The sequence below is a fragment of the Phaethon aethereus genome (genome assembly GCF_964289735.1).
Source record: "Phaethon aethereus genome assembly, chromosome: 1".
NCBI lineage: Eukaryota > Metazoa > Chordata > Aves > Phaethontiformes > Phaethontidae > Phaethon > Phaethon aethereus.
The window spans coordinates 91121791-91192993 of NC_138575.1; the positions used below are offsets into that span (position 1 = coordinate 91121791).

General features: G+C 45.2%; 3 protein-coding genes across 3 annotated transcripts; 1 reads left to right on the top strand and 2 right to left on the bottom strand.

Annotated features, from left to right (window-relative positions):
- Positions 1 to 1781: 1781 nt before the first annotated feature.
- CHD1L (chromodomain helicase DNA binding protein 1 like) lies at positions 1782 to 25561 on the bottom strand (the record flags this gene model as incomplete). Its single annotated transcript, XM_082014403.1, has 23 exons — positions 1782 to 1970; positions 2674 to 2782; positions 3036 to 3150; positions 3410 to 3480; positions 4244 to 4342; positions 5412 to 5620; positions 6359 to 6522; positions 6888 to 7033; positions 8371 to 8533; positions 9639 to 9792; positions 10235 to 10349; positions 11915 to 12025; positions 13130 to 13203; positions 14630 to 14726; positions 15184 to 15276; positions 16332 to 16487; positions 16826 to 16988; positions 18270 to 18351; positions 20421 to 20452; positions 21917 to 22031; positions 23229 to 23335; positions 24094 to 24206; positions 25465 to 25561. The coding sequence occupies 23 exons, from the start codon at positions 25559 to 25561 to the stop codon at positions 1892 to 1894; spliced, it is 2664 nt and encodes an 887-aa protein (XP_081870529.1). The 3' UTR covers positions 1782 to 1891.
- A 174-nt stretch (positions 25562 to 25735) lies between these two features.
- Positions 25736 to 41944, top strand: LOC309416927 (uncharacterized protein). The gene is made up of 20 exons (XM_082014311.1): positions 25736 to 25905; positions 25987 to 26043; positions 27723 to 27760; positions 29019 to 29159; positions 30724 to 30786; positions 31957 to 32077; positions 32513 to 32605; positions 33635 to 33795; positions 34892 to 34977; positions 35195 to 35278; positions 36467 to 36529; positions 36671 to 36748; positions 36841 to 36929; positions 37703 to 37739; positions 38980 to 39128; positions 39342 to 39404; positions 39729 to 39804; positions 40448 to 40532; positions 40712 to 40799; positions 41366 to 41944. The coding sequence occupies exons 1-20, from the start codon at positions 25753 to 25755 to the stop codon at positions 41474 to 41476; spliced, it is 1836 nt and encodes a 611-aa protein (XP_081870437.1). The 5' UTR covers positions 25736 to 25752; the 3' UTR covers positions 41477 to 41944.
- Positions 41945 to 43611: 1667 nt separating this feature from the next.
- TMEM39A (transmembrane protein 39A) lies at positions 43612 to 53771 on the bottom strand (the record flags this gene model as incomplete). Its single annotated transcript, XM_082002365.1, has 8 exons — positions 43612 to 44505; positions 45061 to 45181; positions 45658 to 45845; positions 46683 to 47031; positions 47632 to 47774; positions 49214 to 49297; positions 51851 to 52073; positions 53659 to 53771. The coding sequence occupies 8 exons, from the start codon at positions 53769 to 53771 to the stop codon at positions 44272 to 44274; spliced, it is 1455 nt and encodes a 484-aa protein (XP_081858491.1). The 3' UTR covers positions 43612 to 44271.
- Positions 53772 to 71203: the final 17432 nt, after the last annotated feature.

A 71203-nucleotide genomic window follows, 5' to 3' on the forward strand; every position in this document is an offset into this window, starting at 1 on the left:
AACAAAGGAAAGCATGAGACCCCAAATAGGGATACCTGGGCATAGCGGTGGTATATACAGTACTTCAACCTATGCTGGGGGACTCTGCCACAAGACAAATCCTGTCCATGTGTAACAGCATGGCAGCCAGAGAACTCGTAGGTGGTCTGGGATTTGGCCACAGGAGCACGTGAAGCTGAGGAACAAGACTGCACACACTGGAACCCTTGGGAATGAAACCTTTTAAGGAAGGGCAATAAATACACAGGAAAAGAATAGGTGGAGGAACAGAGTCTTGAGTCTGAAACTATGCGTTCAGTCAAGCTGGCAAAGAGAAAAGCATAATTGGTGTTTTAACCCTGGCAAAGAGGGAGCATTCTTCCAGGCTGGAGATCACTGCCCTGCTCTCTGAAAGGAGGCCGAAGAGCAACATGTGCTGCTGCCGCTGGTTAACAGTGCCACCAGCCGGCCTGCTGGAAGAGTGCCAGTTTGCACGACGGGGAAAACAAGGGAATGTACAACTACTCACTGCCTTTCACCCCCAAAAAAATCTTTAGAGTCAGACTGATCCTGCAAGCCCTTTGCCAAATACATAGGGATTGTTCCTGTGAGCCGCTGCAAGAAGGGACTTACGCACAGAGGTGCTATGCACCACTAACTTACCTAAGCTTCAGCAGGGTCAAAGGAGATAATGAATCACTTGGGGTTTTCTGGTAGAGCCAAGAGTGAATGACAGAATGCCCAACTCAGGAAAACTTCTTCTAGCATGGAGCACACCAGTCTGCGTGATAAGCCACGTCAGAATCGGGCCTGAAATTACTAAGTAACCAGACAGTGCTACAGGAGTGTTAAAAATGCAGCCAGTGAAATGTGTGTTGGCAATTAGATATTTAAAGACATACTTTCCACTGCTTGTGGGGTGATTTCCTATTGGAAGCTGAACTTTAAATTTAATTAAGTTTGGCACCTCACAGTCTCTTTGGTCAAAACACTTATTAGGAGAGCTACTTTCACCTGGTTCTACTAAAAAAAAAAACCAGCTAAAAAATAGGCTAAAGCCAACAGTGCCAACAATGCAAAAAAAAGGAAGGTTCTGTTGCAATAGAGTAAAACCAACATCAAAAATTCTGCATTAATATTTCCTTAAAGTGAATCAAAGGGTCATGGAACCTTTCACACAGCTTTTTAGACAGCAGTAAGGAACTGGTTTTGCCTAACAGCTGCAACAAAGAACTGTGTAATGAAAAAGGAGTTATGGGAGGTGTCACTTATAAAGCCAGTCTCAAATTTTAGCAGCCTTGCACACCTTTGCCAAGAATACTGGTCAGGATTTTGCTAGATTGTAAGCATGTGATTATGTGGGTAAATTTTATATTTGAACAAATGCAAGTCAAATGGACTTCTAGGGCACTGGAACAATATAAACATATACTATGTGGTAGTCACGTGGTGTTATTAATACAGACAGCTTCCTTTCCACTGAGACGTCTATGTGGGCATGTACACAGATCCCCAGGTAACCACTAAAAAGCTGACTGAAAAGAAGTATAGTGAGACAAGGGATGAAATTTGAAGGGGGAAAAAAACGTATGTCCAAACAATACTGTATTCCAACTTAATGTAAGGGATAACAACTGACCACCAGTGAAAGTTTAATTTTCCATTTCCAAAACAGATCTGGGATTGAGCCAACATCCGTATCCAAAGACTCTTTGAACTTTGAAGCACTCCTATTCCTCTCCAGAGCCACTGACAGTATGTAAATGTTCCGGCCAATAAAGGCTGAGAGATACAAGGGCGAATAATGTCTGCGTAAGCCATGTTTCTGAAGTGGATTCATACAGATGGTCTGCGTGATGTTGAAAAGATCCTTGACTTTTTGTGCACGTTTCTCAGTGAAATTACTGCATCTTCATGGCTTTGAGACTGTCATTGAAGATGAATACAGTTGTGAAGCAGAGGAAGAGCCTTTATTCCTAGGGAAGTAGTATCTAATAAAAAGTGTCAAGGAAATGCTGTCAAGTGTCAAGGAATACCAAACAACATGTCCACTAAAAGATTTACCAAGGCAGGAGGCAGAATGCTCTGAATACTATTGTCTTTGTTTCTGGTTTTCAGTTTCACAGAATTGCCGACAGTGGCAGTGTAGCAAATGCATGCCTTTCTGGAGAAGTGACAAAACACAGCCTCCTTGTAAACCTCCGTTTCCTTTCCTGGAAGGTGAAAGCAATGAGCTGTTCTGTTACAAGAGCCTGTCCTAACACACACCAACTACACCATGTTCAGCCAAGGAAGCAAGTTATCACTTGCATGGAACATTGTAATGTTTTTTTTTTTCACATCCTCGCTTTTGCTACTGAGTCACTTCCGTTATTCTGAAATTCCAGTCATCTCCCCCACAGAGTTGGCATATACAGGTAAGTTGATGGCTGTCAACAGAAGACCAGCATCTACTTCCAACAAATTCTGACAAGCATACTGAATCACACTGATCTGCCATTATCACCTAAGATGGTAAGTCCTCACTGTGGAATGAGTACCTGGATGACAGCAAAATCAGATAAGCCCAAGTTTTTAGCTGGACTGTGGCATCTGTGCCTTGCCCTGTTTCCTTGCTTTGCATCTGCCAAGATATTTAGGGAATCATGTCAATATTATATTGTGAACCAAATAAAACATACTCCAAAAGGATACATAAGAGTGGGGATACCCCGTGTTGCCAAATATTTTCGGATGAGCCGCTCGGTGCCGTACCAGTTGAAACCTTTTGTTGCATACCCGATACGTGGAAGATGCACTGTTGCTGAGAAGGAGGGAATAGGGAGCGTACACTCTTTAGGACAAGATACATGTATAGAAAGCAATCTAGACAAAGATTTCAAGCTACCCAACAAGAACAGAAGAAATACTTTAGAAAACAACATATCTTCCATGTATGTATGTATCTCACTCTTACTTCACTTCAGAAAAAACGTACAGGAGAGGTGGAAATTGGTTATCATCTTTAGGAGCATCACACGTATAAGGATTCACTGTTCTACTGCACAAACACTTACCATTCCGTTTCTTGGCAGCTAAATAAATCTTCTTCAGGCCCTTTTCCAAAGCAGACAGCTTAATGCCAGACAAGTTGTTTGACCGATCCCGGTGCTGAGCTACAATCAAGGCCAACTAAGGAGAAAACATACAAAAAAAAAAATGAAGTGTAGTCTATATACAGCACTAAGAGACACAGTGATAGCTGCAGGAAAACTGCACTACTATCAGCTATATTAAATGAGAAAAAGATCTCCTTTTCTCTAATGTTTAACTGCAACTTATGTATGTTCAGTATTCAGTGCCATTATTATTGGAAAAAGATGTAATGTTCATGTCACACAGCGTCAAAAGCATGTGGACAAGAGCAATACAAGGAGTTTCTCATTCTCACCAAGTCTTGTCCTTTTTTCCTGGATTGTTTATCATCAATGGGGAATAGCAGGGTTCCTCCTAACTTTAGGTCTGTCCAGAAAACAAGAACAGAACAATAACAAAGAAATCAGTCCTGAAGAGTCAATGGTGAGTCAATGCAGCAATGATTTCACTGTCACATTCGCGTTTTTCTCCTTAACTGTCTTTATTGCCTCATGATGGTTTTGTCAGTCAGTCCCTTTGCCCAGGGAAGCAAGACAGACATCACCCTTCCAAGACACACACTCCCCCACCTACACCCCCTGACCAGTTAAAGATCACAAATGGAAAGAGAAACACTGGAACAAGAAGAAAGCATCTCCTAGGAAATTACAAAAAATAACAGGTCCACCTTAGAGCAAGGTGTGCATTCCTCAGCAGCTGCAGGTAGCTCAAAACTGCTAATACATGCTCAGGAGAAGATTAGTGCTTGAAGGAAACCAAAGGCTCAACTGAGTACTGCCTGAGGTGGCTTACATCCTTCTTAAAAGCGCTTTGACAGAAGATGCAGGGCTCTGTCTTATATAGTGAAAAACATCCTGTGGGTAATGAACAAGTTCAGTTTTTTTCTTTTTTCTTTTATGATTTGCAGCATGGATGGGAATGACCAACCCCTATGCAGAGTTCTCACACTCCAAACAAGTCAAGTCAAAGCACCTGCTGTGTTACTACTTTCAGAGATAGGGATGCATATACCTAGAGAAAGAGGAAAACACATGAGTCTCAAGGTATCCAGGCACCTCACTCCTGCAACATCAGTGGGATTTAAGCTCTTTCAAGTACCTTGGCCTAAGGTCATGTTTTAATCTCTTACCTTTCATCATTCCTGCCATCTCATATATTTTCCTTGGCTGATCAGAACGAGCCTCCAGAGCTGTAAATAAACCACCCCTTCCCCAGCGGCCGGAGTCATCTAGAATGAAATGACAAGTTAGAATCCTTTTAGAAAGTGAGGTTGAAGACCACCCCTGCAGGAAAGGGACCTACTCTGTACAAACGCAACGTATTACTATCAAAAACAGACATAGGAACCACACATGAACTGAAGTCAACCAGTACTCAAAGGACCATCCTAGAGAATAAAACTCAGGCTGTGAGAAAAACAAACTTGTCACAGTTCCCTGAAAAAGTCTGCAGGAAGAATTCCTTCTTACTGTCCTCTGAGGATGCTCAAACAAGCACTAGCCATAGCACTGAGCATATAAACCTCTTGGTATCCCCAAGTATATGCATATAGGTGCATAGAGCATGCACCTAGTATGTCCCCAGATTTGTGCCTTGGGCTTTCCACAACTAGGTGTTTGTTATTTGCAGGCTTTCACTCTTACTTGGTATTTCCACTTTAAACATAAGTTTTTGTACTGAGTTTAACATAATCCAAAGCAGATTATAATGTTCTACTATAGCCTTGGTCAGAGAGCAGCTCCAACACTGAATCAGGAGGAACTATAATGTAAATTTCTCTCCCTCAGCTTTAGTATCTTAACAGAGCTCCTTAAATTAGGAGACTAGCCTAGAGCCTCTGTACTGTCAGTGTTAAGACAAGCACTGAGAGAGAAACTTTGACCTCAGCCTCTGGAAGTGCCTGTCTGTCTCTGCTGAGTGTATAAAGGAGATGATTTTCAATATCTCAGTTCAATCCCTGAGCTTCCAATGGATGAACAAAAGGCCCTGCTCTTAAGGAGAAACTGTCCCCACTTGGCCACAGACATAAAATTTCAAGCCATACAGGCACCTTTCAAGAGGCTTGCCCATAAACCCAGAGAGGGGATGAAAAGACCCGTGCACACCTTGCTAGTACTTGTGTGGGTTATACATGGTGAAGTAGAGTTTGTATTGCCTCTGCATCACTGAAGATTAAGTCAAACTCAAATCCAAGTTATTTCAGTCTGTGTGGGAATTAGAAACCATTGAGCTAGTAGGGACAATTCAGCCCCCTTGTCCACCTCACCCAACAACATTCCTGTTGTCGTAAGTCCCACCTAGGCAGTGGACGATGATAGCATCCTCCTCTTCTGCTTTGGGGTGGGTGACATCTCCCATGACGTACTTGATACAGTTCAGGTCTGCAGCTTCGTAATCTAAATCCACATTCAGCCCAGCCTCATCCTCCTCAAACTCCTCCTCAGAGTCACTTTCCTCTGAAGGAAGGCAGGTAGATGTGTAATGATTTGCCTCCCACCAGGCCATCCTGAAACAAAACATGAGAAGAAAATCAGAAAATCAAAGATGAGAGGTACACATCTGGTTTTAAATCATTGCAGTGAAACACAGGAGACCCAGACCTGCATTTCCTCTGCTCCTCTCCCCTATTTTAGGCCAGAACAAAGTTTACCACAGTTGTTATCTGTGATACAAAGCACCACATGCCAGTGTGATAAGCCAATTGCAGGCACGGAAAAACCAAGCATAGGACAAAGGGCAAGGAGCTACTTAGAGTGATGGAACAGAAGAACATCTAGGAAACAAGGAGGAGAAAGTTAAGACACATGCCAGAGAGTCACAGATGTCAGACCAATACATAGGGGCCAACTGTGACACTTCAGAAAGCTTCTCCCAAAAGCTCACTGTACCTTCAGATACGGCATTTTTATTCAGGCCACTCTCTATGAATTAAATTAGATGTGAAGTCAGGCAGAGTATTCAGGGGAAAAGAACCCTTGCTAGGGGTTCAAAGGCATTTTTCCACCTTCACATCCCTACGTTATGCAGTTTGAGCACACACAGAGAAACATCCTGATGTGTGAAGCTAGCCCTCTCAGTGAGGGTGACCTGCAGCCATTTTGTCATCTTCTTCTCCCCTCAAGCCCAGCCCCACCTCCCAGAGTGGATACAGAGCACAACTTCTTTTCATTAGTCAGACACACGTTTCTAGAGTATAGTTTAACAGACATCAGCTTATAAGTAGCAGACGCAGTACAAACCATACTTTTTCTTGTGTTCTGCCTCTGCTTTTGCCGCCTTCTTTTCCTCCATGAGCCTTGCTCTCTTTGCTGCTGCTTCTTGGCGCTTCTTCCTCCTAGCCTCCAGCTCCTCTACAGTCAACAAGTGCTTCCTCCTGGTTGACTGTTCCCGAAGGCCTGTGAGAAGGGCCTAGAGAAAGAAAGAAGTATCATGGAAACAAAGTGCTCATCTTAAAGCCATGTCTGGTGCCCACCTTAATCTACACTCCCTTTTCCATTTGTCTACTTGTTCACAGGTCTTAAATCATCAGATCCCAATTGTCACATAGCATGTGGTTTTGTTTATATTAGCGCCCTGCACATCATATCTCTGATTTGTTATCAGAACTGACGAATTGTCAAGCCCTCAGATTTAAGAGCCAACTTTACTACACTGACATCCAAATATTTTAACATGCCTTCTGCAAGCTGTAGGTAAAGAGAGAAAACTGTCAGCCTCATTTTCGACAAGCAAATGAAAGAGCATCATGTGCCTTTTCATGTCATTTGTCTTACACTTGCTTTGTTCCGGAGAGCTCTCCCTTCCTTACTGGTCTCTTCAGTCAAGGCTTTCTGAAGATCCAAAAGCTGATCAAATGCTTTTTTGTCTTCTCTGCTGGGTTCTTTTGAATAATCTTTGCCTTCATACACGTACATGTGATCTTTAAGAAATAATTAAAAGGTGTAAAAAGGAACTGAAAGCCACTAACGCCTAAAGTGTAGAGTGACATCAGAAGAAATTTGGCTTCTCTGCAACACTGTTCTACCCTCAGCAGAAAAAGACGTTCACTCTCATAATTTTTTTGTATGACCAGTGTCAGCATCATGTAGAAACAACAGAATCAAGATTTGCTTCCTCAGGCAAAAGCTTTTCATTTAAATCATTTATACCGGCAAAGAACCTTTTTTCCTATTTTGGTCAATTAACTATTTTAAGTTGTGGCCCCATCACTTTTCTCTTTGGTCATTCCATCTCTGCCAGTAGCAAAGTCATTTAGCTGTGCTACCTAGTTACAGGCAACTCTTTTAAATATACAGCACACTTCTTTTGAGCTCCCAAGCAAAAAAAAAAAAAAAAAGCACAGAACTCTGGCAACCCAGAGTCACTGCTCATCAGGTGAGCTATCTTCCCGATAACTATTACACAGTGTGCTACCACTGCTCCTCTTTAAGTTACCAACAGAAAATACCACTCTCTGCTAAGTCTCAGCAAATAATTACTAGTTGCCAGCAACTGCTACAGGACAGACAATACCTAACCTACAGGGCCATATTTCTGCTTCAGTTAGAGATACATATTTAAGTGCTACTGTGTACTCAAAACAGAAAGTCAGTCTTTCTCACTATGACATTAAAAGAGGTGAAGTATCCTGAGAATTTATTCTTATATAGTATGGAGCTATGAAAAACTAACCACAATCGTGTGACATTTCGACTGGAAGACAGAGTACTCAAGACAGAGTAGGTTTGTTCTAGTTGTTTAGACTCCATGACTCTGCATTTCTTATCTCACATTTGGCAATTTTTTTAATGTCATTTCAACTTGTGATTTTTGTGTTTGGAGATAAATACAAAACACCTGCAATACAGCCTTTCCTTAAGCCACTGGTATATCTCAAAAACTGCAGATCTATCTTAATGGTTCTATGTGGGGAAAACAGCAGCTGCAATTTGAATATTTCCCCTTTTCTCACGAATTTCATCTGAGGTTTCAAAATATTTGAAGCACATGAAGGAATTCAGCCCCCCAGCCACCAAAATTGGTCAAGTATTGTTACCACTATCTTGCAAATAGGCAAATAAGGACATGAAAAGAAGAAAAAGACCAATAAAGGCTCAGAAATAAAGTCTGTGGATAGGTCACAAACAAAATCCAAGTCACTTAATTACAAGTCCACTTTTCTTCTTGCTACCTGAAAATTGCCACCCTGGCTGCGAGCCCTTCTCTACCAGCACCCGAGTGTCATGTGTTTCATAGGTATTTAGATTCTTAACTTACTCTCTGTATCCTCCTCTTCACTCCCTTCGTGTGGCAGCACAAGGTCCATCACCCACTTCCCTTCTTTTGTCTCTCCAAGGATGTTTTCGAGCTCCACATCCTGTATAGTACTCCCCTCAGAGGAGAGCAATTTATCCAAGCCGAATTTCAAGATTTCACTCAGCTTTAACAAAGAGAAGGGAAGTTCAGTATTAATTATCTCCTAATTCCATGTCAATTCCAGTGTCTCAAGCTTCTCGGGCTTAAAGGCAAAGGATGTACAAGTGGAGAAATCTAAGCCTCAATGTTACCTGTCAAAATAGTTATGCTTTAACGTGCTTAGTTCTCCCAATACCTGATAGGACTGGCCCCTACAACGTATCTCCCTCAAACATAACTCATCCAGACTTGAACACTCATTTTTCTTCATGGCTAAATGACAAAACAGCATTGTGCTGACTGCATTCAAGCAGCTTTCTTCATAGCCAGAAAGACCAGGCTTGTTTTTGCCCCAAACTCCTTTAAAACAAAAGCTTAAATACCACAAAAATCCATGGGGAGAAAAATAGCAGCATGGAATTTCCTATGGGCTCAGTTCCACTTCTCCCATGGAAACTATAATTGCTGAGATACATGCTGACAGGGCAGGGAGGGGAGGCAGCAGGGGAAAGGATACACCAACACTGATTCGAAACCCCTCCCAGTTTTAGCTGCACACAGGGGATATATTCCCCTAGATGTCACTTGCTTGAGGTTTTCAACCCAAGTTCTTAGCACAAACCTCAGCTTTCAGGTCAGAATTATAAATCTTGCCCTGACTCCTGAGACACTATATTTGCCAAGTGGTGAACAGAAGGTTGACTGAGTTTCAGACTAGCAATCAAAAGCTGACTAAGTACTTATCATCAGCTCTCTCTGTGAGAGAAAAGCACCAGAGACAGATAAGTTCTAGAAACAATGAGTCAGCTTCCACTTTAGATCTACTATAATGAAAAATAAACAATAAAACAAGGAGAGGTTCTGCCTTCCCCTTTTCTTCAAGAAAACACACCCTTTTTCAACAATGGATGCACTTCAAAATTGTAAAAACTGTATTCAAACATCAGATCTTGTCTGGACCTGGGATGTCATTTTCATTCCTAAGACATGCAAAAGCTGTCGTGTCAATGCACATCGCCCCCAAAACATCAATGTTTGGCTAGGTTCACATCAGACATAAATATAGAAACACTCTGAGACATTTCTGAAGACCTTACTGGAGTCAAATTGAGGATATAGCTCTATTTTACCTGTAACTCTGCTGCTCCCTGAGGCTTGGGCGCTCCCAGAGCAAACTGACCCCCTTCTACAATGGCATTTGTCAGCCGCAGCTTAGAAGCAGCTCTTCGGTAGATTATTTCTTCAACTGTATCTCGCCCGACCAAGCGGATAATTTTTACAGGCCTTGAAAAGTTTAAGAAAATTCTTGTTATTTTTCTTTTTTGAGGTGCACTGAAGCTGTTTCCTTGCATGGAGCACTATCCCCTCACCTACTCCTTTGGTAGGGAAAAGGCAGCAAGAACAAAATCAACAAAAATAATCAGCAGAAATGTAATGCTGATACAATTGCTTCTTGACACAGGAGAAATGTTCACTGCAAAAGTACAGGCAAACCTCCAGATTCCCCCTCCTACTACAAACTTAGAAAGCTCCCACCCTAGACACATGACGAGGACAAGACTGCATGAGGCTGCAACAGAAAAACAAAGACATAAAATCATCTCTGCTCTCCTCCTTTGATCTTCAGTCTGTTGTACTTCAACCTTCCATTGCCTATGGATAGGGAAAGCAATACTGAGAGACCAAAAGAGTCAGCAACCAAACCAGAAGAAGCAAGATTTCTCACTTGTGCTGCCCAATCCGGTGAGCTCTTGCTATTGCTTGCAAGTCATTTTGCGGGTTAAAATCGCTATCAGTAAAAATAACTGTATCTGCTGCTGTCAGGTTCATGCCAACTCCACCTACAAACAAAGAAGTTCACAAAATACATCACCAGCAGAAATAAAGGAGAAGCTGGAGAATTTATGCTATGCAAAGTTCTGTCAGATCTGATCAACTGTATCTAATTCAATCCATCTCTCAACCCCAAATGTGAGTCTCATAAGGATCTACAAAGATGAGTAAACCTTGCATTTCCAATATCCAGCTTTCTGCAACAGCCCAAAACCAAGCTGTACTGTGCAATGTAGTCAAAAAAGATAGGGTGAAAGTGAACCAATGCAAAGGGGACTGGTTGTCAAGACTGATGAACACAGACATATTCCTCAGCTGGCAGGCAGATTAACCCAGCCAGGACTGGCTTCACTGAGGCTACAAGGGACTGCCCAACTCATGACTTAGGTGCAGCACAGAAGCAACAAGTAAATATACTGCTGAAACAGTGGAAAATACCAGGTCCAACTACACAATAACCAGAGCCTAGGTATTTATATGACTTAAAAATTTTTGAAGTTAGAGTTTGGGCTCTCATGGAATGAAAAGAAAAATACAGTCATTATATATTTTTTTATACCCACTATTGTGACTACATACTGTAGTTAGAGGGAGGAGCCTGCTGCCTTACATTTCTTCCAGCTCATGCCAAGCACCTCTTCACAGTAATCAGAAGATCCCTGCAAGCAGAGACAGTCATGCACCTGAAAATCTCTGTCCATAACAATGATGGAAATACTGTTAGCACACCCATTCCCAGCTGAATACAAGATGCTTTGGCCAGACATAGCAAGGTGCAGTAAAAACCCAACTCTTAAGTCCAGCTGACATGGGCAGGGAGACTTCAGGCACTGTGGTGAGAGACACACTTATTCCTTCAGTCTATCTACGCCCCTCAATGCACTGCAGTATCATTGGAGCCGGGCTCATCCAGGAAAGTCTGACCAGAAGCCCAAAGGAAAACTTAGTTCAAGTTTGATGCTTGAGATCAAGCAGTGAGGATCCCTCCTCTGGAGACAAGCAGAAGCCTGCCTCTGCACTTGCTTGAATAGAGAGACAGGGAAACTTGAAACCGTGTGGAAGACACAGATCTCCCTGAGGACCAAAGAGGGGAAGAAGCACAGATGGCAGTCCCATGGTGTTCTTTGCAGCCTGCAGGGTGGTAAAAGGCTCTCATTTGAGTCTGTCTGCCAGCTAGAGAGCATGTCCATGTTCAGCAAACTTGAGAAGCAATTCCACCAGCTTACCTAAAGGAAGTCTGTTCCCACCTAAATAGTACTTGCAGAAATAAAATGCTAGTGAGATTCCTTAAGATCAACCTGGCATAAGGACAGGCATTATGGGACTTGGAATAAAAAAGTAACTCAAGTGGCTGCAATATGAAAAGTATCTTGGCATCAGATGCCGAAAGGAAAGCACAGAAACCAGATGTCCTAGTTGAGAGACCCAAGTTCAGGATGCGTCTTGTCTCCCTCAAAAATCCCCCACACGAACAGGCTCTGCAGGATTCAAAACTCCCTGATACCTTACCAGAGAGAGCAAAAGAAGAGTGCAGAAACAAGATGGGTTGTTTGTCTCTCCTTTCCTTACTTACCTGCTCTGGTGCTCAGCAGGAAGATAAAGATGGGCTGTTGACCAAAGTTCTTAATGGCAAGGTGTCTCTCTTCACCCCTAACAGAACCATCCAGCCGCTCGTAGCTGTAGCCTTTTCAAACAAGCAACATATATGTTTCTGAAATTTTGTCTATGCTCTCACCCTCTTATCTCATTCTCTATTGTCTCACTACTGTACTGAATCTTTTTATGCCAAATCCTCCTGCCTTGACTCTCGTTTTATTGCTTTCAACTCCTTCATTCTTTCCCAGTTAAACCTCGTATAAACTGAAGCAGTAACCCTGACTTCCAGATTGACTGTCGGCAAAGGGTAATTTAGCTGAGTCTGAAAGCAGAGACTCTTGGCATTTAATTTACTGCTTAGAAACACAACAGGAAAATTTAGAGCCAAAGTAAAAGAGTGTTAGCACAGTCCCATTTCAGATTATGCTGTGCTGGCTGTTGGCCCCACAGAACAGGCCAACAACCATTGGATCCCCCTTATGCAAACTCCCATAGCCTTCAATGTGTGCTTTCCTGTGAGCAAGCAGTATGGGATATGGCACTACGTTTGGCTTTATCCTGTGTTATTAGTTGTCCAAAACCATAAACACCAAACAAAAGCCTCTTTCATGGGAAATCCTAAGTAGGCATGGAGCCATGTGGATTGAAACAAAAGAGAATGTCCCAAGAACACTTTGCTAACCTTGCTAAAAATGGTCTGATCCAACCTGCCCTCGCAGACATGTTGGGGCCCCACTGCCAACAACTCTTTTAATCAAAAATTAATTTCCTGGAATGTGGCCTGATTTACATTTTGTGCTGGACAAACTGAATGTAGAGCAAGCCTGTTGCCTTCAGTGCAATTACTTCAGGACTCAGGTACATAATGAAACATTGCTACCCTGCCATCTGTTCGCTCCATTTTATTGCAGAACCAAAGCTGAAACTACTTTGAAGAACAACATTTTCCAGTTGTTCTGGAAGTGCCAGTGCCCAGTTCATTTCAAGCAGGTGGTAGCACAGCAAAGAACTGAACTCAAGACCCTCCAACTCATAGCGCCACTGCAACAATATGGTTTCTATCTACTAAGCAGCAATAAATACCCATCACGGTCCCTCCTCCATCCCAGGCAGATCAACCAAAATCAGAGGAACAGTATATGGCAGAGATCATTAGGATAAGCCCTCTGCTGCCAAAGTGTGCAGAACATACCTCTATAGTCCATGTAGTCTTGCAGGATATCAAGCAGTTGAGTCATCTGAGAAAAGAGCAAGACACGGTGGCCACTGGAAGAAGAACGCGAAACACCATGATCCTCGACATGCCATGACAGCATTTCAGAGTGGTAGAGGCGTTAAAATAGCTTAACTAGTCACTGTTACATAGCAAGGCCTCATCACCTCTGTGCACTAAGCTTCACAGAGTCATGGCTCATTCTCTCACCACATCTTCAGCCCGACATCCAGATGCAACCAGTCAGCCTCATCTGCCATCATCGGTTACCGTGTCTAGAGTGTGGAGTCACAAGGCTGTGGCACAGCTCTGCTGCTGGGCAGATGCAGACTGGTGAGGATCCAAAGAAGCCTGTCTAAAAGGATCCTCAGCTTCAACCTAGCATCACAAGGTCTTACTCACCGCATAACCTGCCACACCAGACTGCTCTCAAATCGCATGCTACAAAGTATCTTAAATGCTGGGAAAATGTAATATCAGCATCTTGGTGACAGTAGAGCATTTCCTCCTCCAGCAAATGACTCTCAAAGATTAAATTCTGCCTGTATAAGTGAGAAATCTACTCTCCTCCCTCACAGCTCTAGCCCTCAGTCATCTTTTTAAATCAGACTTCACTGTAGAGCAGAACATAGGCATTTTCAAGTCCAGAATTTGCACAGGGCTAGTCCTGTGGCAAAAACATTCAAGGGAGAGGCACCCACTCACAAGGTGCTATACAGCAGAAAAGCAAAGACCTCCACAATCACATCAGAACTTCCCAAGGTCTGTTGAAGCTCTGTCCTTCGGAAGTAGTTGAAGGGAAACTGCAGCCCAATTAAGAAAGAAGCTAGAATTTGTGTCATGCAGGAGGCACTGCTTCACAGACTGCACAAGAATGCAAACCACAGTTTGATTTGTCTCCCATCTGAGAGCTGGAGGTAAATATCCAAGGTTCTTGGGTTCCAGATTCTGAAGTCACTAGAGCCCACCACCAGGAATTCTGAATGCCATTCCCAAAGCTGAAGTTTCTGCTTATTTGTGGGGTTTGGTCCAGTCAAATTTCTTTTTCACATTTACTGGGCATTCTGCCTTCTGGGCTAACACAGGCATGGTAGCACAAAGGAACTCAACTGATGCACTGGAAGCTACTCTTAGAAAACCCACAGTCAAACCAGATATGCTGAATACCATGTCAGATGGTTATTCTCCCAGGTTCCCAAATATAGCAAATATGATAATATGCGAGAGAGTTAGTGAAGTGTTTTAAGAAATGTTTAAAGGGAAGCTACAAAGATCTTTGAGATTCCTCTGCTATCTCTAATGCAGCTCCTTATACTGACATTACTTCTTTCAGGTAGTCAGTAACCTCCAATAAATATGTGCTTGCATTATGATGAATATCTGCTCAATCTATGGCTGAATAAGCTAGTTTGCCTTCCCAGTTTACCTCTTCTCCCTATGTCAACCCCACCCTATCTTTCTCACCCCAACATGACATACCCAGCATACAAGAATGAAAGGAGTTTATCCAACAAACACAGCTTGCCACTGGCTTCAACAATATGATCTCCAATCTCAAAGGGTTCTGGCTCAACACCTGGAACAGAAGGGAGTTTTAGAAGCAGACTTAGTACTATGCAAGTAACAACTCAATGGCCAACCTCAGTGTGTCTGCACTGCCAACGATCACCAGGCAGACCCCCATGATGCTTGCTTGAGAAGTGATGATCTTTGTCTCTAAAGAACACCCTCAAGTAGTTCACAAAGCATTGTGGTTTCATTGTTTAGGTGACAGTAGATGCATTGATGAGAAAACAAGCTGAGAGCTGCAGTAAGAAACTCATACTTCACGCAGTCCCCTACTTTATTCCTCATTATTGATGAGCTGTCACATGTTGGAACTAGTCACAAACTAACAGCTGGTTCTGTCAAGTATGACATTGCTTATTACTTGCTGCTTCTAAGCATTACACTGCCAAGCAATAGTAGAAAACCATTGTGTAAATCAAGAAACTTATTTCTTTCTATTTCAAGAGAGAGGAGTGTCTTCTTACCATTGAAAAGATATGGGTGAGCAACACACTTCCGAAGCTGAATTAAGACATTCTGAAGTGTAACCTTCCTTCCTGTTTCACTTTCAAATGCGTCTGGAACAAAGAGCACAGAAAAGCAACTGAGCAGAAAAGCCCACACTCCACCAGTGGGTGTGACTAGGAATGTCTGCACACCAAGTGCTGCTATGCAGTGCTTCAGCAGTGGAGTATCTCTCTCTGCATATCACATCTGCATTTGTAATTTCCATTTCAAGACTAATACATCTATTTTTATGGACCAAACAAAATTTCCCTCATATTTTTTGAACAAACCTTTAGAAAAAGGCCCTGATGTAATACAGCAGAGTCAAGACCTACTGGGCAACCACGAAGTTAAGAAGGGTTGCACATTTGTGAGCAGAAAAAGAAGATACGTGCACATATGCTGACTTTAGAAGAACAAGGTTCAGCCTGACTGGTGATGCACAAGTGTCATTGGCTCCTTGATGCACAGGCATTAAGTCTAGAAGAACAAAGGGTCTCCATCCCCCCAGTTTTACTTTCCCTACAACACATAAGCCATATGATGTGGTATGCATAGATGGAAGAATTCAGAGAGAAGCAAATACTTTCTCTCTCATATCTCAGGATGCTTTGTTACAGTTAGTTTGTATGTGAAGTGACAAGGAGTGAGCTATTATGGTAAGTCTGTGGCTGCATTGTCTATATGGCCCTATGGTTTCCTGAGAAACTCATACCTACATCCAGCACATTTAAATTTGCTGTATGTACTACTACTGGAAAATTTGTAGAGAACCACAGATCCAAAATTTCCTGTACCACCCTTTTGTCTGAATACAAAACCATGGGATAGGAGCAGGCTTACCTGATGGTAAGTATTTTTAATTACAGGATGGTCCAAAGCAGAATCCTGAAGCTGACCCTCCCCAGCTCTGCAAAAGCTCAGCTCTAGATTCATATGTCTCTTACCTAAGCACAAGCTAAAATCACAAATCAAGCAGCCCAAAGCACTGAATTTGGCATGTTCATTCTATGTGTATTCTGCAGCCCGAAGGACCTTCTCTTTCATTGCAACAGAGCATGGATTTACAAAAGGAATTAATTTTCATTTTTGAAATTAGCTGATAGAGTTCAAATCCCTCAGTTACCTAGATGTTTTGTCAAAATGGCCTTGTAGTACTTCCTTTGCAGAGCTGACATGCCATGATACAGAACCACTTCCACCTTCTTTGGCAGCTCTGCAGCCACCTCAGACTTGACTCTTCGAAGCAAAAATGGCTGCAGAAGATTGTGCAATTCTTTGGCTAAGCAGAGGCAGGGGAAAAAAAAGAGGAGATTACTGCATTAAATGTAAGGAATTTATACAGTATTTTCACAACTATACATTCAAAATAAACTTATAAGGAACTTTACATCTATTAGTGAAATGAGACAAGCCCAATTTTACAAACAGAGAAACCAAAACATAGCTGCATACTTTAAATACACAAGAGCTACATTAAGGTAAGTAATCATTACTTCTAGGGGCTTTGTTTTAAAGCTAATCAGCATTAAAAATGAGCAAGTAAAGGGGACACATGTCTGCTTCCTAGTCAAGATAACAGCTTGTTCTGATTCACATACAACATTGCTTATTACTGACCAGGCTCACTCTCCTTTTCAATCTTTTGGTAATACTTAACAAACTCTTTCACTTGTTCCCTGGGAAAGATGTCAGGCTCAATAAGGCTGAGTAAGGAGTACAGTTCCTGGAGGCTGTTCTGGATTGGAGTGCCTGAGAGTAGCAGGCTGAAACCTACTGAGAACTGAAAATTAACAAAATTATTAGGAGAAACTATCTGGAATGAAAAGTTACTAATATACAACTCCACCCTCACCACTCTTAAGCTTAACTTAAAGATAACAGGTGGCACAGAGCTGCCCACAGAACGCTGCAAATGTCTGCCAAAACCATCCAACATAAGGTATGGTGTAACAGTCAAACAGCTCCACCAAACTGACTAGGATGGTACCAATGCAAAGACGACAGTGTAAGCAAAATAAGAACGAAGTGCAAAACTGACACCGTTAAAATTCTCAGATCCATGCACTCTACAGTCCAATACTGCATACTCAGTGTTAGGAAATGACAAATGACTGCAAAATGCGCTTGGAATAGGGCCGTGAAATGAAGTGCAAAAGACTACGTTCCATTTCTATTTGCTGGCTAACTGACAAACACAGCAACATTATCTGGTCCAAGTTGCTTACAGGAATCCCTGTAAAGAGACTTGGGGAATATGGTTACCTTTGAAAAAATACAAGTCTTCTCTCAAGTTTGGTAATAGAAAATACATTAGAAAGAGAGCTAATGTAAATCATACCTATTTCTCTGTCACTACAACCAAAGCTCCTGAAATACAGACATCATGAACAACATGTTCAGACGATATAAGACTTTCAGGAATTTAATAAAAAAATTGTTTTTCAAGGTTCTGTAATTCATTGTTGCTGATGCCAGCCCAGATCTAATGCCCATGTTTCACTGCCATGACAAGAAGTGTAGCCTTCACTCAGGCATTCACTGTATTCTGGCAGGGTGCTTTGAAAGCTGGAACAATCCTATTTATTTCAATAAAAAAGGGTGGCTCCATTAAGTGGGACAATGGAAGTCAATAGTTCATGACTCGAGGTCCCATGAATTAGGCAAGGGTTCTTTCACCCTTCCAGAGCTGGAGATAGCCTCTTTGTCGCTTTATATTGTCTTAGGTCAGCCAGACTTCTACCTCTTCAGAGGCACAGCTGTGGTTCAGCCCTATGTCTGGCTGCTTTACATTTTTCGGTCTCTCAAATTGCTCCAACACGTCAAGCCCAAACATGAATCAGATCGAGATAAGCTCCAAATACTGCCCACCTCCATGCAAAGCCAACAAGATAGGCCTTTGTCTGCCACTAAATATGGGAATACGTTCACCAACTCTGATGGAAACTGGTTGTGGCCCAGAGCTTAATAAATAACAAAAAAACCTCAGGGGAATAGAAAATCTGTATGCTACACTGAAGAGAAAAAAAGCTTTAGACACTAAAAGATGGATGAGTTATTTTACCTCAGAAAGTGTCTTGTAAAGCAGAGAACTTTGATTTTTCAGTCTGTGAGCTTCATCTACAACCAAGGCAGCCCAGTTAAAGCTGAAAAAACAGCATTTTCAGTTAGGGGCACAGAATTTGTTCTTGTCAGTACAAAAAGACTGAAATAACTGGTGATTCTGCTTGGCTGAACTTGAGATGGTCCTACTCCATGAACCACAAGCAAACATCACAAGCAGGGTGGGAGGAATTCACAAGTACTGGTTTTCAAGAGCTAATGCAGTTTCTCAACTACAGCCTGGATGGGTTTTTCTGAAATCAAAACTAAGTAAATTCACTTGAATTTGTTGCTTCTCTCTTCCACCTCCATTTCTATGGGGAAAATGACATAAGCACAAGTTAGTCAAGGAGGTCTACAATTTGGAAAAAAAGAGACATGAAACTAGGCCTTTGCACTTGTGCAAAACTATGATCAGGTAGTGATGGCAGAGTGATTACAAGCCTTTTGCTAATCACCCAAAACAGCAGCTTCAGCTTGTTCTGGGCTTGATACAGCTGTATGCAGTGTCTCATCAAGTAGGCTGCAGAATCACTGGTGACCTAGTAGATCCACTAGGCTTAATACAAACTCCAGATTTTTTCAACCCTCAGTGTTTTTGCCTGCTTACCATTAGGGTTTCAACTCCCACATCACAGAGTGAATTCCACATACTCAAGTCTGGCTGATGGTTAGGCAGGGAAGGGAAAGCATGACCCTCCAGCTTTTCTTACCCACACGCTTCTCTTCCCAGTGAAATACAAGGGCTGGAATCACAGGGACCTATATTCTACCCACACCTCTTCTGTGTCCTGTGATTCCCCTCTTTGCTATTTAAGAGTGGCTCGCCACTGCCAGGACAGTGAAATGTCATTATTCTTACTCTACAAGCTCAGCAACTGAATCTCTCCACATTACATTAGAACACGGCTCTTGCTCAGCTCATGTGAGTTGTTATGCTGCTTGTAAGGAATGGCGGTGGTAAGACGTCCGATAACTCTGACTCACCTTTACAAAGTGCTCCAAGTGCTCCTACACAGGACAAGTTACAAATTACTAGCAGCCACTTTTTTCAGAAGAAATAATAGAGGGCAAAAAAGCCCTTGAGTGACATGGCTTTGAGGTTATGTGCTAGCCTTAGAAGTAGGAAATTGCACAGGAGGAGACATTTCTGTGATACTAGGGCTAGTTACTTGCTCTCCTTGGGTACTACATCCCAGGCCTAAGTTGCAAAATAAACAGAACCATATGCAGCAGTGCAGGTCATGATATGACACTGTAAGGACAGTAGGGCCATAACTACTTTTCATAAGGCCTGGCTTCTACCATGATGCATTCATCCAGTACAACCTTGTGCTTCCACCAGTGGCCAAGGACAGGTGCTTTGCAGAAAGACAACAGGGTACCCACAGTGGGCTTGCCTAGTTCTGGGAGATCCAAAATTGTGTCAGTAGGGGCCACTGGGTTTCTGCTCCTACAAAGATCCTGAGTGATTCATGATATCTGGTTGCCCCCAACATCTGTCACAGCACTTAGCACTATTGCAAGGCATTGATGCTATTATTAAAAAACATGAAAATTCCTCCCCATTTCAACCATAGGCTTCTGTAAAATCCTGCATGGCCGTGACAATACCTCCTACAGGCTGAACTTCAGCTGTATAATCAGTCTTGCTAGAAAGCATAATGCTCCATAAAGTCTCCACAATCCTGACTGGTGGCAGAAAGCAATAAGCTTCAGGATATGGTATTAGCACATGATCACCATAGTACAATGCAGGTCAATTTCATCAAATTTTGCATCTAATACCTTCCTAATCTGAAACTTTTTAAGATCTCCTCTGTTCTAAATATCAACCTTCCAGACTGATATTTAATGTACTCAAATAAGCCACTATTTAACATAATATTTTGAGTTAAGTGGCTTGAAAACTTGGAAAAAGTTCATGTACATCGTAGCTGACATTAAGGATTCTTCACTTAAAGTTGGTAAAGGCAATGCTCTAATCACAAGCGAACAACATCCTTGGCTCTTGTGAAACAAGCATGGGATCTCACATGCAAACAAACATACACTTAAGAAATCGCTGACAGACATGCAGAATTAAATGTGAAAAAATTAAAACCAGACTCACAATTTTAGAAATGCTGCGTCTTTCAGACATATCTGCAATGAAAAGAAATGAACCTTTAAGACACAGAATATCTTTTTGTCTACTTGCAAACTATGGTGGAATGGAGGGGAGTGGAATGAAGCGACCTGTTACCCAAAGAAAGTAACATGACAACTATTGTAACCACAAGCTGTTGTGATCCTACATTTTAACTCTTGCCTGGCAAAACACCAGCAGTAGAACCTCAAAGAATTAATGGAAATTTACACACACCATAAATGCTCTTCACCCCTGTAAAGTTTTTCGTATCTTTCTCACTCAGTAAGAAATACTATGTGCCTTCAGCACCACAATCTTTTTCACTCTAACCAAACCTATGCTTCAGTGGATTAATCTAAAATATTACAATGACCTGACAGTATCCTAAAGTGTAGACATTGCTTGCCCAACTTCAGATTCAGAGGAAAAGAAATCAGGTCACTCACAAGAAATCCTTAACACAGAATTTTATCATCAAAAGCAACAGAGACAAGACAAATCCTAGCTAAGTGAATATCTCAACACAGTTGATCGCTTTCTTGGACTTGCTTCAGTATGAGCACCTCCATTTATGACATAAAGGACAAGGGTTATCACTGCTACCCACTCTCGCTTGTGCAACGTGGAAAAAGATTCAGGTTCAGAGTGGTCAGCACAGATCACACAGCTCCCAGAAAGAAGAGACAGTAAAATACTTGGAGAGGGAAAGCAAAAGGGCAAGGGCAAAGGGAGATCAGAGTTGGGGGGAGCTGTAAGAGATAATCATCTAACTTCAAGTTGATGTGTTTGTTAAGAGAATGTTAAAATAAAATCAAAGTGCTGATATGAAGTAACACCTCAGCGGGATAGACTCATAAGAGAAAAATAAGGGCTTTTTCCCCACTCCAGAAAACTAAGCACCAGATCATGCAAAATCCAAAGTAGTGACCAAGGAAGCAACCCTGTTCTGGTTGTTTCCATTTACAGCAGGTCAGGACTTTCTCAGGAGAGCTCTGATCAGATTCAATTGTAACAGGAACCTCACCATTTTGCAGTCCAGAAATGAGAGTTTTGTGTCTGAGGAGGACATGCTGAAGAGGGTACAAAAAAGGCAGACTCATTCTAAGTGTTCTTGCATTGCCTGATTAGTAGAATCTTAGTAAGCATCACATGTATACACTTATAATAAATGTTAAAGGTCTGTAAGGCACAACACAAAGACAGTGCAGCACCATTTAGCGTTAGTTAAGCATAGACGTGTCTGTTTTCTTTACTCAAGGTGTGATATAGCTATGCGGTAAAACTGGGGTTAAAGTAGATTATCTTAACACCAGAACTGCAGCAACTTAGCAGCTGGTGAATGGGTTACAGAGTAGAAGGTCATTGAGGCAGGTCAGAGGTGAATACAGAGAACATGGCATGAGCTGGGTGGTACAGGGGAATGGAAAAGGAGAGGAAAAACTTGAGCCCTCCCTTCAAGTGACAAAGACATCGTGTACCTCATATGTTGTCAAAAGCGCACGGAAGTGAGACTGCTCTTTCAGGTTCTGCTGCAGTTTGGGTCGTTCCTCCTTGCTGCCTATGTACGTCACAAAGGAAAGACCTGGAGCAAATCTATTGTCAAGAGAAAGGTAGAGGGAAAAAAACAGTGAGCCAAGCTGTGTCTTTCATGTGTTTATGACCCTGGAGCCCATTACCAAACATAGCTACTGCACAGATAATGAGAACCTCCTACCCAAACACCCTGTCCTACTGTGAGATGTGGCTGGATCTCAGCTTCTGAATCTAACCCCTTCCTGATTAATTTGCCTCTCAGGTTGGCACCTCAGCTGCTGGTTCTGGTTTGAACAACTCCCAAATAAACTGTGTTTTCCTAGGCTCAAAGTCCAAGGCAGATGATTGAAAACCAGTCTCATGGCCCATCTGCCATTCTGAACAGAAAAAGCTCATGAGAAGCAGGTGAATGAATACGGTTTGCCGGGTTGGGACCAATGAATTGGCCTAAATCATGCTAAAATAAAGGCAAACAATGTCTGCAGCAAACAGGTCCAAGTCAGGGCCTCAAAAATCTATCCTCTTAGTCAAAAAGCAGATAAAAACAGTTCCATGGAGGAAGAGTTGGGACAACAAAATTCTTCCTCATTTAATCCCACCACTGATATTTGCCTACTGTCCCTCCTGATCTATGAAGGGATGCACTTTCCCCCAACTATTCCAACTGCAAGTCTATCCAAATCAGGCCAGCTCACTTCAGGACGTAACCTTCAGATGCCAAGAGACAGCACTGCCCTACAGCAACACAGAGAGTCTTCTGTCCTAATCTTTAACTTTCTGGCCTCCCTCTTAAAAGAAATGTTTGGGCTCCAGCTTAAAAATATATATATTCCAGGCACAGCAAATGTGCCATCAGCACATTCACTGCACCCCAGTGAAGACAGGCTGCATGCACAGATGTAATGTATTTTGCATGCATGTATGAGCATGCCAAGAAAGATACTATTCAACTTGGGTCTTACCTTTCATCACACAGAATCCTGGCTGTCTTCAGCAGATTCTGCCTAAGAGAGTCTGAGCATGGAAGGTTACAAAATAATAAAAAGCGAGGAGCTAGTGGGCCATTTGTACTGAAAGTCAGACAATACTGTAAGTTGGATGAACTCATGTATACCACAGCATTGTAAAGACTACACATTAAGTGCAAGTGGCGTTTGCATTGATTTGTAGTTTCAGTAGCTTCCCTTTTTACTTTTTTTTTTTCCTTTTGAAAGGACAAAAACGGTTGGACTGAGCCAGACAACTGTTGAAACTTACCTCTCCAGTTCCTCCTTCCAGTTGTTCAGAATGGACAAAGGACAAAGTATCAGAAATCTCTCTCTGTTCGTTAATTTTTTTGTCAAATAAAGAAGTAGAGAAATCGTCTAGAAGGCAAGGAAAATTTTTTTTTTAATAATAAAGGGTTAAATCAAATAGCCCAAACCTGCACAAATAGTCTACCTTTTAAGCTTTCCAGCTGGTTCCCGCAGGTTCTCTAGCACAAAGCAGAGCTAATGTCAGGTGAGATCCACCATCAATGACAAAAAAGGTTAGGTCCCAAAACGTGACCTTGATATCTGGAGCCCCTTTCCAAAGGCCTTTCTCCACAGTCACAAAAAAGATGATCTACATCGCTTTCAAAAACGACCAGTTTGTTATTTAACACCCATTGAATACCACCAGCTGAACCAAAGCACATTCATTTTCCAACAAAACTGAAACCCATTTAAAAACTTAACAAAAAAAAAAAAGCACCACTGAAAAATTTACGCCTGTAAATTTAATCCACATGTTGACAAACCCAGAAATCATCTTCCTGCAGGTACATCAAAACATCATCCTCTCTGTACTGGCTGTGTATTGTCCCTTCAAATCTGCGCACTATGAACTACACATTCAGATGTCTGTGTAAAATGACCACTCATCTTTTTACAAAACTCTGAAACCTTTTGGAGTGTCACTCAGGACCTAACAGAGGTTTTAAGTGATTAAGGAATAAAAGAAACAATGAATTCTCTCTTTTGAGTATGGGCTTCAGGGTGGGGCTGCTAAACTGACCAATCATTAGGGTGATTTTCTTTTCATTCCGCAGAAACATTGGGATAAATTAGGCAAAGATCACTTTCCAGAAGAAGAAACACACCTGACAAGTCTTCCCAAGACCCATCTCATCACCCAGGATACAGCCACGCTGGACTTCGTAGCATTGCACCAGCCAGTTTACACCTTCTATTTGATAGGGACGAAGCTTAATGCCTGGGAATAGAAGCAATTTGGAATGTTTACACAGTCATCCAATGCACTCTATACACAGTTAGACCTTGAAACCACCAGAAACGGGTCCTGCACCACCAGGCCATCCAAACAACTGCCTTGCAGGAAAAGCACAACAGTTGTCAGCAAAACTAGTTTACGCTGCCAAAGAGCAGAAACACCAGTGATACAGCAAACCCATTAAATTAAGACATATTCAGGAACTTGTACACACAAAAATGCCCCGAGTCATTACAATAGCCTGTACCAGGGACCTAATCTGATAATTAAGCTGCTACTTTGCACTCCTAAAAGATGGCTTGATTTTCAGCTCCAGCCACTTTTTTAAATATGTAAGTACTACATGCAGGGACACTCTTCAGGCTACCGAAAATGTCTGCAACACTCTACTACTGTATAATAATAATTTCTCAACAAGATGTTTTCCAGCTTTCCTATGCTTAAGCTAGGACAGACCCCAAGTAGGTCACTGTAGTTACTAGCACCCATTGCAATCCTTATTATGAGGCATAGTATAGCGAAAACACAAAACAAGCCAAGTAGGAGCTCTCAAGATCTTTCCTGGTACCTGGGCTCAAGCGCTGCGCGTTGTTCATAACCTTGCGCCATGGCTGCCCTCTCCTCCGCGGGGAAACGCACATGTTGAGCCGCCCACAGTAAAACAGAAACCCGGCCTAGCACCGGGATTGAAATACGGGCTCCCCGCAGCTCGGGGGAAACCTGTAAGCAGGCTGGACAGCCCAGGCGCTCCCCTTCAATGTCCACCCTTCAGGCAGCGCTTTAAACCATTCACGCTCAACACCGACCCACTTGGGAGGCCGATGAACGTTGCCCTGCTGACCCGCTCACGCAGCGCTGAGCTGCCCGAGGCCGAGACACCGGGGGCGGGAAAAGCAGGGCTCAGGCAGCCGAGCCCCGGAAGAGCCCGACCGAAGCAGGCGGGGAAGGTCTGCATGGAGCGGCGAGCGCGGCAGCAACACCATCCTCCGCAGCAGCTGTGGCTCACTTTTGCAGGCCCGGGAGCCACCTTTATTTACACCTTCCTTTATTTCAGGCCTGGCGGTTGTTACCACAGAGCACAGACGCTTACCGCTGCACGGCACCAGGCAGCCGCAGGGCCGCTCCACCGCCTCCCGCCACCCCCTCAAACCAACCCCCCAACGCGCGTTACCGCTCCCTCACCGCCCCTTCCCCCCTGGCAGCCCGGGGCCTGGCCGGCTACCGGCGGCGGCTTGCTGACCTGTCAGGCCCCACCGGTAAATGTCCGCCTCCTCCACGCCCAGAGCCCCCGCCCGGGCGGTGGCGGCGCGGCGAAGCGCCTGGAAGAAGCGGGACATGGGGGGTGGCGGAGAGGCCCAGCTCACCCCGGTCTGTCAGGCGCGGCTCCCGCCGCTCCCCCCAACTCCGGGTGGGGCGCAGGCGCCCTCGGTGCGGGGGCAAGGCCGGCTCGCAGGCGGGGCGAGGCCCGAGCACCGCCCCGGCAGCAGGAGGACTGGGTGCCGCCGCCGGGCTCTGTGGAAGGACTGTCATGGTGCTGCTGCTGCTGCTGCTCTCGCTGCTGCCCGTCGCCGCCGTCTACCTGTGCTGCGTGCGGCGGCACACGGGCAGCGCCGGGGCAGCGCTGCGCCGTCGGGAGCCGGGCCGAGCCGAGGCGCGGGGCCGCAGCCCGCCGCGGGACCCTGTGAGCGCCGGGGAGGGAGCGGGCGGGCGGGGGGCGGCGGGGAGCGGGGCCCGGCGCTCATCACTCGCCTCCTCTCCGCAGTGGGCCCCGCGGCTGTGCGGCTCCGGGCTGCGCCTCTTCGTCCATGTGGCCAACACGGTGAGTGGGGGGCGAGGAGCAGGCTCGCCCCGGCGGGAGTAAACAAGACAATAAAACCCGAGGTTGCTCGGGGAAAGCAACCAATGAGGCCAAAACTGATGGGGGTTTCGGAGGGAGGGGGCCTCGGTGGGAAGGTAAACCCACCTTTGTTGGGAAATTGCAGGGGGGCTGTGGGTCTCTGTGTGCTTTCGCGTTTAGCCTGTGCTTTTGGGTTCTCCCGGTCCCCAGGTGGGATGCTGTGGGGAGAGAGTGAGAGAGAGCTGGCCTCTGGGTGAGGGTGTCGTGAGTGTCTTCGGGCGTGGAGAGCCCGAAGCCAACATCAAACACAGAACACAGCTGCCTCCAAGCTTTCCTCGGACGCGAAGGGATTCGGGTCCTGCAGCCCCCTGAGTGGGGTTTTCAGGAAGGTGCTGAAGGCAGCTGCCCCCCCCAATGCTCTTCCTCGGGTGGGCTTTGGCCTGCCTTTGAGCCTGCAGGTTGATTCCTGCCGAGGCCGGTGTGGAGGGGGCCTGACTGTGGTATGGCAGGGTGCAGGGGGTAGAAAAGCCTGTGTCCCCTCGGCAGTGAGTGCCTTGCGGCATCGCCCGCCCAAACGCAGGTGGATTTTGTTGCTGCTGCTTGGGCGTTCCTTTTGAGCCAGTCTCAAGGTCAGGCACAAAAGTCTCATCTTGGCAGCATGACCTGTTAGAGAGCCTGGCAGCTGGTTGGGCCTGGAGTGAAAGCTAGCAATGGGCTGTGGCTTTATTTATGAGAATACCTTGCAAGTGGCTTTCTTCCAGGATATAACAACCAGAATACCTTTTTATCCTTTGTTTTGTGGCCACCTCTGGTGTGTGGCCCTGGGCTTGTTTTCCTTTCCTGACACATCCCCCTTGGAGGGGGGAGGGCCCGAGGTTCTCAATGTCCTACAGGATTGTCATGTCTTAGATTTAGATGTAGATTAGGGTTGTCAAAAAGAGACTAATTCTTACATAATATGTGAGGCAACATATCACCTCATGGATCTAGGAGTATGGGCCTTGCTTCAGACTTGTACTGTATTTGTACATCCCTTAACAGGTTTTTGAAGTCGATTGCTGAGCTGTTAAGACAGGCTAGAGCAAGGCTGGTCTCTTCGGGACCGCTGATATTGCTATGCTGGGAACCAAGGTATTCAAAGAGTATTTTCAGCTGCCTGCTATCATGGAGTCTTCAGATTTCTCATGCATTTCCAAGTTCGCTCAGTTTACTGCAGGAGCTGGCTGAGTGACAGGAAAGATCCTAACAGTGGGATAAAAAAAAAAAAAAGCTTCTACTTTATTCAATGTTTGCATAATCTGTGGAACATGAAGAAAGTAATGGATGGGAGCTATATGGGTGCCTCTTAACAGTGTTGCAGCCTGCAGCTGCAGACTTTCCAGGCAGAGTCAGGGAGAGAACAAATACATGTTTCTGCAGTAAAGCCAGAAGAATACAACCCTTACTATTATATAAATATAAGGGGGGAGCAGGAAGCATTTCAGGCTGAGTTTGTGGCCTGCAATACAAATGTTTGTGCTGGTTTTTTACCACATAGCATTGCATGCTCTCTAGGGTGCTCTGAAACTGCAGCAATTGTAAGCACATTCAGCATTCCTTGTCTAGTGAGAACGATGTTCCGGTCAAAGTTACTGCAAACCAATGTTTCTGCTTACTTATAGGCTTTCGGACAGATCTGCTTACTGCCGTTCTTAATGAGGTAAGAGTGGGGAGTTTTTTCCCCATCCAAGTTTTTGGCTTTTTTCTAAGGTGCTTGCATTAAACACCACTTACAGGTTATCTGAAGTGACCATTTCTAAGAGAGAAGCTGTATAGCTTTAATGAAGAGCAAGTGAGAATATTTTATCGAAGGTGTTTACTAGATTTTCTTTTTTTTTTATTTCTCTGGTTTGAGTGGTTCTCTGTCAGAAGGGATTAACTGTTTCTCACAGTCAGGCATGTGCATAGAAACTGAATTCACCAGCTTGCCTCTTTGTCTTTCTGTGCTCTTGCTAAAGAGCAGCCTTTCTTTCAAAGATTGTGGATGTGCAAACCTGCTGTGTTTATAACCAGTAGTGGTAAAATAATAGCAGTAGTGGGGAAATGAGGCCAGACATTCAGAGTTTTTTCAGTTCAGTGTTTTTAGTATGTTCTTTTTAAAGACATTCACCATTTTACGTCAGCCTTTTCTCCTTCTCTCTCATTTATGTTTTTGTTTAGGAACTGTGCTTTCAAGTGTACTAAGAGCCACTCAGGTGAGAGGTATCAGGAACCTTAAGCTCACACTTGGCTCGCATAGTTTGCTCGTCATTTGATGAGTCATCTGTGCAGATCCCAGGACACTGAGAAATGTATTAAGCACAATTGGTACCAAGGAATTTTTACTTGGGTTATGGGCTTTTTGAGTGAATCAAACCCAGGCAAGTGTCACTGCTGTTATACAGCAGATCATTCCTTGACATCTATGACAGGGTCTTGATTTCTTTGCTTCATTACGAGTTCCAAGCCCTGGGCTCACGCTGCAGTCCCTGTTGTATTTGGTTGCAAGCAAACTATGTTGAAGCAGGTCGTGGAAGAGTCTGAAGAAGTGTTTGTTTTAACAGGATTAGTGCTTGAATGTATGGTTTATACTACTTTCTCCTTTTCTTTTCCTCACCATTCCCGTCTTTACTGGTCTGTGGGTGCTATGTCTAAAGTGAATCAAAAACTTTCAGCAGTCCTTTCCCAGCTTGGGTTTACGGAGGCTGGCTGGCCTTATGTCAAGAGGTAGGAGGCTTTGTTAAGCACACAGAATAGATTTGATGCTGCCTTTAGGAAAGGTGTGAGAGAGATTATCTTGTAACTGTTGCAACTCCCTGCTGTGAGAGCATACTGCTAAGACAAAATGTTCTGGGGTAAGGTTCCTCTGAACAATCTGAAAAATTAGTCATGATAGAGCTTGCAAACTCCAGCAGTGACTCTCTCTGTCTTTCTCTCAGGCTGAACAACTTCTCGCTCATGCGCTCGCTTGACATTCACGAAGATCCCACGTTTATCCCAGAGGTGGCTGCGGAGGTTATGGAAGAAAAGTCTGAGGCTAAAAGCACTTCAGATATTATCGAGCAGCTGATAGATGCTGGGTCAGTATGTATTGTGTAAGAATGGAGTGGAAAAACACGTGTGTTGGCAGTATTATTATCTAAGTGGGAAGCTGTTGTCAGTAATTTGGATTAAAATATTTTTCCATGCCCAGCTACTTGACAAAACAAATTGTGCTGTCAGTCGTCTTTCCTTTTGTAACTTAGGCATCACCAGTAGTTAGAAGCAATGTGAAGTTTCTACAAGGTTCAGGAAGTCTACTTACTGGGGAGAGACCAAATTCAGCCCTTGCCAGGGCAGTGGTTGCACTATTAGAGCAGATACACTTAGTGGTTGGCTAGTCAGCACATACATCTGTTTAAGTGAGTTTGCAGGTGAGCTCTTTCTTGCCTGTAAGGGATCTCAAAGAGAACACAGGGGTTGCTTGGAGGAGAGGAGGAACACAGGGTATAAAGAAAACAATCCAGAAGAAATTAAGCTTTCTTAATTAGGTTGCTTGCTTAAAAGCCTGTTCAGTTTCTTGATTGCAGCCTGTACTTGATTAAATCATGTTAGATTCCAGGTGAAATGTTACTCAGGCTCGCTTGTCTCACTGAGGTCTGATGCTGAGTTGCGAACAGCTGGGCTGCTATGAATGCTCTCTCCATCTGGTTTTGTTCTTAGTTGTGGGCCTATCCAGTAGTTACTGAAAATGTCTTGATCAGTGTCTCAGAGAGTGGGTTCTCTGTATGTATCTCTGCTTTTAGCAAGGCTATGCTTGCTCCCTGCTTGAGTTCTTAAGCTAGAGCAATGAAAAACTTTCAGCTCCTTCACTTTAGAGGAAGGGATGTATATCCTGCAGGCATTGGTCAGGGTGAGTGCAACCTTCTGGTTCTTGTGTCCCCAGCTCCACCAGTGATATGTTGAGTGTTACAGGGCAGGTTACTGGAGGCTTGCCTCTTCCCTGCATAGCACATTACGATGTCATATGCTGTCCTATTTCAGGATGTGGCTTCTGGTTTGGGTGATGATATGGAGACATCACAGGAGTAGTAATTGTACCTAGCACTTCAGATGATCTTAATGTTCATCCCGTTGTGATGAGAAATGGACTATATTTTATGTGCTAGAGCCATTGATTTAGTTTTTAAGCAGTTTGCTGTTGTGAATCCTTGTGTGTGCTGCATAATCTCTCTTCGCCCTCCTGCACCCCATGTTGTATGTGCTGCTGGCTATTTGTATCGAACTTGGGACAGAGAGCCTGGGAGTAGTTTTATCAGTATATTCTAGCAACTGTGTAATGCTCCCGTGGTGAGTAGCAAAGGTAAACCTGGAATAAATTTTGAACAGTTTAGTGACTGCTGTATTGCAGTTGAAATATGAAGCAACTGGAACATGACAGCAAGACTGACTTCTTATTTCTGTGGCACCCTCAGTGTACCTGGTGTCTTGCATGTGTGCAAGGAGTCTGACAGAGTGTGATACATGTAGGCTACTGGTCCAAATGGTGATTAGCATGTTTACTGAAGTGAGTGATGCCCAACCCGCATTGATACTGAAGTCTGCAGGTCTAAACAGAGGTGGCTTTGATGGTTCACAGTTGCCCCTTTAATCCTTTCTTTCCAGATCTGATTCTGCTAGCAATGGGTTTAACTTCAAAGGGATCAAAGACTACCTGGACTGCTACAGGTAGGTGAAATTGTGCTCTGGGAACAACCTGTCTCGCCTGTTCCCCTGCTGTGAGCTGCTGTTCCACAAGCTCTCAGGCATCTCTTTGTTAGGATTGTCCTTGAGGTACCACTGTTTAGTGTCATGCTTTGCAATCCTTTCCCTCTAATAGAATAATGAAGGAAAGCCAACTGGGGGAGCTGGCACAACTTTTACAAGCCCTGCAAGGATATTTAAATGCTGTTTTCCTTGGCTTATTGTCAGTCTTCTGTCGGAGAGATTTCTACACACCTTGTTTGCCCAAACATGTGAGTGAGAAGGGGAGGAAGGTTCATCCGGATAATGCGAGTTGCACATATTTTGGGCCTCTGAAGTATCCCTGGGTTCCCCAGCTGCTTGTGCTCCTGCAAGCAGTTTGATTACTTTCACCCAGTAAATGTCTCCAGCTTGGGAACAGCTGGAAGGACGTCCCTGACTCCGAGGTTCTGTGAGCTGTTGACTGCTCGGTAACTCCTGATTGGATCTAGGACATGTGCCAGATGTGGAGCACTCAGATAAATCCTCTTGGACTCCTGGCACCTGTTCCTCCAGGGCCACCTCTGCCAGTAGACTGTGGCCTTGGAGCAAAAGGCTGACGCTGCAGTCTGGTGTTATAGGTGCCTCCTGACTCCAAGGCTTTTGTGTCAGCCAAAGATAGATGTGTTTTTGGTGTAACATAGCCTTTGGCCAGGGGGGAGGGAAGGCCTGTTTGTTAGAGGTGGGTTATGACAGTACTGCTGGGAGCCTCTTCTCTGTAAAGTGAGGGCTGTATAAAGGGGGCTGGCCTCTTGGTCTTAGCTCATGATACTGGGAGTTACATAGCTTCAGGCTTTCAGGAGCTTGAGGACTCCCTATGAAGCTGTCAGCTGTCCTTCCCTGTTTATCTGGTGGTTCAGGAATATCTGGGTAACTCTCCTAGCTCCTGCCCCCACTGTAAGGGTTGGGGGCATGCTGTGTAGGCAAATTCTTTTTTTAAGGGAGTCTCCTGTCCTGATGGTGTCAACTGTGTTGAAATTATCACCACACGCAGATTCTTGCCTAGTTCTTGCTTACAGCTGTTGACAGCTGCCATCTTGCTACATGAGAGACAAACCCTGGGCGTGGGTATGGTGTGGGGTGTCTTGTAACAAGGTCCTAACTTCTGTCCTGTAGGAGTGGGAAGCTGACGCCATCTCAGGTAGCAAAGAACATCATTGCCATGCTGGAGGACTGCGACAAATCCACACCCCCACTCAGAGCGATAGTGCAATGGGACCAGGAGCAAATAATGCTGGTAATGTCTGCCTCTGGTAGGAAAGGAGCCTCTGCCACACCAAGAGCAGTAGCATCCATTAGAAGGGGCAGAGGCTCTTCAGCTGATACATTGAACAGAAAAATGTGTATGTTTTTCCTCCCTTCTTGTGCAGAGGACTACAAACAAGTTTGCTTTCCTTCCTGCAAAGAGAAGTAGTGTTAAACCAATCTGTTTCCTGCTGGACAACTATGTTTGAAATGGGACTTCTGTGCTTATGTGGTATCCATAGCATAGATCTTCCAAGTAGTAGTTTCCCATTAGCGTATGGTGGAAAAAGAAAGAAACTTTTACAGGGTGGATTAGTAGCAGCCTGAGAGCACCATTTTTTGGTATCTGTTCTGGTACTGGTAATGACCTTCAGTTCAACTAAGTATATATAAATGTATATGTGGGGTTTTTTTTTCCTCTGTGCAGATGGCTGAGGCCTCCACTGCTCGTTACAGGAATAAATGTACCCTCTCTTATCTGGATGGCATCCCAGTGTGTCTGAAAGAAGAGTTCAAAGTGGTGAGTTTCCTTATCTAGCTGTCGGTTCGTGCTGTAAGTGGTCAACCTGGACAACTCAGTGCGACAAGGTTTGAAGGCCAACTCCTCAGCAGAAGCCTGAGAATATGTTTGTAATAAAGGGTAGTATGTGGGTTTGTAATGAGTAGGATTAACAAGTTTTGCTAGGTCAAGACAGATCTTGGGTACATCAGATGTGTTCCATATCTTGTACCAATCTCTTTAATCCATGGGAAGTAAAGGGTGGGAAACAGTCCCTCTTATGATGAAATGAGAATGTATAAAAGCATCTGTAGTGGTGGGTGTAACTGTCTGTATTTCTCAGACACTGACTCTGCTCCACTGGCAAAGCATCCTCCCCTCCGTACCTTAAAGAACGTACTTGTGTCAGAAATACGCAAGTTACTTTGAAAATCCTTACTCACAAGGAGTTTTGCCTGTGGCCTAAGAACAGTTACCATTAAATACTCCTGGCAGGCCATCAAGCCGTTGTAGGCTCTGCAGAGACCTACCCATAGGATGGGAGTCCTGTTTATATACAGATTCTTCCATTGCTGCATGGAAGTGAAGAGTACTTAGCATACCCTGAAAATGGTATTTTGGCATTCGCCTAATCTTGGTGCCTTGCTTCAAAGCACTGCAGATCTGAAATGCTGCAGCTCTGTCCATACAAAAATGGAAGATATACCTCCTGTGTGCTTGTGGGGCCAAGGCGAATGTTCTGCAGCCTGTGGGCTGCGTTGCTGCAGGGAGACAGACGTTTTGGCCATCTACATGTTTCTGCTCTTCTGTATCATGGTATGAAAAGGACTCCTCTGCATGGGAGAAAGAGCAAATATTGAAGGGTTAAGTGTCCCTCCTAACAGAAACCAACACAGGACAAGTTGAAGTGTGAAGCTTCCTAGCCCTTACCTCTCTGGGTCCTAATGTCTGGGATCTGTTGTGGAGTTGAAGTATGCATGTGAAGCATGCACATGTGCCTGCCAACCTTGCCAGGTTTTAGGATGAATAATAAAGTGTCTTCTTGCTAAGGTACCTTACCATCACCGAGTGGGAACAATCTATCTTGGGACAGAGCCTGAAACAGAAGATGCTACTGTGGCCAAGAAGCTGCGAGAGGCTGGGGCTATCATTATTGGGGTCTCAAACATGCATGAATTAGGGACTGGAACAACTGGATGCAACCCTAATAGGTAAAAATCCCTTTTCCTCTCTCTTCCCCCCAGTCTAGAAAGACCTAAAAGTCTGTCCAGAACTGACAGGGAAGGGTACAGAAAGCATGTGAGAATAAAACTGACAGAAGCACCCTGTGCAGAGAGAACCCTGGGTGTATGAAACCCCAGCATTGTAGTTTTGAGAGTCAGAGTAGCCGTGGAAGCCTTGAAGGCTCCTGAAACCAAAGGAAGGAGAGGATCCAAGTGGTGTCTGCTGAGTAAGGAACTTAGTTTGTCAGGCCTGGAGGTGTGAATGTTTACTGGATGACTGGTAGACAAAAGCGGTGACAGAAAACAAATAAATAGTAATCTAATGCACAGTCACAGTAATGGCTGAAGGCCCAGAACAGTGAGAAAAGGTACAGTCATCTCAGGAGAACATAGTGTTTTTATTTCCTAGCTAAAACAGGTTCACTGGAATTTGCTTTGCTGTTGTGAATTCTTCAGCTATAGCCAAGCTGAGAACTGCTATTCCAGACCGGTGGTCCTCACAGCCTTGATAAGCCATGTGCAGAGCCATGCTTCGTGCACGTGCAGCTGGATGGAACTGGGGCTCCCCCTCAGCTGCAGCAGCGTGCCAGGGCATTTCCTCGCTGTGCGAGATTGGATGGATACCCTGCCGCCTGGCAGGTCTCTTTGATGTCTGGGGACTGTGGTCAAGCTGGAGACTTTCGGTGTTGCTGCTCTGGGATAAAGGGCAGAGCTGGGGATGCTGACTTCTTCACCTGTAAGAATTGCTGGCCACCAGCTGCTCCACCTTTTGGAATTGCATAAGGCACTGTGGCATGCAGTAATGGCACAGTGCTGTCACAGACAGAAGAACTGGAGCAGAATCCTTCCTCTTGCTTTGAGTCTATCTCTTTTGGATAGGCTGCTTACGGTAACAAGAATTTGGACTCTGAGGCAGAAGTCTTTTTTGCATCTTGTTTTCTAGAGTTATAGCACTATCTGGGATGAAATGGTATCTCTTTACTAAGAGATTGGAATCCCTGAGCTGTGTTTCTGGATCTTTTCCTGCCCTGTAGTGCACGTGGTCTTCCTTAGGAAAAGATTCAACACTATTTGTCTGCCTCAGGTACCACAAGATCCCTAGGAATCCCTACAAGCCTAACCACTTCACAGGTGGGAGCTCCAGTGGGTCAGCAGCAGCTGTAGCAGCAGGTAGGTAGTCCTAAAATGGAGTTCAGGGGTGGTGGGAGGAAGGTCCTGAGCCAAAGTACCGCAGGCATTTAGTTTTTATGAGGGGGTTTATAAGCTGAAGGGAACTCTTAGATGAATAAAGCACTCTATGTGCTACCTTGGCTACAGCTGCTTCTAGAATGGACAAGGCAACATGATGTCTCTCTGATCACAGGCCAACGTGTCGGTTTTTTTGTAGGTCTCTGCCCGGTGGCTATTGGCACAGATGGAGGCGGCTCTGTGAGGATTCCTGCTTCGTTCTGTGGTGTGGTGGGGCTGAAAGGTAGAACCCTTTAATTGTAGAGGTGTGTGTGTCTTGTTTGCAGTATCAGGTAGAATGCCACAAACAAGTCCGGTACAGTCCATTTCCTGTCAAGCAAAACTCAACCAGAGAAACCCTCAGAGTCATGTGGGTTGGACTAGCATAGTGGAAGTATTCTCAGTACTGGCTATTGAACAGATGTTCAAAACCACCTAACTTATTTGAGTCAAATGCTAAACAAAATATGCATGCTGCTTCTCTTTCTACCCACTTGTCTTTCTTCAATCTTTCTTCTCTGCTGGGAAGTGTTCTCAACATAGTTGGGTATCTGTAGTGAGCTGGTGAAAAGCATCTCCACTCACGATGGTTTCCCATCATCCCAATTATATGGAGAGGCTGATGCTGCTCAGATTTGTATCTGGTAAGTTAAACCTGGTAATAGGCTTGTATGAAAGCAGGATGTAGCCATTCCCTCTTATCTCAGTGTTACAAGAAGTAGCAATGCAGTTTTTTCAGTAAGAATTAATGTAATCAAGGGGAATGTGCAGAGGACGTAAGAAATGCACAGGGCAGTGTCTACAGCATGGAAAGAGGTGAGGCAGGATTGTCGCTTGGAAGAAATGCCGGCTTTTGGGAATGGTTTGTCATGCCAAAAGATCTCACCTGCTTCATCTGAGAGGAGATACTTAGGCATTACTCTGTTTTTCCATCCTTCACATGTGATCAACTTGATTAATCTTGATTTGTCTGAGGAAGATAATGATAATTACAAAAATGTAACTGATCAGAAAGGTGATACAAGTACTTGAAGAAGACAACTGGTGTTAGACATGAAGTCTCACCAGTGAAGTGGGTGGGATCTCCCAGGGGGTGGTATCTCCTGCTGTTGATAATCCCACTCCTGCCTCACCATCCTCCTTACTGTAGATGCTGCTTCTGCATATTTAAATGCATGTATTTCAAAATGTTCCTGCACATATTTCCCCTCAACTAAGTAATTTCTTATGGGGGGGAAACAGTTTCACTATTTTTTGAATGCATCTGTTTCACCAGGGTACTGAAAGATGGGTGACTGGGCTCTGAAATGGCAGACATAGAAGTGGCTGACAGGGGTGTGTTGCTTACTGACTGGGTGCACCAGAGCCAGCTAGGTCAGATCTTATCAGCAACTGCTGATACTTAGCTAACTGCCCATTTCTTTTTCTCTAGGTACCTTTGGGCGCATCAGTTCTCATGGCAGCTTGCCACTCTCCTACTCCACAGTCAGTGTAGGTAAGAGGACTTGTGCTCCACTTCAGGGACCTTGCTGTGTGGTGTTCTCACAGGGGAGGCAATCTGTGCTTACACAAGTCCTTGGGAGGAAGGTACTGTTTACCCCTTGTCACATGTTTATAACTGATCTCTCTTTTACAGGCCCTATCTGTACCTCGGTGGCAGATGCAGCCATTGTTTACAGCATCCTTGCTGAGCCAGATCCGCTCTATCCATATGGTAGGTGAGCCTTCTTCCTCCCTGATCACAGGTGCTCTGCCTCCCTAGAGACATCCTAGATAAAATGAGGAACTCTTGTTTGTTCCCTGCAGGACTAAAACAGCCCAAAGCAACCCTGTCTGGTATGTGTGCTCCTGACCTGAAAGGCTTAAAACTGGGAGTGGACTGGACATTTTTTAAGGTGCTTGTTCTACCCATCTCTCTCTGAAGCTTTGCAAAATGAGATTTTGAAGGAATTCAGTACATTCACTGTTCTCTTGCCTGTCATAATTAGAGCTTCTCATATTTAGTCCTATAATTGGAAGAGAATATAGCCTGGGTGAAAACATCAACAGCGATAGATTTCACACACCTCCCCCCGCGCCCCCCCCCCCCCCCCCGGCCAAGGCAGCCTTTTGAGTAAGAGCCAGTTGGAGGCATGAGGAAAGGGTAACAACTGTACAATTGATGGCCGTATGCTTCCTCATACTGCTGTTTCTATTGGAAGCAATGCTTCTGAACTGATTACAAAAGGCAGTTAGTTTAAAAACAAATGAGGAAAATTAGTGTATCCATTTGGGGACAGTGCTGTAGCTGCTGAGTGGTATTTCATCATTCCAGTGTAGAAACTGGGCTTGCAAGCTAGTACTGCTTGCCAATTGTAATGTAACCCCACAAATGTGCTCAGAATTTCTTCCCTGGAGGAAAACAAGGACTCTCTCTGTCTCTGCCCCAGTGCAGAGGAGGAATATCCTCTCCTGGAAAAGACAACCCTTCCTTTTCCATAGGGGTGTGACCTGCAAGCTGTTCTCTTGGAGCAGGTGGCCTAAGGCAGTCCTGAAGGGCTTTGTTTCACTACCATTAGGGACAGGAACATGGAAAGCTCCATGAGGACCTAAGTCCTGGTGAGTGTGCTCACCAAGGAGAGGAAGGCAGTTATGAAAGTTTACTTAATTCTTTCCTCTTCTTCTCTAGGCATGTGATGCTGAAGTCCTGTCCATCTGTGAGAAAGGTAAAGAGGAAGAGTCTCTTATTCTGCCTGATGTCATGGTATCACTTGGTGTTCCTCTTCTGTAAGCATTAAAAAGATCTTGCCTGAAGTCGTTGAAGACAGATGCTTAAAGATGTCTGTCTGGACAAACAGCAGCAGCTTTGTATTAGCCAAGCCCTCCTGACTGCTGAGGGTTAAAAAGCTCAGCAGTTCTAGGCTTGTCAGTTTACAATGGAAGAATGCAGTCCAGTGTGCTGTATAAAGACAGATCTGTGCTCAGTAATATTTACTCTGCAAGCTTTAATGGTAAAAGACTTTTAAGGGAGGGACTTGTTTCACAACATAATTGTTCAGTAGGACAGACAGGGCTAGATCTCTGATGTATCCAGTCCTCTGGTATTTCCTTGAAATCAGCCAAATTGTGCCTTTAGCGTGGCTTTGTCAGACTTTAGACTAAGCAAAATTGACCTTGGCGAGCACTTGGGAGTGGGGGAGAAAACCTCTACAATGCCTGGTATAGTTGTCCTCCTGTGCACTGGAGCTGAGATAGTTCACAATATTCAGGCTTTGTTTGCCTGGATTTTCTTCAGCCTCCTCATTTCCATAGACATGCTTCTACATGTGTAGAATTTTTTTAGGAGAGAAGCACCGTAAGCCAGTGAAATAGGCAAGCTTGGGTATTTATGAAGAAGTAGGGGTCAAAGAAAGAAGGGGGCTCTTTTTAGACTGTAGAAGATTCACTTTTCCCAAAGTCTTAGTGTCTGACCTTGCTAAAGTGCATTGGGATTTAGTGAACCTGTACTGTTGACCCGGTCTCTTGAGTATCCCCCAGGTTTCTCTACCATCACAGTTCACAAGAGGTTTTGAATGGGAATCTCGTGATGCTAAATAATCACTTCATGCTGGTAGAATATTGGTCATGTCAAGCACTCAGGAAGCATTGTCAGTCCACCTTTACTCTTTGTGTTAACTGGGGGGCTAGAGGGAGGACATGAACTTGCCCGAAATGTAGTAAGTTAGGAACCTGCTTGTAAGCCCCTTCCCCTGCCCTGATGGAGTACTGAGATCTAGTTAGGCTGAAAGCTTTTACCTACAAGAAGCAGCTGCAGCAGTCTCCATGCCACATGGTGCACCGAAGGTGCTTGCCTTGCAATGGCCTACGGGGTCTCTAATTTCTCAAGGGGGTGGGGAATTGCAGTCCTCCTATGAAGTTTGGTGAACTCAAGGATGCTGTCTGTGCTTTACCTGTTCTGTAACGCAGCTGTGGAGCACCTGCAGAGTTTGGGAGCCAGTGTGGTTGAAGTGTCTCTTCCAGAGATGGAGGAAATGCGAGTAGCACATGTCATCTGCATTCTCAGTGAGATGAGGGACTTCTTGCAACCAGACTTCAATAAACATTTCCAGGAAATGGTAAGTAGCAGCAGCTTGGATCAGTGGCAGTACTTGTCCTGGCTGATACAGAACAAGTGTCATGTCAGTGAGAAACCTGAGGCTCTCCTGCTTTTTCTATGACAAACCACCTATTGGGTGACTACTGATACAGGCAAGCAGACCTGAAAGAGAACTCCTGGGCTGTCACATTCAGTGTCTTGCAAGTAGAGCCATGATCCTTTTCTCTTTTAGAATTTGGACACTCGGGCTAACCTGGCCTTGGCTTCCCAGTTCACAGCTCTGGATTATATTACGGTAAGGAACATACTGTGGTGAAGGCTGAAGGGAGGCACCTAGTGAAATTGTAGAGGTGGGGCAGGGGATTCTCTTAACCTCCTCATACACATGGAAAGATAATCACCCAACTGTACTTACCCTCTGCTATGAAAGCATGCTGAATAGTGGGGGACCATAGAGGACATGCCATGTGGACTGGTGTCCTGCATGTTGATTCCAAACTGCAGGAATGGTGTAGTCTTTTGCAAAGGCATAGGCTCTGATGGGCAGAGTCTGTCATCATCGAACATGATCCTCATGAGCCAAGAAAGCCCAGTCAGACACTAGTCTCTCTGCTTGCAGGCAAATCGACAGAGAACTAGGAGCATGAGATTTTTGCGAGAGATCTTCACTACTGTGAACTGCATCCTTACACCAGGTATTGGCAGCCATGGCCCAAGAGCTGCTCCCCCACCAGCTCTGTGGTGCCTTTTAAGAACAGTCACTCCATTAACTATCCCTTCCCAATTTTAAGAGCATGACTTTTGTGCAAAGACTTCGCTGTGCCTCAAGCCTTTAGAAGAAAATGCAGCCTGGTTAGAAAGACTGCTGTGTATTTCTAGACCTACTGCCTATATCCACGGCAGTGAGAAACTCCTTGGTACTTGACACAGGAACTGCAGAGCCAGCACATCTACACCGGAGGGACTGGACATCTACTTATATATGAAGATATGTTCTTGCTTTAAATAGAAACTGAATGCTTAATTCATAAATCCTAGTGACTTGATTGCGTTCCAGGAGCGTGAGTTTGCATCAGTGATATATGTCAAACATGTGGCTTTAATGAACTGAGCTGTTCCTTGAAGATTGCCTACTGCCTGACTCTTCTTTTGCTCTTTAAGCACTGGATCAGGTTGCCCAGGGAGGCTGTGGAATCTCTATCCCTGGGGACATTCAGAAGCCATTTAGACATGGTCCTGGGCAACCTGCTCTAGCTGACTGTCCTTGAGACAGAGGGTTAGACAAGATGACCTCCCGAAGTCCCTTTCAATCTCAATCATTCTGTGATTCCTCCACAGCTGTTGCTTCCACTGCCCCAAGAATCTATGAATCTGACCTCTTGACTGGGAGCAGCGATTTGTCCCTCACAGTCCGGTCTATGAGGTAAGAATGCTGCTTGCGCTACGGAAGCAAAAGTTTGGGAACAGTTGGAGACTAGCTGCACTAACTGAAGGAGCTCAGGCTGTAGAGCAGGAGAGATTGAACCTAGCTGCCTGTCCCCAAAAAAGGATGACACTGCTGCTGTCCCAAGGCAGGAATGTCGACAACAGCTTTTCCCCCAGGTTCATGCAGCTTGGTAACTTCACCGGGATTCCAGGCCTTGTGGTCCCCATTGGATATTCTACTGCTGGGCTTCCTATCAGCTTCCAGGTGAGTATTGGCTCTTTGTGAATGCTGGGTCACAAAATCCACAGCTGGCTTTGTCCTGAACCACTATAACCAGGTTCCTGCTGTTCCACACAGCACACTTAAGGAGTTCGCAGGTTCTGGTAATAAAACTTTAACTTGTGACTGAAGAGACTTGCTTCAGAGTGAATGACAGAGGGACTCTTCAGGTATCTGGGAGATTGATTTCTCTGCCTTCCTGTCTACTTGCATCAGTACCCACTATTTGTCACTACTCTTTCTTCTCTTTTCCTTATTTCTCAGTTCTCTAGCTTTAAGTCCTTTCTTCTTCTTCTCCCTCTTGAAATGGGTCTCATGTAAATGAAAGGTCCACGTCTTCTAATTACAAGCCACACAGCTTCCTTTATCCCAAATGCAATGAAGCTATACTTACTGTGGTAAAAGGGAGAAGCATGTGTCCTTTTGGTGCTGTTGAGGGGGAAAAAATTTAGTTATGCTTTACGGGGCTTTCAAGAGCATTTGTGTGTGATGATGCTACTTTTTTTTTTTTCCCCTCCTCCTTTCTCTCTGCCTTTCTCATCTTCTCCCAGGTCATGGCAAAATGGTGGGATGAAGCTGTGCTTCTGAGGATTGGCCTGAAACTAGAGCAGTTTCGTTACCAGACAAAAAAACCATCCATTTATTATGACATCCTTGCATGACGGCGTGACCAAGATGAGGAATATGTTGTCTTTTTTTTTTTTTTCCCTAGTCTGACCTGACCAAGTACTAGAGTGGACTTGTTTTCAATGTTCATCTGCATAAGGCTTAATTGCAGACCCACTTGAGGAATGGGGAGGAACACTGATCTAAGAGGCACTGATGCTGAGCAGACATCATTTCTGCTCCCTGTTGTTGGATGGTCCAGTTTATACTAGTTCCTCACCAAAAGGGGAAGCTGCAACTATCTTCTGCAACTTCTTCCCATGTCGGGGTCCTGTGTAAAGACGGAAGACAACTGCATCTACGCGACTGCATGCAGGCAGTTCATACTACTGTGCACAGAAAGGTACAATCCCAGACCTTAAATATTCTCACAGAACTCCTCCAGCTCCAGGATATGACAAAGGTACTGCTTTGAGGGGGAGGCAGCTTTCCTTAAGAAATAACACATAGCTCCCTTGACATGAGGAGGATCTTAACACACCTGGAATTAGGTAGCCCCTTAGTCCCTCAGAGCAAAATAGAAAGCCTATAGCTATGGAACTGTTGCTGTGCTTCTGTTCCTTATGCTGCAAACAGTGTAAGGTCAGTCTAACTGCTGCACAAAGTATGGGTGTGCTCACTGCATGAGCAGTCTTAGCTACCTTCAGCCTTAAAAGCAAGGGGAGGAAAAAGCAGAGCACAAACCCTCATGAACTCTGTCACTGAAGGGCCTGGTTCAGGCTTTCTTTTGCATTGTTGGTGAACATCTCTATTTCCCAAGCTAAGCTTTGGAGAGCCTCTTTTCTCCCACTGGTTGCTTAAACATAAGCCTACTATCATTTTGGTGTGCAAATAGAAGCAGCTACCTGTAGTAATGCTGGGAAATACCACTTAAGGAAAGGGGTGCACACCAGCTATTATAAACAGATGAAATTCATGTGGTACTGAAAGTAGGAAACACTACTGACCTATTCCAAGGGTTGAAGCTGGGGGCAAGAAAGGTATTGCACATAGCCATGCACAGCAAAGAGCCTGCTCTACATAAGCAGCCAACCCCAACTTACTCAAAATGTACTTTCTGAAGTAATCAAGGTAGAATTAAGACATGGATTAAAGATAAGGATATGCTACATAAAGCATGACATCACAGGAGGAAGTGCTAGAGGCTATACTCATACAAGAAGAGGCTCTCAGTGAAACACAGTACTGTTGCTTAAAGTACTTGTGTTCTGCCAGCACCACAAGACCCACATCTAAGATAAGGCCTAGGAGTAACCACAGCTGAGCATTTAGGTTTATTTCGAAGTAGCTTGGGGTTAATACTCGGAGGCATCTCCAAGTATCCTGGGTTTATGATCAGGCTGCTGGAGAAGCTGCCCTACAGCCAGAAGCAGAGCAGATCACCATATTCTTAGTTAGCTTGGAAGGAAAGAAGGAACAGAAAGTAGTTGCAGTTTCTCCCAAACTTGGTACGGTTTGTTTTTGTGTTGGGTTTTTTTCCTCATACATATCTGCTCTTTAAACAGAGACAGCACTTTACTAATGGCTAAAGTTAAATCAGATGGCATCTGAATGGAAGAACATTGCATTGCCAGCTCCTCCTTAATTACCCGAGTTAAAGCATCAACTCCTACCATCAGCTCTCACCAGCATCCACAGTTAAATTAATTATATGGTTGATAGTGTCTTTTATCTTAATTCTTCTACATGATACTGCCACAACTATTTTTCCTCACTAGATTCTAGTATAGTTCAGCTTTATGAAGAGCAGCTTAAAAGAAAAGTATTTCCTCTATTATTAATGGTAAGTTATTAAACACTACCAACATACCTTAGAGTGAAACACTGCTGAAATGCATTGTATAGCAATAAGGGAGTTGATAAATGTTTGACAAGAATAAATTTCTGCCAGGAACATTACTGCTTGAAGGAAATGGCTGAATATTCCCTAATTTCATGCTATTATTATTCAATAGATTAGAGATGGATGTTTAAAATATTCAATAACCATCCTGCTAGATGAAGCTATTTATTTCAAATCCCTTCCTAAATGATACACTACCCTAAAATTATAATTTCAACATTTAGTTCATTCTCTGGGCAGATCGAGGGAGCCCAGGTAGCTAGAAGAGAGAGGAGCTAAAGTAAAGAGTTTGATTTTTTTTTTTTTTTTAAAAGAATACTTGCATCCTGCTAACAGTGGGAAGAAGAAAGAACTGAGAGCTTTTACTGACTGACAGTAACTTAGTCTGCCTTTCTGCACACTGCTTCCTCCCTTTCCCTAAACTGGTATCGCATCAGTGCACATTTCTAGTGCAAGACTTCTGTGGTACTGAGGTTACTAAGATAAACTTTACTCATTCTGGTGAAAGGCCCCCCCCATGTTCCCTTTCTTCCCCTGCTGTTAGCTTATCCAAGTTCTACAGCAGACCAGTTCCTAATTAACAGCAGTTCTATGCCCACAGTAGGCAATAGCAAGGCAATTGTGTGAGCAAAGCAGACACAGTGACCACACACACAATCCTGTTGCTTCACATAGATATATGTATGGGTATAGATATACGTTATATACACATCGATTTTTTTTTTTTATATATATAAAATAACACCTTGTTTATAAAGCGACATTTAATTGCCACTGGTTCCCTTCCCACCCCACAGAAACAATAGTATACAAAATATAAAATATTTTAAATATTTATAAACACTGCAAGAAAAAAAATAGAACTGTATGAAAATATTTTTTTTTTTTTCTGAGGTTCCCTCCCTGACCTGTGGGAAGGGAAAGAGAAGGGGTACACATTTGGCCGGCCTAGTGTGCCTTGAGTCCATAGTTGTTAAGTGGATAGGAGTATGCCCTGCCTAATACTATCCGGTCCCGGAGGAGCTTAAATAAGACATAATAATTGCAGAAAAGGATGAGGGCCATGGAGAGGGTATGGTTCCACTTCTCTGAGCGCAGCAGTGAGTAGAGCTGGTAGCAGACCACGCTGCCTTCGATGAGAATCAGCAGGTTGAGCAGCCGTAACGGACGGTGAAACAGGAACTGCAGGGAAACAGGTAAGAAGGACAGATTCCTGTAATTTGTTACGGTGTTAGAGTGGGAAGGGGTATGCACATAATGCTAGCGACCACTGTCCTGGGCAGAAGAAGTGTTTGTACGCTAGCTGCTAGCTAGAGCTACTAGCTACTGTACACTGCTGGCCGCTACTTAGGGAAAGCATCATAAGAAACAAGGCGTGCAGAAGTGTCGTTTTGCTTCAGAAGGGGAGGACAGGTGAAATAACCTATTGGCCAGCTGATGTACTTTCCCATTTTGCTGGAAGATGTTAACTAGAACCCTCTTAAGGATATGCCGCTGCCTGATGGGAGAACTGCATCACCATGATGAGAAAGCACCAAGGCAGCTGTGGCTTCCATCTTTGCCCAGAGATCACTGTAGTACAGCAACGGGAAAGCCCCTCCACTGCAAACCAGTATTTGTTTAGCAGCAACCGGCTGTTGCAGAGCACTGAACTGCGTTCAGCACAAGCCGCTCTGCTGCAGCTAGGTTTGAGCCACCCACACCCGTAACACATCAAGCAAGAGAAGAGATACTTGCATAAAAGCGGGCATGGGACACATCTGAAGGCACTGCTACGTTGTAAGGCCCAACTGCTTTGTACAGGCATCGGCTACGTCGCACCAGAACTCCTTGTGGCCATATTGTGTTTTCTGACCAGCTGTAGGGACAGAATGACAGAACGTTGGCCATTGAGGGAAAGCCAGCAGGAGGATGGTCCCAACTCCCTGAATGTGGGTTCACAGGCATGGACTACATAAAAGCACAGGGAGGTGATCACAAGCTCACCAGGACTCGGACACGAGTAATGCGAGAAATGGCTCCCAGTGCAAGAACCTATCCCACTGGTGACCCCCCACTGGAGGGGGCCACCCTCTGCCCCTGCACAAACTATTTCTTCAGTGGCCAAGTGTTATTTTTCTGGGAAGGAACCAGCAGTGACCAGAGGAGCTCAGGCAGCTCTCTTGAGCAGATGTTTGTGTTTCTAGGAAACAGACCAGCAGCTCTGACCCCTGGCACTGTGGTGAATGGGGAAGCTTCCTCAGTAGATAAGCACTGCTGATACTTCCTTATCTACTAGAATGTCTTCTTGGCCCCTTACTGGGCATGCCAACCCTTCCCCATCCCCACACTCACATATGCTGTGGAGCATTGCTGTAGGAACCATGTTCTAGTTTCTGCCACTTGCCAAGGTGGGCAGCTGATCTGTGGAGCAGGTCACAGTACTTGGGAGGCAGCAGCTGAGTGGTGAGCATGACAAAGGCATTGATCCACACCATGATGAGGTGCTCACAGGACCAGCGCATGTCGTAGTACTGGGTGCTCTGCAAAGAGACCAGGCAAGAACTTGGCACCACCATCACAAAACAGAGGAGGGAATGACAAGGGACATACTGCGTGTGCATCCAGCAGACCCACACCACACATTACAGGCATGCGCTTTTGGACTGGTGGTTTCGGAGGGCTACAACTTGGGAAACACTCAAGACTCCCTTCTCCTTGACCTGAAGGAGAAAGGGCAGGGGGATGATGCTGCAGCTGGTGCATCTCCTCCTCCGGCAGCAGATAGCAAGAGGGTTTGCTTGCCACAGAATTGCCCCAGGAGCACCAATGGCACCAAGACTGCTACATGGATTGTGGAGCCTTGCCCAGTTCACTACACCAACCAGAGCTTGTTCAAGTTAGAAGGGAAAAAAAAAAAAAAAAGACAGATTCAAAAAAATACAACCCCCACATTGACAAGAGGTTCTTTGATTTAGCTTGCCAAGTATCCTAGTTGTCTCTGTTTTCTAACAGGCTGAACACCAAAGCCTCTGATCCAAGCACTCAAAAGCCAGGATGTTGGATCTGAGACAGGTAGCAACAGGTTCCCTTTTCTAGGAAGAACACAGCTATCCATCTGCCTAGGACAGGGGGTGGGAGAAGGGGAGTTAGTAAGTGGGGTGATGGGACTAGAGGTGCATCACATTTATGGCAATACCTATCCGCCAACCAGGAGCAGTACTAGTGCACTCCGGATGCAGCCATGCTCCGCTATCCGGGCTGCCAAAGGGGAGACAGAGAAAAGGGGAATTAACCAGGAATCTGGCCTGGCAGCAATTCACACAACATTCAGAAGGAAACGGCGGGCAGGGGCACAGAGAGAGCCAGACAAGAGCTACCTTCACAAAACACAGTGGCAGGAATGCCACGTAGTAGGCACTGAAGAGAGAGTTGAAGAGAACTTCCTTAATCCTGCGGTTGAAATCTGCTTTTAGGCACTCCACCTCATTGCGGATGAGATCTGGGGAGAGGGGGCAGCTGTGGGTGGGGATAGACGTAGGATTATTGAACTGTTCTCTCAGGGATTCCCACAGAAGCGAGAGGAAATCTTTGGGTTTGACCAGGCTGCTGACAGCTGAAGACCCATCGTCCACCATCTGGTCCTGTACCAAGTAACCACAGTCCGCAGGTAAGGGCTGTGCTCTGCTGTCCTGGTGGAAGCAGCACAGAGGAACATAGACACCAAACCTGGAGGGAAAGGAAGAAAGAAAAAAAAGGGCTGAAATGACAGCCACCCCAAGAGGAAGCAGGGGGCACCTTCTCAACAGATGTTGGCCTTATGAAAGGGACACCACACAGGAAGCCTCACTCTAGAAGTTAGTGGCCAACTCTTCTCCCCATAAAAGGCTAGAGGCTGCAGCTTCCACAACTGTGCCGAGAAGCTTCTTTAAATCCTATTTGTGGAACCAATGGCTCAGTCTTCAGCTGCAGTAAAGGCTGCTCATGCAAACAGCACACTGAGGCACTTGGCTTCATCAGCTCTGTGCCACCCCCTTGAATCATCCCCTGGGCATTCCTAGTTAGAATCGTAGAATAGTTTGGGTTGGAAGGGACCTTTAAAGGTCATCTAGTCCAACCTCCCTGCAATGAGCAGGGACATCTTCAGCTACATCAGGTTGCTCAGAGCCCCGTCCAACCTGACCTTGAATGTTTCCAGGGATACTTCCCCTTTAATCATAAGATGAGGAGACAGATTACAGACAACATCTCTGCTTCCTGTGGTGGCTCCTGCCACCCTCAAGCAGCTATGTTCCCTCTGCCTTGAAGGTACAAGGTGGTATCACTCACGGGTAGCCCAGGAAGAGAAGGTTGAGAACAGAATGGCTGCGGAAAAGGTTGACCAAAGTCCAGCAGAGCACCCATCCACAAAGGGTGAGCAGCACCAGGCGCACCATGTAGTGAATCACTGATGTCGCACCCACCTGAGAGGCCTGCAAATGCAGAAGAAACACTCAGCAGCCCTGTAACACTAGTGCTAGAACATGAACCTGGGAGTGCCTGTGGAGGAGGAGCAGGTAGAGCGGTGCCAGGAGGCACTGTAAGAGGAATGGCTTCCCTCTTCTTCCCAGAAGTAGGAGACTGACTCTCTTACGAAGGTTAACACCTTTGATTTTATTCATGTTTGGTAGAATCCAAAATATTCAAATAAGCACAAGTTGTAGGGCATGACTAAAATAGGACCTTTTAAAAATCAGAGCTGTAAAGAAGGAAATATTTTTGCTCAAGACCCTTATTGCTCTGATATCCCGTCCAGGATAGCCTGAAACACATTTCCTCTTGCTCTTTCCTTTAGAAGAATCAGGTCTCAGCATTCATGTTCCTAAAGAACTTCAATGTCACAGTTCTCAGCTGAGGGAAGAGAAGACGGCATACCTTGGCAATCCCAAAACTAAATTTCCACCACTCATCTCTACTGGCTGTATAGGCTGCAGTCTAGTGAGGAGGCACCACCTTCAAAAGGACAGCAAAGCAGCTTGTTCCATTCTCCAGAGGGGAGAAGGCAAACCGAACTACAAAAAGATTCTTAGGGATTAGAGCCAACAGATGGGATGTGCAAGAACTTGCATGGAAGGTTTCAATGCAGAAATTTCAATCTATGGGAGGTTTTACAGAGGATGGGAACATAAATGAAATGGTGGGAATCAGAGATGAAAAGAGAACTTCTGAGATGCCATCTTCTCCATTCACCTATTCAACAGGACATAACTGTTATTATTATTATTTTATTATTATTAATTATTTATTTATTGCTTAGTCTGGAGTTGTATTAACAGTTTCAGTGGACAGAACTTCCACTTTTCTCAAAATGACCTTTCTCAAACATATATTTGGCCCGGTTCTGCTCTCACAAACACAGGGAGGGTCTCAAAATCTGAGGTGACACAACCAGAGCCTCAGAGTGACTAAATAATCAGTACTGGAAAGGCAGTTCTACCAGCTATTCTTATTTTATTTTAGTGTACTCAGACAACCTCCTCCTGACCTTTCCCCTCTAATCTTCTGTTCATTCTTCCAGTCTTGGCTAACCTCCCTATTCATCTTTCTGCTACCTGACATGCAATCCTCTCAGCCACTTCTCTGGCAGGAGATAGCGAGGTACTGTATTGCACCTGCAAGGATACAGAAGCAAGTGGGACAGTTTCATCTCCCCCTAGCTGCAGAAGCAACAGAGGTACCCAATACTGTAGGACATGAATGGGCTCAAGGCAGGGCACCCAGAAAATCTTAGTCCTTCACACCCAGACTTCTTCTAGGGGAAGAACCCCTCCAGCTATCCAACTCACAGAACTTTCTCAGGCGTGACTGAGAATAGATGGTCACACTCTCCCGTCGGTACTACAGGCAGGAGAGGGAACAGTGGGAATGTTACCTCAGAGATGAGGGCCCACACCAGCCTCCGCGCCAGCATCACTGTGATGAACGCCGCCAGGTGGTAGTCAATGAGGTGAAAATTCTGAAGGAGGAAAAAGAAAACGTCTTCACCAGGGGAAGGGACTCTGAAACCACCCACTGGGGTGGGACTGGAACGCTGGTTGCTGGGAGCATTTGGACATCATGTAAAGCATTCCTCAAGTCTGTTAGGGATGAGGGAGAAGGGAGTAACACAGGGGTGTCTCCAGAAGATCTTCCCCACATGGAGGCTCCTTCCCCTGGAGAGATTTCCACTGAAAACAAACCAAAACAAATCTACAAGCCACCCTCCAGGCAGGTATTGTCAGGGTCAAAGAGATATAGGACCAGGATCCTACTGTGGAGAATGGGCTTGCAAGTTCTCCTGGGAAAAGCTACTGAGCAACCAGAGCAAGGGCAGCCAAACTGGAGTCCAGAGTCTTGCACACCAGCTCACTTGGTCTCAGAAATGGGCTGTTAGTGACTAGTGCTCCCCAATAATCAAATTGATCTGAGAAATGGCATCTTCATGGGCCACAGATCTGTATTAGAAGTTAATGTTGATTCTGACTGTATCAAGTTAGATATAGCTTTTGGACCCCTTACAATTTTTCAGTGAAGCCATCAAATGTGTTCTGGCTAGAATGGTTAGCAGACTCCAAATCCTGCTGTCTGGGACCTCAGGGACATTTTGGGCAAACAAGAATGCTTGACTTCTAATGGTAACATAGATATGACCATTAAATCCTTTCAGGTGGGGAGCCTGAGCCAGAATGCTTTTTTTTCCAACACAAGCCATGCCCAAGCATGGCATAGCTGAATGTCAAACAAACAGGGGGTAACAGGAACACCAGCACCACTTGTCGGTGTAGTTAACTAAGGAAGCACCCCATGCTGCCAAGCAGTAAGGACACAATATAAACTGTGTCCTTGTCCGCTTCGGAGGCGAGCTTCATTCAGGCGAGGTTTGCCGACTCAGGCACAGGTCACTGCCACGTTATGCAGCTTATTGGGCCAGGAAGAAGGCTGGAACCAAGGAGACTGGAAGGTTTACATAAGCTGAGGATCTGACCCCCTCCCCAACTACTCTGCTGCTGACCTGCTGCAAGATCCTAATGAAAACTTGCATCATCTCCCTTCTCCCAGGCTCTGTTGTTTCCACTCGGAAGGGGGACCCACAGCAGGAGAGAGCAGGCTCCTGGAGTCTCAGCTCTATTTCAAACCCTAGGGGCTAGCTAGGCCATGCAAGTATCTGCAAGGAATTTCCACTGAAGGAGTCCTGCTGGCACCTCTCACATACCATGTGTTTTCTCCCCTGTAAAATGGGGGATGACATGGCCCTGGTTGATGGGGGTGCATGTGAACTCCCCTTCACCCTCTTAATGTCAAACGCTTGGTGACTGACTGAAGAAACATGAAAAGAAGCTGTGTAATGAAAAAGCACAAGTGATGGCATTTGCTGGGGAACTGTATTCGGTTTGCATGACAAGCTTTTGGTAGCGGTGGGGGTTGCAGAGGCGGCTTCTCCAAGAAGCTGCTAGAAGCTTTCCCTGTGTCTGACAGAGTCAGCGCCAGCTGGCTCCAAGACAGACCCACCGGTGGCCAAGGCCGAGCCCATTGGCAAAGGTGATAGCGCCTCTGTGATAACATATTTAAAAGGGGAAAAAAAACGGCATGCAGCATTTGCAGCCGGAGAGAGGAGTGAGAATATGTGAAAATAGCTCTGCAGGCACCAAGGTCAGTGAGGAAGGAAGGGGAGGAAGTGCTGCAGGTGCTGGAGCCAAGATTCCCCTGCAGCCCGTGGTGAAGACCATGGTGAGGACCACAGTGAGGCAGGCTGTCCCCCTGCAGCCCATGGAGCTCCACGGTGGAGCAGATACCCACCTGCAGCCCGTGGAGGACCCCATGCCAGAGCAGGTAGATGCCTGAAGGAGACTGTGACCCCATGTGAGGCCTACACTGGAGCAGGCACCTGGCAGGACCTGTGGACCCATGGAGAAAGGAGCCCAGGCTGGAGCAGGTTTGCCAGCAGGACTTGTGACCCCGCGGAGGACCCATGCTGGAACAGTCTGTTCCTGAAGGACGGCACCCCGTGGAAGGGACATAGGCTGGAGCAATTCGTGAAGAACTGCAGCCCGTGGGAAGGACTCACGTTGGAGAATTTCATGGAGAGCTCTCATGGAAGGGACCCCACACTGGAGCAGGGGCAGAGTGTGAGTCCTTTCCTTGAGGAGGAAGGAGAGGCAGAGACAATGTGTGATGAACTGACCACAACCCCCATTCACTGTCCCCCTGCGCCACTCAGGGGGGAAGTGGTAGAGAAATCAGGAGCAAAGTTGAGCCCAGGAAGAAGGGACAGGTGGGGGGAAGGTGTTTGAAGATTTGGTTTTAGTTCTCATTATCCTACCCTGATTTTGATTGGAAATAAATTTAATTTTCCCCAAGTTGAGTCTGTTTTGCCTGTCATGGTAATTGCTGACTGATGTCTCCCTGTCCTTATCTTGACCCAAAAGCTTCACATTATATTTTTCTCTCCCCTGTCCAGCTGAGGAGGAAGAGTGATAGAGTGGCTTTGGTGGGCACCTCTAGCCAAGGCCAACCCACCACAGGAACTCACCAGTGAGGTGCAGGAAGCAGGGTGATTGTATGGGTACCACCAGACAGTCTTGTAGATGTTGATGTACTGAATGAAGAGGGCTACTAGTAGGTAGATGAAGAACAGGAATTCAAAGAGAAGGCTCCCATCCAATGGCAGTTCAGGGATCCGGCAGTGACGTACAGGCTCTGGAGTAATCAGCGCTGTGATCGGAGGTGCAGAGAGGCTGATGGCACTACCATTCCTGAAGCAGACATATATCACTCACTTGGTAAACATTCTACATCATCTCTACCATTTTCCAGGACAGGGAGTGCTTGGGGTTGTCAATTTGGGACTGGGCATTGCTACAGGAGATATGGCAGCAGTCTTGCATTGATATTTCTGGTGCAGGACTGGTGGTGAGCTTCATCTTCTTCTTAGCTCAGACAAAACCCTTATCCAGCATTTTCTCTAAACAACAGATTGGTCTGCCAGAGGTGGTGTGACATGCCCAGCAAACTTCAGTAAACTTGTAGATGGAGGAACAGAGGTACAGAGTAAGGAAGCAACTCCAAGCCAAAATCATTGAGGACTCTGTGCCAGACCGAGTGCTTAATGTTGGCTCCTTCCACCCATCACTAGGGCATTACAGTAGCACCCAGCCTCCTTCTCCAGTATTGCAAAGTGCCCATTGTCTTTCTGCTCACAGTTCCTCTCTTCAAAAGAGAGGTAACTGAAAATGCAATGGAGGAATTCAGCCACTTCCTAGAGGGTGACCTCTCAACTGTTCTCACACTTCCTTCTTCCCTAGCTTCAGAGGAGGCTAGGACAACTAAAAGCTCTGGCAGACTAAACTGATGGAGGAAGTTCAGACATAAACTATGCTGTGTCTGAATCAAACGATGATAAGCAAGTGCCCCCAAGACCTTGGGGCACTGACTCCATGGTCTCACAGTCCCTTATTCCTCAAGAATCTAAGACTGTGCCATCCATCCATCCCAGCCAGAGAAGTCTTTAAAAGCCAAAGCTAAACGGCTTGGATCTCTTTAGTCTGTTAAGGATGAACTTATACCAAGTATATACCTCATACTTTATGAGGTATCAGGGCCTAAACAGGCAGTAAATAGCTTCCCCAGTCCAATAACTTCAGTATGGAAGGAAGTAACACTGGGTCCTTTTAAGTCTTTGTGCCAAATGTGGAGATCTAAATGTGACCTTGTGTTCCTTTTTCAGCCCCCAACTTCCCCAGAAAAGGGAGATGAGCTTTGCCAACTGTGAGAATTAGTTTCATCTGCAGCCAGCAGGGCTAAAACAGAATATAGGCATCCTCCTGCCCTGACTTTCTATCACGTAGGAGAGGGACTCACAGCTGAGCCCTGACGTGTCACACTAACTCCCTGTGGTATTGCAGGCAAACGAGCAACAGAGACAAGGACTCATAATCTGCTACGACTCACTGCTCTGGGAAAGACAAACCAAGCACTGTGTGATTTCTACCTCTGGCCATTGTGACCACAGTCAGTGGCGATGGGTGGCAGAGACCACTTCCACAATCCTCCCCACATGGCTGATTTTAATGCATGAAGTCAAGAGAAGGGCCACAGAGGGAAGCATGTGCCACAACAGAGCTGGGAAGAGAAGCTGGAAGAAGTTTGTCATGCAGGGCACGTCCCCCCTTGGATGGGCCATCTCCTGATGGCACAGCAAAGGGCTCAAGGTTCCCATCTCCCAGTTCCTTGCTTTAACCACGAAGCTGCACTCCTGCACAGAGTTCAGAGCAGATCAAGGCTGCTAACTTAGCGCTATCCTAGCCACACATGTCTCAACACCTCTTCCTTCATCCTCACCTGTTTCTCAAACCGGTACCGTTTCCACAGCTCCCACCAACCAGCGTCTGGAGAGAAGGCAAAGCTGAACGGCTTAGCTGCTGCCGGCTGGGTCCCCTCCTTCCACCGGGCATGACCAGGAACCAATACACTTCCAGTGCCTCCAGCAGGCTGTGCCCCGAGACCCAGACAACGATCCCGAAGCCCTCTCAGGTCTGCAAAAGAGACAGAAACATCACTTAAGCTGCAAACTGCTGGTCGCCTAGTTCACACCCCAGCCAAATGAGTTCATGCAAAAGGAAGCCACTCTCATAGGGCTCTGTGTGGGACACCCACCACCACCCTAAACCACTGTGCCTAAACCACATTTCAACGGCACCAGATCAGCATCTGCCTGCATACACAGCATGGACGCCACTGACACTATGTCTTTAAAAAGCAGCTGCTTAAATTAGCCATCAGCGACTGCTGGCACTTCCCGTCGGCTGGAAAGTGCCACCGAGCATCTCCACTGCTGGGGACTGCATGACTGCGTGCCTCGTTGCAAAAGCAAGCCTGGGAAGAGCCTTGTCCCTGTTCTGGTGCACGGAGCCACAAGGGCTTCACAGGTCCTTTTAACCACCCAACACATCACTTGACAGGCTCTGATGCTGGCAGGTAATTTGGAGCCCCTTTGCCAGAGCTCTGAACTTCTTCATCGTCTCCATAAAGTTAATTGCATGGTTCAGCTCCCTTCTGTGCTAAGAAAGCCCGACTGACACGATGGTAGAAAGTCCATTTAAAAGTGGTTCTGGTTAGCAGAGTAGTGCAGCAAAACACACGTGTATGCATGTACTTCAAATGCTCAAATAGGCAATCACATATCCCAGCCCTCAAAAAAAAAAAAAGCTTGTAAATATTTATTTATTTTAAATTACACATTTAAATCAATCAGTTCCTTAAAATGAACTAGTATGAGACACGCTGGTCAACTCAGAATATCAGTAACAAAGATGGATTCTCTGCCACAGACTTTATCACTTCCCATATGATTTTGCTTTTATTTCATTGGTCTCCCACATGACACTGCAGGGATTTCGGCAGTCAGGTAAGTTTCTGATGGCTAGCAGACACGAGAGACTGAGGAGTTGAATTGGAGTGTGAATCTGAAAGTCATTCCAAGTGCAAGTGCTGTACAGAATCAAGACACGTGAGCAAGGAGGATCTCGCTACAAGGACTCTGGTGTGTCTGCACGTCTGGAGACTAATCGTCTGCCCTTTAGGCAAAATGTCAGAGCCAGAACTAACCCAGGGTCCAAAAAAGCACTTCCACCTTCTGGGAAACTCTGGATCTAGCTTCGAAATTTACAGATGGAACCTCCCATCTATTTATAATTCAGTTATCACCTCCTTTAAAATCCTGAGAAAATCACAGCTGGCAGAAATGCCAGGAAGTTTGCTCAATGAATCACACCACTGTCACCATGAACACAGCATGCAGGAGAACTATTCTAAAAAACTCCCTTAAAGAATCATCTTTTGTATTAAAATTTCCCATGCTTCATCTCCACTCCAGTAACCAATTCTCAAAATTTCAACAAAAGTCAAGACATTTCAAAAGATTAATGCTTTCCACATGCCCACATGAAGGTCACTTGAAAAAAAACAAAAGTAAACATGAGATCCTGGAGGGGAAGGAAAAAAAAAAAAAAAAAAGTTGAGAGAACAAACATTGGACAATTTGGGGTTAGACAAAAATAATGCATTTTGGCAGACTTCAAAACTCTCATTGTAACACAACAGAGAATTGAAGCCTTCCTTACCTTCCTAGTCAATAGTTTAAAGCTTTCAGAGAAAGTTCTCTCGGATGTTCTAGTTTTGTTTGGGAATATTTGTACTTCAGGAATTAGAAATAAACAGCAGAGAATTCTCCTGCATGCATAAAATGAATAGGGACAGCAGCAGACCATGCAGAGTTCACTTAAGGCACCTGGACACTTTACATAAGGAACTAAGATGAAGGAAAAAAAAGAAGATAAAAATCTCTAAAAGGAGCAACTTTGAAAGCCATTTTAAGCCAAATTAAACTATCACAGGGATTGTGGAAGCTAAAACAATTGGTCTGATTCAACCTTCAGGTTACTTATGATAACGGATGCAATACCCATAAGTTGCTGCTCTAATTGGCAGCATTAACAGTGGAAGGTATTTTATGCTGTATTCAATAATTCATGTAAATAATTTAACAGCTCTCATTAGTATTATCCCATTAGTATGCTTCACATGCTTGCCAATATAGGCATTTGGACACTGAGTAATAGCACTTCCACCCTCTGCTTTTGCAAACCAGTAAAATGCAGGTTTCTACCATTAAAAAAGAATGCCTGTGGAAAGGAGCCCTCTCTAATGTCAGTGCACCATATTTTAAATGCACTTAAATAAGTCCTTTCACAGTAACCCATGAACATATAGACTGGGCAGCTCTTCAAGCCAAGCTTTAAATAACTTTACTTCACTGGAGTCTGATCAAATTAGGTAGGTATCTATTAGAGCAAAATCTGCCTAATAACCATTCCTTTTTTGTTTGCTTTTGTTTTGTAAAACTAGACACGCAAAACTGAAGCTCCCTAGATAAAGTTAAACAAAGCAGTGAGATTACAGATCAGTTTGACTCTAAGTCTGCTTTTTTTGGCCTTGAACCAATCAACAGCCCTTCTTTTTGAGGATGGAGACATGGGAAGAAGACTTATAGTCTTCAGTTAATAAACAAAGGCATGATTCTACTGTGAAAAATATGCTAACAAGAAAAAAGTGTCCATGACCCTTGACTCCAACAGATAAGATTCCTGTGTGCATCCAAGTCATATTAAGTATTAATAAAGAGCCTGCAGAGTGAACTAGGAGTCTACCAGGCTCCCTCTTCTGTTTGCAGAATCCCTACCCCATGTAGTTACACATCAATGATCTTACTTTGTCACAGGCATAAAAAACGGGTAATCGAAGATAAAAGCTTTTCCTGACAAGATTCTTTAGTCCATTAGTGTGATTCCACATTGTTCTTCCCAGTTCACCTGTAATTTCTCTCCTAAATGAGTCACATACTTGTAGCCCCTTCATCCTCAACATTGCCAGAACAGAAACTGCCTGGCTTCCAAGATCTCCTCTCTCAGGCAGATGTGGGCATCATAAAAACACACAAGAAGGATCTGGGGACCAGCGACAGAACAGTGGACAGTGGTCCTGTCCGTGCACAGGGAACAGATATGGGTACGGACAGTTCTTGGATCCTAGAGAGGTACCACACTCTTCCTTCAGCACAGAGACAAAACCTTCAGCTGTGACATGGTTATAAGAAGATCCAGAAACATAAGGCACCAGACCATCTAATTTCCAGTTCATGCTTTTAGGACTATAGAAAGCACTCAGACATTTTATTTCTCTGCACCAACACCCCTCCTCCCCATCAGGTTCCCCAGCTATCCTGATGAGGCAGGATCAAGGCAGGCAAAAACCACAGCTGTGACCAAGGATTTACTGATGAAGAGCTAAGCAGATGAACTAGCCACCAGTTCAGAAGTAAAGCAGCATGCAGCCCTGTCCTGCTCCCCAGGGACCATCACTCAGAATCATGTTCCTGCATCAGCAGCTGCCCAAACAGCTCTTACAAGAGGCGAATCAGGAGAGACAGTGACTCATCAGAATGAGAAGTCTGCCTGGTTCCCCATCTCTTTGCTGGAAATGCTACGATGCTCAGCCAGTTATTTTAATAGCGTTAACATTTTTTAATTGGAGAAAACACTGAGCCTCCAAACCCCTCAGGAAGCTCGCTGCATGGAGGCGTGAGAACTCTCAGAGTTTGGAAAACATTCAAGAGGCTCTCCTTGGCTCCACAAGTCCTACAACCTCAAGATACTCTCAAGAGCTGAAGGGCCACACTTGCAGCAGTGTGGTTTGAGAAGACCACAGGTCTCTTGTTGCAACTCTCCACCTTGATCTAAGCATCCTTCTTCCTGCCGAGTAAGCACATGACATCTTGGGGTGAAGCAGCACGTTGCCTCTGTGGCCGTTAGCAAGGGAGCTCTGCCTGCCTCCGCCTCCTCCTCGGCCACACAGCAGCTCCCAGCGTTGCCTGGGTTGCTAGCAAGACTTTCCATTCGAGGTGCTCGTGATTTATGGTTACACAGGCACGGAAACACACCTGCCACTGCGCAGCGCTCCCTCGCAGGGGAGCGCGGCAGGCCACCCCCGCGACACGGCTGCAGAGCACTGACACGAAGCACGGGGAACTACCGGTGCCGACAAAACACAATCGACCTTTCCAGCACCTTTGGGTGCTAGTGGTAGCACCCTGAACCACAGCTAGCACCAAGTGCGGGACAAAAGGATAAAGGAACCGGGAATGGCCCAGGGAAAGTGCAAGCCAAGGAGCGTGGAAGCAGCAGCGCCAGAAGCAGCCACGCAGTGCCATGGCAAGCGGCGCTGCCCATCTCCAGAGCACTCCCGCACCCAGGTAGCTGGCAATTCCTCCCCCCGCTGCAGCAGCCGCCTGTCCCCCTGCTGTCAGGAGCACTGGCTTCTAGGTCATTTTCCTTGGAATAGAAACGCGTATCCTGGAACTGGACTGTCTGGATAAGCTCCGAGGTGCGAGCTCCCAGACCACAAAGCAAGGGACCATTTAAGACCTTGCTGGTTCACCCTGGCCCGAGTGAAAGGCTCTGTCCCCAGGGCTGCCGCTGCACAGCACAGCCAACACCAGTACAGCTTCTGAGGATGCTAATGGCCAACACCCATAAGCAACCCTGCAGGTGACAACAACTCACTGTGCCCCGGACAGTGGCTTGTTTATAAAACCTTGTTTGTGAGGTGGCAAAAGACAGTTACTAGCCCCTGACGAAACCATTTCTGAAAGGCTGGGAAGATGAAAATAGGGTAGGATTCTCTAACCTTTGGGATTAAATATCAATGTTAACAGTCGTGACTTTCAGCTGGCAGACAAACAGCTCTTTTCTCCTCTTCCTCCCTCCCACCCCCACCAGTCTCCGAAACTGAAACAAGCAAGTAAAAAAGTCTCTTGGTTACTAATGTCCTCACTTCAAGTTGCTGTAGCTGGTCAACCTAATCCCAAACTTGCATTTATCCAGCAATCCTAATGTCCTTGCAAACTACCAGCAAATCCACCTTATACTCGAGTTTTCTTTTGAACTGCTGTGAGTCCTAGTTACTATGGCTTATTTTTACTTCCTTTTAGTATGAGCCTTTTATTTATTTATTTAAATAAAAACATTTTGACAGCCAGAAAAACTGAGACACAAAGCTGGTAACCAATTCACCCAACATAATGACAAAACAAAAAAAATCAAGAAGAGAGCCTAGGACCAGCGATGGCTGCACCCGTGCCGCAGTCACAAGGCCACCTTGTCAGCACCCTCACATCTGCCATGCCGAAAGCCGAGAAGCTGCAAAACTTCTGTGGAAGGCCTAACCTGGTTTGGGAATAAAAAAGCATTTGGTTGTTGCGAGGGAGGAAACGACCGACAGGTTATCAGATGGAAAGCTAAATATTTGGCTTGCGCAGAGCTCCCCCAGCGCTAAATCAACACAACCTTTCAACTCAGGCTGGCTCCAAAGGCACACACCCACCACCTGGCCCAGAGCTCAGCCCTGGCCCGGGAAGCAAAACCGGTTAGGAGGGAGGTCTCCCAAGTCAGCACATTTTCCACGTCCTCACGCCACGCAGAGCGATGGATTAAGAAGGAGATTTGGTGCAGAGAGAGACGGAAACCCCGGCCGTAGAAGCGCAGCCCAGGGTCGGGCGAGTAGGACGAGAGCTGGGTGGTAAATCACCACTGTCAGGTGATGCACCAGCACGACTGATTTTTGCTCAGTGACTAAGAACCAAGAACCTCTTCTGTAATAACAACACCAACCCAGCAAGACAAAGTCAGCGTAGGCTTTTCTGATACAGCACAGCCCTGGTCGACGAGGCTCCATCTATCAGTCCTCTACAGACGTGCCAAAACCGAAGGGTGAAAGTAGCAAGAAGGAGGCAGGATTTCACAAACGGCATATATACTGTATGACTCATTTCAGGCATCTTCAGCAAGGAAGGCTAGAGCTAAGCAGACAGATAAGTGGGGAAAATAAAAGTTCTAGCTAAAGACAAGGTGAAGGCAGTGCTTGCCGTTTGTAGCTGCCACAGCACTTCAAATATCCACCAACAAAAATGGGAGCAGGAAAGAAAAGTTTTCCGGGAAAAGCTTCTCTAGGTTAAAGTGCAGTAAGCTCAGTTCAGCTCATTTTGCAGACGTGCTCTTTAAGGATGGGACATAGATTGAAGTTCTTAATACTCTAGACCAAGAAAATTATCCAAGAGATTGAGAAAGCAATTTTTTTAAATGGAGAAGGATTTCCAAGCCAAATCCTACACATTCCTTAAAAATCCCCTCAAAGACTTTACTTCAGAGGATGTGAGGAAGAGATTTCCAGAGATATGCAGGAGATACGGTCCTCTTCAGAACACAGATGAGTTCAAGTCTTTGTGAATTGGAGGAAAGAAGATACACACACTATGCGCTCTTAATGAACCTGGCAAGTACAACAAAGCTGCGATTCCTGGAGTAATAAAATAATACCTCATAACCATATAATTACCTTGTGCAACCAACTGCTGCAGGAGGTCAAAGCAAACAGCTTAGTAAGACTTTAATGAATGACTATAATAATTTTATGAATGAAGACAAGTGAGATTATGTTCCAAAAACAGTGAAAAAAACCCCATTCGCAACACAAGATCCTCGAGGCTCAGCAGCTACAAGTGGCTGGTAACGCACTCCTCACCAAGACAACCGAATCGCCCAGTTAGCAAGACATTAACATTTTCTTTGGCTTCTTCTGATGTATACAGCAACACTCACAGCCAACTACTGGATCTGGGAATAAAGAAAGTATTGGCTTGTTCTTGTGTGAGAGGAAGACAGAACTGCAAAGTTGAGCTTTTCCAGCAGCAGAGGGAAATGCAGGCCTGACCAATTGGGTCATGGTCTATTTTGGTCCTACAGTTCCCATGCTTCTAAATTGTGTGGGGAAAGGGACAGCAAGTCCAGTCTCATCCAGAGCAAGAGGCTCAAACTGAAGAGCTGGTGGGAATTCCTGAGCTATACATAAGGTTCTCAAAGACAACCTGCACTGTTGTCTGAAAGCTCAGGAGAGTTTCAGCTTCAGATCCAAGATAGCATTTGGATATGAAAGAACACAAAAGTTTTAAGCTCCAGCTCCATGTGCCTGTTACAGATAGAGAAAAAAGTTCACTTTAGAAAGGGACAGTGGTTGGGTAGTAATGCTAAATCACAAGGACAATGTATTAGCAGACACAACACAGGCAAAGCTATCAAAGTTGGCCGTTAATACAATTTATCAACACGTACTCCTACATACATCTTGCACCAAAGCTCTTCAGTAAACACTTCACACAGGCACAGTGCTGCTGAAACACAGCCACCACCAGAACATGGAGATGCCACCCTCTGCTACACAGCGCAACGCACAGCAACTGGGGAAGGAGGAGAATTTTAGCTACAGCCACCAAGATTTTCTCTTCCAACTGACTGGGGCAAACACACAGCAAAACAGACCTCTACTGGGGTGGGGTGGGGGGTGTTAGGAAAGATGCTCTCGCCTTAAAAGCCCATCTTACAATTTTCAGCCGAGCAAGCCACCACAATATACATTGTCCCCCAAACGCTGAACACATACATGTGGTCTGATGGCCCGAGTACAGGACTGCAAGCCAGGCACTCTTTGCTTTTAATCTCTTCAACTGACTTCCAGGGAAGTTGTTTTACTGATTTAGACCTCAATTTCCTTATCCCAAACAGGATGAACTGTTCAGCAAGTATTTCTCCTCCCAGGGGTCTCTGTACATAGTAGTGAATATTTTTTACAGTATTCCTTCAGTGCTTTAGACAAGCTTTTTTAAAAACAAACAGAAGCAGCCTTCCTGCTGCTTTTGCTCCTCTGCCAATCCCTATGTTTAATTTAATGGAGATCAGCCATGATGACAAATCACGGGGAGTCACTAGGATTTTTCTATTTTGTCCTCACACAGCTAAAAATAAAGTAGGCATCTGCCATCTGTAGCAATGAGTTTGAAGGCATGGAGTAAAGCACAAGGAAGAAACACTTCCTTGAGGATTAGCATCAGTGCAACAACTATTTGCACATCCCTGACACCCTGGAAAAGCAAAATTATTGCAGGGAATTCTAAATAAATCATTATTTGCATAAATAATAAATTTGCATTAAAATATAAAACACACATGAGAATACATGGACTCCCCTCTACTTGCCTCTTAAATAACAGCTAAACAAGTTCCCCACAAAATAGTAAAGGTCTTCAATTCAACTTGCATTACTGTGGCAGGCAGCACTCAGAACCTTGTAACGATCATTGACAGAGCAACTAATGTAGCAGATTGGGAAAATGCAATAGGATACATTTATGCTTGGTATAATTAATTACATCAAGACTAATTTAGCTGCCTGAATCTGCATACACGCTCCCTTATAAGTATTTCTGGGCCACAGATGTCTACTGATAATTTGGCTTTAAACCAACCATTTCCAACCCCCCCAGCCTATGTGGATGCTGCTGCACCATGTTAACTAGCACAGCTTTTCTGACTAGCTTGCATAATACTCACTTCCCACCAGAAGTCTCGTTTTCCGCTTGCAACACGTTCAGCCCAAAAAGTCAAAAAAAGGTTGGAAATGACTCTCCAATGACTACACCCCACGAAGAATGGCAGGAAATCTTTCAGGCAAGTTGGTGATAGCTCATGAACTATTTGCCCAAGTCACACAGCTACTAGAGATTTACCTCTGATTTTAAAAGTCCACCTGCTAAAAGCTGTACCGCTTATCTAATTGTGGTACGGTTAGAAATAAGTGGATTAAAGTTTCCATCATCACAAGAGACCTGCTGGAGTTAGGTGAACAAAGAGGAGAGCTCTAACTTCATGGCACCATCCATTACTGTGACAGGCCAAACTCTGCAGCCAGAGAGTGGATTAAGGAGATAGCAGAAAGAAGGGATCACCTAAAGAAGAGGAAGATCAACTCTATCTTCCTTACAGTTTCTTGTGCATAAGCTAGCCCTGCAACTGTCATCAAACTGTATCAGTTCTCCAACTGAACGGCAGTGCAAAGAGAATAAAAATTGGGCCCCAAAAAGGAAAATATGTATAACAGAATATCATACTGCACAATTAAGTATGACAGATCAAGTAATACTACAGTCTAAAGATACAAAGCATTTAAGTAGATTCTGCAAGGCAAATTTAACCCTCCTCTGTATTTCAGTCCATAAACATGCCAGGACATAAAACTTCACAATGGACAGACAAAAGAATGGTCAGAAATCAGTAATATTTTTAAGACCAAACATTCTAATAGTAAACAAATTCAGCCATATCTCTAACTGATTTTCACCAGTGCTAAAGAGCACATACATCTTTGTATTGACAAAATATCTCTTCTTTAAATCCAGAGCACAAATCCAACCCCTCCAACTCAAGAGTTTCACATCTGTAAACTAAAACTGAACCACCTGCTTGTAGCTGCCAGAAGAAAACCTTTTTCCAGGATTTCAGATACTGAAGGACAGGGAAGCCCTGAGACTGAGGAGTAGGACAGTCTCAGAATCAGTACTATCTTGTTGCTTTGCACCATATTCATCACTAGGAACTGTAACTCTACAGTGGCCCAACTGACTTCTGAACTGAATGCTCATGGAAATTGGAAGCCACCTTAACAAACATTTCTAGCATATATGCTCTTGCTGTATTCTCAAACGTCCAGATTTGGTGCCTGCAGAAGAAAAAAAAAAAAGTTAGTTTTATGATACCCAGACTTGAGCTGCCCAAGTCAATTTGCAAGACAACTTTCAGAAAGATTTGCGTTCAGTGCTGCTCAATTCCAAAACCAGCAGAAAGGTGTGGTTTTTTCCCCCTCAAATACTACATACATAATTCAATTCTCTCTCTAAAATTTCAGACCAAAAAGCAGTGTCTGAAGAAAGCATAGACAAAAAAGTGATTAGGCCTGTCTGCTTTTGAGTAATACGTAACAGTATAAATATATTAGCAATGTTACATCAGCACAAATATTGCTAATATAGGCAGGCCACTAAGATGAGAATAGCTTTATTTCCTTAGCTACTGCAGGATGCCATTAGTATCTCTGTAAAAAGAATAATTCAGCAAAGTGCTAACATGTACATCACAAGAAGTTTTAAAAAGAATTTATCTTCTTACAAGCAGACTAGAAACATCCTCTGCAGAAGTAGGAAGCAAAATGTTTTATCCCCACTTTACAGTCAGAAAGACTATAAAAAATAAAAGTAAAGTAAAAAATAAAAATAAAAGGCCTACCTTTTCTAAATTATCGATGATTTTGAATGCTCGGCTTGAGGCAATATAGACACCTCTATCAGGAGGAGCGTGAATATCCAGACCTTTGGAAAAATCAGGTCTCAAATGCCTGCAAGTCACTAGGTCTGCAAAGAGACAGCCAGGAATGAGCTGTACAGGAGACATGCAGATGTTGTATGGCCTTGAGATTAGAAGTACATATCACGCTGGACAGTCAACTGTGTCAGTGATATTACCCGAGCTCCTCTGTTGTTCCAAATAAAACAGACCTGGATAGCATTCCCACCCTACGTGCTGGTTTGCACTGCAAAACTTGAGTCAAAGATGCTCAAGAACAGAAACAAGGAGTAACCACATCTACCCCTGAAGAAGTTCCAGTCCAGTTAGGAACAACAAAGAGCAGATGAAGTTTCAGCACAACTCCCAGAGATGTCAGCATTGCATGGCTACCACCTGGGCTCCCATGGGCCCAGCTTCTACCAGCAGAGCGTCATTTGATCACGATACCAAGCGCCTCGGCTGAAGGAGCCAGCGCTCCAGAGGAGTGGCTGGAAGGAGAAACGAGTGTCAGAAACAAAGCCACGCCAACAACAGGAATGCCAGGAGGTGAGCAAAGGAGCAGACTGCTCTCAGCATCCCGTGAAACTGGCGCTGAGCCGTCCCAGTCCCATCCCCATATTGCCATATCACTCTCCCTGAGAATCTCTTCTGATCCCAGCGAGTTAACAGACCTGAGTTGGTTGCAGAAGGGATGCCTTGTCTCCAAAACTTTACAACTTACTGCTTCGTAATATGGACATCTCATTCCTTCACTTATGATTGTAACAGATGCCAGTGATACGAGGGGCCCATTACAACGAAAAAGCATGCACAAGAGCGATCATAAATCGCAAACAAAGCTGCCCCTGTTTCTGCTGCACGTTCACATGTTAAAATGATGCTGGACTAGTAAAGGGGCTACCTCATGTAATAAAGAAAATCATCGGCCTAACTGCTATCCTACACACCGGAGGACGATTGATACACTGTTTTCTTACCAGTATAAAAAAGAACAGCCATAGGGATGTGCACCCACATCCATTCTGGAAACGGTACCTCATGGCGGGTTAGATTTGCCAGCACTTACAGAGATTGCCTCAGTTCTTCATCTTCCACGGGACAGTGTCCTCTCCTGCCTCCTCTGTAGGACTGATTACGTAGGGACAGCGTTTTAAAAGCCCACCGCAAACCTACCCGTGACCCCAGACCAACTTCCTCGCGTTTTATCCTTCCCCTTTTCTATCACGGAGCACTCCCCCCCTCCCCCAGCAACGAGCTCGAACGTCTTCGCTTTAAGCCAGGCACGTCAGGAAAGGTCTAAAACGAAAGCCCAGCACCAAGTGCCGTAACTTACCGGCAGGACGAAACAAAGCCCGCGGAAGCCTCCCCACCGCACGCACACGCACGAAGTTCCAGGTAGGCGGGAGGCGGCTCGGCCGCCCGGCCCCGCACCACCGCGGCAGCGTCCCGCCCGCCCCGGCGGAGCCCGCCGCCCGCTTCGGTCGCTCGGGTTTTCCCGCAGCGGAGCTGCCCCGCGCCGTGGGAGCGGCGGGGCCGGTACTCACACATCCAAATGCGGGCGGCGGCGCGGCTCGGACATCAGCCGGCAGCGGGGTCCCCTCCGGCGGCGGCGGCCCAGCGGCGAGCCCCGACCCCCGCAGACCCCCGGCGGGGAACGAGGCTGCAGCGGCGGGTGCCCCGCGGAGCGCCCCTCCTCCCGCCGGGCAGACCCACCTCGCCGCTGCCCGCAGGCGCCCGGCGCCCCGCGGCTGAGCAGGAGCAGAGGCGGGCGGCCGCTCTACGGGGAAGGGAAAGGAAAGGAGGGGAGGGGAAGGGAAGAGGAGGCGGGCGGGCCCAGCCTCGGCGCGGCCCTGCAACACCACCGGCTGCCCGCGCCGCCGCCGCCGCAGCTGCCCGGGAGACGTGGCAGTGAGGGCTGATGCTCTCATCACAGGGCGACAGGCGGCGGCGGCGGCGGCAGCCACCGCGGCGGCCGCCGGCCGCGGCCGGCCCAGGGAGGGAAGGGCGCCGCGGGGGCGGGGCGGCCGCGCCGCGCCGCCATCTTGGTGGTGGCGGCAGGGCCGGCTGGTTGTGTTACCGGCGGTGTTAGTCTCGGTGCTGCCGCCAGTTTGTCCTTTTTGATGTTTCTGGGGGTTTTTTTTTGTGTTTGAGGGGTTTTTTTCAGAACGTTACATAACGAGCACGTTGGCTAGACCTAGCAGAAGTCTCCAGGCGAGATGTTCTGTCTCCTTACTTGCTCTTTGCTGCACAGAGAACATTTTTGTTGCTCTAGAATCACAAGTAATAATAAATCCAGAAAGCTCGACGTTTAGCATCATGAGATGCCAACAACAACAACAACAATCATCATTAACGCTTTCATTACAGCCAGAAAATCTATTTATCCCATGACTGAACATCAGCAGCTGACAAGTCCGGCTGCCATTGCCACCCTCAGCGGAGGTGTGGTGCAGATGCCCAACTGGAGCAGACCTGGGCCACCTCAGTATGTTAGGAAGCACACGCAGGTACTCAGGACAGCCTCGGGGCACTGAAAGACCCAGTGAAGAGCGAGCAGTGGGGAAGGGACATCGCGCAGTATCTGCAATAGCCACCAAGCGGCAGCAAATAATCAAAGCTTGGTGCGTGGTTGGCACCAAACCAACTCGAGGCTTTCTTGAGCAACGTTCAGCAAGTGACTTCTGGGCCAGCTTGTAGGTGCCAGCCCAAAGCTGGGGACCTGTACTGGTGAAAAAGTATCTCTTCGAATGATTAGCTTTCACAGCCACAAAGAGAAAACTCTCCCAGGGAGCAAAAGGAGATATTGGAGGAAAGAAATAATCTTGCATGTGAGCAACAGACAATTCTGCATGGGGATGCACCACTTAAAAGTTTTACCCTGAGAACATGGAAATTTGGGACAGGCAAGTCAATGATAAATGGCATAGAGATGGCCCAACCAATCCTCCCCTCTATTCTGTTTTACTTTTAAAGTGATGGTCTGGAAGGGGCTCCGATAAAGTCTCATTGGCTTATCAGTGTGGTTGGGCTTCTTTCTGGTACAGAATTCCCCCTCCTCATTCCCTGCCAGCAGATCCAGGTCTGTCCTTTATGCATTGACTTTCCTTCCTCCAGCCTCAGCAGCATCTTCAGATAATTTTCACGTCTACAAGCTGCCATACTCTGAACAGACTGCATATGCCTGCCTCACTGCCCTTGCACCTCAGCTTTGCTCATCCTTCTCCTTGTAGCCACAAAAATGATCAGTGACATCCCAGCTGCACCAGCAGACCTTGGCCATAGTCCTGTGTCTGCACCTCTGTAACATACATTTTGTACTAGCAAATCTGCCAAAGGGTTCTATTGTTCTGGATCAGATGGGGAAAAAAAACCAAACCACCCGCAAACTAAAATGTGAAATATTTCCAAAAATAAATTATTCCTAACCTCAGTCCAGGTGCCTCTGAGGCCTGAGGCCCCTACTCCAAGAGAATGCTGTTCTGTGTGTAAAATATGCCCAGAAGGTCTTAGCTGATGGAGCTGTGCAACAGGGCACAGTAAGGTGGGAGACAGAGGTCTGTGCTAATTCCACAGGCGGGAAATCCCTTCTCAGCTGCAAACTGGACCACCAGTTGAAGTCTGGATACGTATAGAAGAATCTTACAGCTGCTATGCCTTTTGACTCAAAGAAGTAACTTTGTGTTACTTGCAAAAGTTGGGGTAATGACCTGACAACAACTCTGACTGGATGTTTTAAGGTTTACACACCCTCCTCCCTAGCATGCTACTTGTTAATGGTTATGTCTACAGAATTCAATGAAATGGTATGGAGACTTGGGTGCCTTGTCTTTTCCTTTCTCATTCTCACATGGAAACAGTATGAGACTGGGACAATTGTGGAGTGACAATTTATTCCCATCTATCCTTGACAATGCTATTTCAGAAATACCTTGCATTTATCTGCCAAGGTCCTCGTGGACAATCCATGGAGTGTTGTATTTTTATCAGTCAATTCATCAGAGGGATGTGTGAATGTTTGGGTCCTTGCTCTCCTCATATTTGCAAGGAAACTGTAATTCAGACTGAGCTAAGAATCTAGTATAGAGGAACAAGGAGAAGCTCAGGCAGAATGTGAAAGCTGAGACCATGCTTACACCATTTTGTGAGATCCCCCTATTGTTTTAACTGATCCTTGCATGGGATTTTATCATGTGAAACACTGGATTACATCAGTGAGAAGCCCAGGAAAGTACAGTGGCCCATGTTCAAAAAGACCCTTCCTCTCTGATTAAATGTGTACCCGCTATGGGGACTTTGATAAAACACTCATACTGAGTCACCATACCACCACTTTCCCCACTAGCCAGTACACCAGCAGACACTCTCAGTATAAAACTTCAAACACCCTCAGCCAGCAGCACAATCAGTTTTGCCTATCTTTACCTTTGTTCCTGTTTTCTTCTAACTCTCATTTCCTTTCTGGTATTTCAGGTTAATGCTCTTTTCATCTGCTTCTCACTTCTGCCATGCTTCATGTCTGTTTTCTTGTCCCTTAGAAGACTTAAACCCTTTTTCTTTGTCACTCACTCTCCCTCCTGTTTCAAATCATTTACAGTCTTACTGATTTAACTCCTTCCTTTTCCATTTTATCACACATCCCCTCTATCCTTTTACTCCAGGGCTATTGCCCCACAACCTGTGGGACATAAATGGGTGTGACCCTGAGCAGTCCTGTAAATTTAGGGCTCCAAGGTTTAAAATAGGGTGTAGCTGAAAAAAACTTGGTAAAAATAGGAGCACAGAACTCTGGATTTAACACAACTATACTAACACTCTTGAAGAAAATACTAGTGTCATGGGGATCACGAGTCACTGATGTCTAACAGCTTGAGGCAGAACTTCCTCTTGTGCCCACACAAACGCTGGCTGGATTTTGTGCACAAAACACTGCCTGGGAAGTCAAATCTCTCTTCCAAAGGTTCCTCTGTATAGCATCTGCATGCAAGAAAGGGTCACTGCTGCTGTTCACCTTTTAAGGCCACATTGCATGAGGCAAACAGCTTTCATCCAAAAGATTTTTAGCATGTAAAAGGCCTGTGTTTAAACTGTGAGATTGAAGAATAGAGAAGAAAAGAAAGGCTGCTTTCACACTTGCTGCAGGGAAGAGCGTCCTGTGTGGACTTGTTTCTACATCCAAGAAAACCATACTTCCGTACATCTTCTACAAGTCATGCTATGCAACAATTTTACCTCAAATCATCGAAGTCTATGTGAATAGGAAATTAACTTGCAGGGCTTTGAAATCTACTCATGCTCAGCAAATAGCAACACTAACAGAAACAGACCCAAATGACCCAAGTTCTGATTCTGTTTGCTCAGAAAATCCACTATATCTATGACACGGTATTGAGATAAACTACCTCCAGGATCGCTTCATCAGTAGTTTTTTAGTAGCACTAAGAACCTGCTGGTATGGATTTGATTTCTGAGGGAAACTGTTCAAGCTGTGCTAAGGAAACCAATGAGGTATCAGGTTTTCTGTCTGATATCATTGCTTTTTCCCAGAGAGGAAAAAAAATGTCCATTCATCACCTCAACATAATAATGTTATGCAACATGCCATATACTATATGTCCTTCTCCAAACTGGAGACATAGCATTCCACTGAAATACCTACTGCTAAGTTTACAGATAATTATTGAATGGCATTATTTCCACAACTGATGATCTTTGGTCTTTTTCAAAGATTTCAAAAACGTTATTTTACACTTTAAAAACTTTGAGTCACTGGGACATTTGGGGAAAAAATAGCTTGTACTACATTTGCATGTGGCATGAGCATCAGCACTATTCCACGTCTGATATTCTGGGCAGCTTAAGTTCAGTTCTTGTCACATTCTACAGGTGAGATTAAAAAGATGTAAAGATCTCATCTAGGACAATCTGAATTTTTGAGGTAGAGGGAAATATAAGGTTTTGCTTAATAAAAGATGAATCACAGAATCACAGAATCATTGAAGTTGGAAAAGACCTTTAAGATCATTAAGTCCAACTGTCAACCCAACACCACCATGCCCACTAAACCATGTTCCGAAGTGCCACATCGACATGTTTTTTGAACACTTCCAGTGATGGTGACTCCACCACTTCCGTGGGCAGCCTGTTCCAATGTTTGACCACCCTCTTAGTTAAGAGGTTTTTCCTAATATCTAGTCTAAACCTGCCCTGGCACAACTTGAGGCTGTTACCGCTCGTTCTATCGCTAGTTACTCGGGAGAAGAGACCAACAATAGATCAGACCCCAGACTTGGGACCCTTCACAATCCAGACTCTGTTCCCATGAGATCCACAAGAGGGTTTTCTTTTTTAGAACAAGCCTAACATTTAGTCCAGGGGAAAGAAACCTGATTAAAGAAAGTCTGGCAAATGTTAGATTTGCCAGGTAAGAATGCTTGTGGAGGAGAACATGCAGAGGGACCTTTATAAATAAAAGTGTATCCATAGAAGTGCTTGTATCAGTTTAACACAGTGTTCCATGGGCCATAAATGGAGTTAACTGCTGTTCTCAGTGCATTTCTTTCCCACATCCCCCCCAATGCCTTTACTGCCATATCCCGTTTCCCACACGTGTTTTTACCCCTGTAACACAGTACCCCTGATACCTCCAAGCCCACACAGCACTTGCAGATCCTCTGCATGTCCCGATTCGCTTCTAGCATCTTCACGCATACCTTTGGCCACCTCTTCTCTCCCCTTATCTATCCTGTGAGACCACCACCATAAGGGCTTCATGTCTCACTGTTTGCTTACCTATCTTTGTTGGCCTGTAGGATGAGTGAGAACATGATTTGCTGCGTGCATTGGGACTTAAGATACACGCTAATTAAATCTGTGGTAGGTGTGTGGACTGACAAGCCGGGTAATGCCAATACACCCTCGGCTGGGTCAAACGTCAGCTAATGCCTCCTGTCACTGTCTCAGCGAAGCGTCGCCTGTGTCTATTAGCTCTGATTCTGACAGCACTAACAGAAATTTACTATCTCTGAGAGGGATGAGGCTTTGACAGATTTGATTAGAATCAGCAAGTAGCCTCTGGATTTGACAATTACATAATATTATAA

Excerpts from the sequence above, each read along its gene's own strand:
- LOC309416927 (XM_082014311.1), top strand. The coding sequence starts at position 25,753 with ATGGTGCTGCTGCTGCTGCTGCTCTCGCTGCTGCCCGTCGCCGCCGTC. Across the intron at positions 35,279-36,466 it reads TGGTGTGGTGGGGCTGAAAG|GTACCTTTGGGCGCATCAGT; the intron begins GTAGAACCCTTT and ends CTTTTTCTCTAG. Across the intron at positions 37,740-38,979 it reads CCTGTCCATCTGTGAGAAAG|CTGTGGAGCACCTGCAGAGT; the intron begins GTAAAGAGGAAG and ends TCTGTAACGCAG.